Source organism: Moschus berezovskii, chromosome 18 (genome assembly GCF_049115385.1).
Source record: "Moschus berezovskii isolate FMDL1 chromosome 18, NW_MosBer_1.0, whole genome shotgun sequence".
In the NCBI taxonomy this organism is placed as follows: Eukaryota; Metazoa; Chordata; class Mammalia; order Artiodactyla; family Moschidae; genus Moschus; species Moschus berezovskii.
In genome coordinates, this window is record NC_142477.1 from 61,117,548 (window position 1) to 61,189,636 (window position 72,089).

The following is a 72,089-nucleotide window of genomic DNA, read 5'->3' on the forward strand; positions in this document are numbered from 1 at the left end:
TATTAGCCTTTCTCAGCTGTATGATTTGTAGTATTTTCTTCGGTTCAGTAGGTTGCCTTCTCACTGTGTTCGTTGTGTCTTTTGATGCACACAGTCTTTAAGTTTGATGTAGTCTCATTTGTCTATTTTAGCTCTTATTGTCTGCTTTCTGTGTCATAGCCAAGATATCATTGCCAAGTCCAATGTCATGAAGATTTTCCCTTACATTTTCTTTTGATTGCTCATGTCATTTTACTTAGGAGCTAAATCGTCACCCTCAGTGATTTTTTTTTTTTTCTGGAAAGTGTAATTTCAACCACAAATTGTGACACTGAATGAAATGAAAGAAAACATTTATCTAAAGTGGTAGTCTGAAGAATGACAGAGCTCTAAAATATTCACGTTGTTGAAAAGCATTATAGCATGAATGAATTATTTCAGGTTCTTTACAGTGAAAGGCATAATCTTCTTTTAAAATTTACCATTTGTTGAAAATATCTTTTAAAACTAGGAATCAACTTCAAGATAGTATATGTTTTAAGCAAGGAAGACAGACTTTATTTTTTATTGAAATATAAGACATCTCTTTAAAAAAAAGACATCTTTTATTTATAAAATACCTGTCTTTGAGACTTTTTCTGTTTTATTCTGGGGACGTTACAATTGCTAGAATTTCTGTATTTGGAATATAGTGCAATTGAAAATACACAATCAGTGATCTCAGAACTAGCAGTTTCCCAGAAAAAAGATTGGCTATTTGGCAAAAAAGAGATGACATTTCAAAGTTTAACATTTACCTATGAATCCTGGAAAGAGCAACAAACTGTCAACTGAAGAGCTTCAGATTTAACAAATGCGATTTTGTACTCTATCCCTCTCCAAGCAAAAATGTAGGTTCCAATGTCCGAAGAACTGGCTTATAACAAGCTATTTCCAGAATAAAATGAAAGATGAGTCATTTAATTCTGAAGATATGAGGAGATGAGTTGGCAGTGATTTTCTAAAATGGGTTCTCTGGAATTCTGTGAAACACGCCTAAAGTAAATGGCTAAGCACACCCTCCCCCACCCCCAAATACAGAAACCAAAGATGTGACTCTTACTCTTTTGCTCTAAAATGGTGTCTCTTTATACTGTGGAAAAATGATTTAAACCTCATTGACAATGAATAATAGGCAGCTAGAGCAACATTTAGTAATATTTGAATAACAACAACAACAAAAAGTAAAAGATAACTCCCGGTGAATTTTAATACACATTTTGTTGTTTTTCAGTTGCTCAGTTGTGTCCTCTTCGTGACCCCATGGATGGCAGCACACCAGGCTTCCTGTCCTTCACCATCTCCTGGAGTTTACTCAAACTCATCTCCATTGAGTCAGTGATGCCATCCAACCATCTCATCCTCTGTTGTCCCCTTCTCCTCCTGCTTTCAGTCTTTCCCAGCATCAGGGTCTTTTCTAATGACTCGACTATGCATCAGGTGGCCAAAATATTGGAGCTTCAGTTTCAGCTTCAGTCCTTCCAATGAATATTCAGGGTTGATTTCCTTTAGGACTAACTGGTTTGATCTCCTTGCTGTCCAAGGGACTCTCAAGAGTCTTCTCCAATACCACAGTTCAAAGGCATCAAGTTCTTCAGTGCTCAGCCTTTTTTGTTTTCCAGCTCTTACATCCATACATGACTGCCAGAAAAACCATAGCTTTGACTAGGTGGACTTTGTTGGCAAAGTAATGTCTCTTCTTTTTAATACATTGTCTTGGTTTGTCATAGCTTTCCTTCCAAGGGGCAAGTGTCTTTTAATTTCATGGCTGCAGCACCACCCACAGTGATTTTAGAGCCCAAGTGATTTAAAGCCTGTCACTGTTTCCATTGTTTTCCCATCTATTTGCCATGAAGTGATGCGACTGGATGCCATGAACTTAGTTTTTTGAATGTTGAGTTTTAAGCCAGCTTTTTATTTCCTTTTTTTTAGAGTACAAAAAAAAAAAAAAAACCTTTTGTGCTGAAACATTCATTCCTGTTAGATTGCTTAATATTGAATCAGACTCTGCAGTTAAACTCTGAAAATCTACTCAGATAAGCAATTTTAGCCATATATTGACATTAGGAGATTAAGTTCCACCTTAACTCTCTGAAGATATTTTTCTTTCCTACACTCTTTTTTATCTCCTTTCCATTATGGTTTATCTCATGATACTGAGTGTAGTTGCCTGAACTACAGAGTAGGAACTTATTGCTTATCCATTCTATATGTAACGGTTTGCACCTACTAACTCCAAACTCCCAGCCCGTCCCTCCCTACTCCCTCCCCTTTGTTACTCACAAGTCTGTTCTATCTCCTTTTGCTTTGCAGATAAATTCATTTGTGTCATATTTTAGATTCCACATATTATTGCTGTTGTTCAGTCACTAAGTTGTTTCCAACTCTTTGCCACCCCATGGACAGCAGCACGGCAGGCTTCCCTGTTGTTCACTATCTCCCCGAGTTTGCTCAGACTCATGTTCATTGAGTTGATGGTGCCGTCCAACCTTCTCATCCTCTGTTGTCCCCTTTTCCTCTTGTCTTCAATCTTTCCCAGCATCAGGGTCTTTCCCAATGAGTCGGCTCTTTGCAGCAAGTGGCCAAAATATTTGAGCTTCAGCTTCAGTATCAGTCCTTCCAAGGAATATTCAGAGTTGATTTCCTTTAGGATTGACTGGATTGATTTCCTTGCTAACCAAGGGACTCTCAAGAGTCTTTTCCAGCACCACAGTCCCAAAGTAAGTGATCATATATGTTATTTGTCTTTCTCTGACTTCACTTAGTATGATAATCTCCAGGCCCATCCATGTTGCTGCAAATGGCAGTATTTCATTCTTTCTTATGGCTGAGTAGAATTCCATTGTATGTATACAGCACATCTTTATCCATTCATCTGTTGATGGACATTTTGGTTGTTTCCATGTCTTGGCAATTGTGAGTAGAGCTGCTATGAACATTGGGGGTGCATGTATCGTTTTGAATTGTAGTGTTGACTGGGTATATGCCCAGGGTAAGCCAGCCTTTTCACTCTCCTCTTTCATCTTCATTAAGAGGCTCTTTAGTTCCTCTTCACTTTCTGCCATAAGGGTGGTGTCATCTGCGTATTTGACATTATTGATATTTCTCCCAGAAATTTTGATTCCGATTGTGCTTCATCCAGCCCAGCAATTTGCATGATGTCACTGCAGATGCTGATTGCAGCCATGAAATTAAAAGACGCTTACTCCTTGGAAGGAAAGTTATGACCAACCTTGATAATATATTAAAAAGCAGAGACATTACTTTGCCAACCAAGGTCCGTCTAGTCAAGGCTATGGTTTTTCCCATGGTCATGTATGGATGTGAGAGTTGGACTGTGAAGAAAGCTGATCGCCGAAGAATTGATGCTTTTGAACTGTGGTGTTGGAGAAGACTCTTGAGAGTCCCTTGGACTGCAAGGAGATCCAACCAGTCCATTCTAAAGGAGATCAATCCTGGATGTTCATTGGAAGGACTGATGCTAAAGCTGAAACTGCAATACTTTGGCCACCTCATGCGATGAGTTGACTCACTGGAAAAGACTCTGATGCTGGGAAAGGTTGGGGGCGGGAGGAGAAGGGGACGACGGAGAATGAGATGGCTGGATGGCATCACCGACTTGATGGACATGAGTTTGAGTGAACTCCGGGAGTTGGTGATGGACAGGGAGGCCTGGCGTGCTGTGATTCATGGGGCCGCGGAGAGTCGGATACAACTGAGCGACTGAACTGAACTGAACTGAACTCTGCATAGAAGTTAAATAAGCAGGGTGACAAATGACAGCCTTGAGGTACTCCTTTCCCAATTTGGAACCAGTCCGTTGTTCCATGTCTGATTCTAACTGTTGCTTCTTGACCTGCATACAGATTTCTCAGGAGGTAGGTCAGGTGGTTTGGTATTCCCATCTCTTTCAGAATTTTCCACGGTTTGTTCTGATCCACACAGTCAAAGGCTTTAGTGTAGTCAGTGAAGTAGAAGTAGATGTTTTACTAGAACTTTCTTGCTTTTTCTATGATCCAACAGATGTTGGCAGTTTGATCTCTGGTTCCTCTGCCTTTTCTAAATCCAGTTTTTACATCTGGAAGTTCTCAGTTCACATACTATTGAAACCCATCTTGAAGGGTTTTGAGCATTACTTTGTTAGCATATGAAATGAATGCAGTTGTACAGTGTTTGAACATTCTTTGGCATTGCCCTTCTTTGGGACTGGAATGAAAACTAGACCTCCCATCTCAGTTTACTAGGAAGGAAGGAAGTTAAGATTTTTCAGAATTGACTGGTGGCAGGAGTAGGGTGAAGGGCCAGGTAAAGAGCTGATGAGGACAAAGGTGATCATGAAAGTTACCTGTGATTTTCTTTAGTTCAGTCCAGTTGCTTAGTCGTGTCTGCCTCTTTGCGACCCCATGAACCGCAGCACGCCAGACTTCCCTGTCCATCACCAACTCCTGTAGTTTACCCAAATTCATGTCCATTGAGTTGGTGATGCCATCCAACCATCTCACCCTCTGTCATCCCCTTCTCCTCCTGCCCTCAATCTTTCTTAGCATCAGGGTCTTTTCCAATGAGTCAGCTCTTCGCATCAGGTGGCCAAAGCTTTGGAGTTTCAGCCTCAGTCCTTCCAATGAACACCCAGGACTGATCTCCCTTAGGATGGACTGGTTGGATCTCCTTGCAGTCCAAGGGACTCTCAAGAGTCTTCTCCAGCACCACAGTTCAAAAGCTTTGATTCTTTGGCAATCAGCTTTCTTTATAGTCCAACTCTCACATCCATACATAACCACTGGAAAAACCATAGCCTTGACTAGATGGACCTTTGTTGGCAAAGTAATGTCTCTGCTTTTTAATATGCTGTCTAGGTTTGTCATAACTTTCCTTCCAAGGAGTAAGCATCTTTTAATTTCACATGTTAAGTCATTTTACTCTGTACATTGATTCAACAATAATGTGAATGCCTACTATGTACCAAGTACTATTTTAAATTCTGGGAATTAATTCATAAAAAAAAGCCAAGAAGTGCTGTCCTCGCTGAATGGAGAGGGGAGGGAGAAGGTTTGATCAATCAGCTGAGATAAGCAGCTGAATTAGGGTGGTTCCAGAGACCTGCCTAGAAGGATGACATATGAATGGAGACCTGACTGAAGTGAGGCAACAAGCCCTGTGATATCAAAGGGAAGAGTGTTCTAGGCAAAGGAACAGTGAGTGTGAGGACCCTGAGGCAGGAGTGTATTTTGAGGAATAGCAAGGAGGTCGGTGTGATTGGAGCAGAGGGAGCCAGGGTGAGAATGGAAGGACTGAGGGCAGGGTGTGAGGCCTGGATAGGATTGCAAAACCCTTATAGATTTTGCAGTTTATTCTATGATTGTTGGGAAGGCCCTGGATGTTTTGAGCAGATGCATGACTTGGTCAAATTTGCATTTAAAAGGGCTACTTTGATCACTCTGTGGAGAATAGATTATACAGGGATAAAGGTGGATGTTTCTCAAGGTTCATTTCTGCTTCTATACAGGTAAACTAAAAACATTAAAATGTTGTAGACAGTAATACATTGAAATTTGGTAAGGGGTATATAATTCTGTTGCACTGATTTATATATAATTCATTGCACTACATGAGCTGATTCATGTAGCCATTACCAAATCAGGACAGACACCCCCTGCTATCCCAATTATGGTAGCATCTTCCTCCCACTTCCAGTCCCTGGCAATCACTGACCCGTTTTCCATCGTTATTATTTTGTCTTTCCTACAATGTCATATAAGTGAAATAAAAAAAGCTGCAATCTTCCAAAGCTGGCTTTTTTCTGAGGTCCATGCAGGTTGCTGCATGTATCAATTGGTTTTCCTTTTTCTCTGCTGACTAATATTCCATTAAATGGAAATCTCATAATTTGTTTATCCATTTACTGGTTGAAAGACATTTGGGTTGTTTCCAGTTTGGGATGAACTGGATGATCCTATAAATACTTATGTTTAGGTATTTATGATTACCTATGGCAACCCACGCCAGTGTTCTTGCCTGGAGAATCCCAGGGACAGGGGAGCCTGGTGGGCTTCCGTCTATGGGGTCACACAGAGTCGGACACGACTGAAGTGACTTAGCAGCAGCAGCAAGGTTTTATTTCTCCATTGTCAATACCCATGGGTGAGGTTGCTGGGTCCTATGATATGTGTATGTTTCAACTTTTTAGAAACTGTCTTCCAGAGTGCTTATACAATGTGTGTTTGAGATTCACTTTCCTAAATGATTATAGGACTATTCAGCTATAAGTAGAATGGTCTAATATGTAGTCTTTTGTATCTGAGTTCTTTTGACTATTAGAACTATTTTTCAGTGCATACAAGTTGTAGCATATATCAGTAGTTTGCTTCTTTTTATTACTAATAATGATTAATATTCTGTTGTATTATGTTTCATCAGTTCAGTTCAGTTCAGTCTCTCAGTCGTGTCCGACTCTTTGCGACCCCATGAATCACAGCACGCCAGGCCTCCCTGTCCATCACCAACTCCCGGAGTTCACTCAAACTCATTTCTAGGACCTTCCCACTAAGTTTCTGGCAGTCCATCATTTATCCCAACTAAAACTGTCTAGGCTACAGATCTGTGATTTCCTGTTTTCTACCAAGTGTGATACTTTTACTATCAATGTTTGTAGCAGGGCTTTTCTTCACCCATCCCATTCAGAGCCTTTCTTTATGGCAGCAAACTGGCTGATTTTCATGCCCAGACCCACTCTGGTATAACTTTCATTCTAAGTGAATGCGGGGATTGGGAAGGGGAACAGTCCCACTCAGAATTGACACTGTTCTTACCCACATTTCTAACAGTTATGAATAAACATTTCTTCATTTGTTGCTTGTGTTTAGTCAATTTCCAGAGTCCAATTTAGACACATTTGCCATTTTATATTTATTTCTTTGGGGGTGGAATTCACCCAACTCTATAACTCCTGCTTCTGTAACTTTTTAAAGGTTTGTTATACTGCTTCTTTCTACTTTATTAGGTTCAGTTCAGTTCAGTCAGTTCAGTTGCTCAGTCATGTCCGACTCTTTGTGACCCCATGAATCACAGCACGCCAGGCCTCCCTGTCCATCACCAACTCCCGGAGTTCACTCAAACTCATGTCCACAGAGTCGGTGATGCCATCCAGCCATCTCATTCTCTGTCGTCCCTGTCTCCTCCCACCCCCAATCCTTCCCAGCATCAGAGTCATTTCCAGTGAGTCGACTTGTCGCATGAGGTGGACAAAGTATTGCAGTTTCAGCTTTAGCATCAGTCCTTCCAATGAACACCCAGGATTGGTCTCTTTTAGAATGGACTGGTTGGATCTCCTTCAGTCCAAGAGACTCTCAAGAGTCTTCTCCAACACCACAGTTCAAAAGCATCAATTCTTCGGTGATCAGCTTTCTTCACAGTCCAACTCTCACATCCATACATGACCACGGGAAAAAACATAGCCTGACTAGATGGACCTTTGTTGGCATAGTAATGTCTCTGCTTTTTAATATACTATCTAGGTTGGTCATAGCTTTCCTTCCAAGGAGTAAGCATCTTTTAATTTCATGGCTGCAATCAGCATCCACAGTGATTTTGGAGCCCAAAAAAATAAAGTCTGACACTGTTTCCACTGTTTTCCCATCTATTTCCCATGAAGTGATGGGACCAGATGCCATGATCTTTGTTTTCTGAATGTTGAGCTCCAAGCCAACCTTTTCACTCTCCTCTTTCACTTTCATCAAGAGGCTTTTAAGTTCCTCTTCACTTTCTGCCATAAGGGTGGTGTCATCTGCATATCTGAGGTTATTGATATTTCTCCCAGCAATCTTGATTTCAGCTTGTGCTTTGTCCAGCCCTGTGTTCCTTATGATGTACTCTGCATATAAGTTAAATAAGCAGGGTGACAATATACAACCTTGATGTACTGCTTTTCCTATTTGGAACCAGTCTGTTGTTCCATGTACATTTCTGAATGTTGCTTCCTGACCTGCACACAGGTTCCTCAAGAGGCAGGTCAGGTGGTCTATTATTCCCATCTCTTTCAGAATTTTCCACAGTTTATTGGGATCCACACAGTCAAAGGCTTTGGCATAGTCAATGAAGCAGAAATAGATGTTTTTCTGGAACCCTCTTGCTTTCTCCATGATCCAGCGGATGTTGGCAATTTGATCTCTGGTGCCTCTGCCTTTTCTAAAACCTGCTTGAACATCTGGGAGTTCACGGTTCACATATTGCTGAAGCCTGGCTTGGAGAATTTTGAGCATGACTTTACTAGAGTGTGAGATGAGTGCAATTGTGTGGTAGTTTGAGCATTCTTTGGCATTGCCTTTCTTTGGGATTGGAATGAAGACTGACCTTTTCCAGTCCTGTGGCCACTGCTGAGTTTTCCAAATTTGCTGGCATATTGAGTGGTAGCTCTCATTAGTTTAAGACCTTAGTTTTTCTAATGTAAGTATTTACTGATATGCATATTTCCCTTGGTATGCAAGGAGATCAAACAAGTCAATCTTAATATCAAACCAGTCAACCCTAATATCAAACCAGTCAACCCTGAATATTCATTGGAAGGACTGATTCTGAAGCTGGAGCTACAATACTTTGGCCACTGAAGCGAAGAGCCTACTCACTGGAAAAGACCTGATGTTGGGAACGATTGAGGGCAGGAGAAGGGGGAACAGAGGGTGAGGTGGTTGGATGGCATCACCAACTCAATAGAATGAGTTTGAGCAAACCGGGAGATAGTGAAGGACAGGGAAGCCTAGAGTGCTACCGTCCATGGGGTCTCAAAGAGTTAGATACAACTTGGTGACTAAAGAACAACAAATATTCCCCTCATGTTTTAATATGTGACATTTATATTATTTAGTATAAATATTCTGATATCCATTATGATTTTTTTTCTCATTTCCTCTTTGCTTAGAAAGTATTCATATGCTTTCTAACTTATCTTCTTGTTGTTGGTTTATAACTTAATTACATTGGTGAAGTACCCAGTCAAATTTTGGAATGTTCCATGTATACTTGAAAAATATAGGTTTATTTTCCAAGTGTAGTGTGTTATATTCTATATATGTTCATCATCATCAAATTTGTCAATTGTACTGTTTAATCACCTGTGTGCTTCCTGATTATATTTTTCTTGTTTTATTAAAAAAGGAAGTATGTGAAAATCCCCCACTGTGATCTCCCCTAATATTTTTATCAGTTTTTGTTATTATTTATGTCTGACCATATTATTAAGTATGCATGAGTAACTGAGAATTTTATTAGTATATATGTAGTAATCATCTTTAATTCTGGTTTTATATTTTGTCGTAAAGTCTGTTTTATGTTCTACATCATTTTTGGTCAATATTTGCCTAGTATATTATGAGTTTTCTGCTTGATTATTGCGCTTTTTCTTCTTTATTATGTTCTTTTGGGATTTTTTTTTTCTCATTCTAGCTAAGTTCTTTTTACTGTTTGGAATTTGCATACTTCAGGTATATTCTTTCAGTCGTTATCCTAGCTATTGTAAATTACATGTGTATCATGTAAGTCTAAAATTAGTGCTCGGTGTTACTGTTCTTCTGAATAACACCAGTGCTTATGATCATTCTGATGCTCCTATCTCTGATGCTGTTATACCACCTACAGTCACACACATCCCTTAAATCCAGTAAATCCAAGATTTAAATTCTGTGTTCTGCCTCATCCTAAAGAATTTTGAGAAGTATGTTGGATTTGTAGCATTCTCACTTCTTTTCAGCAGTTGCTACAATTGGAATAGGAAGGGTGAGCTTTAAAAGGGAGTAAGAAGAAACCTATTCTGATCTCCTCACTGCCAATATTCAGCAACAAGGGGAAAATATTGCTTTGTTCAGTTCTGATCTGTTTGTTAACTTGCCTTTCCCATTTCCCCCCTCCCATTTCCCCCGTTTGTCTCTCTTTACTCTCTCTCTGGAAACTTTCTTTATCTTTTAATGATGCAGATTTATATAGTGGTTCTTCAGTGGTATTCTGAACATATTTTCTTTCTCAAGATCTGAAACATGTTCAACATGTTACACAGCACAGATACTGCTTCTCTCATGATGATGATGATGGTGATAACAATAATTACTTTCAATTTTTGTTTTACTTTCCTCTGACGTGTTTCACATGCTTAGTATTCAGGGTAGTTGTACGTCCTAGGACTTCTTAACAGAATGACACATAAATGTGATATTGAAATGCACATTTAAAGTAAAGAAAGACTTGATTTCCAACTTCTTACTCTCCTCTTTCACCCTCCATCACATTTACTGATGACAGGTCTCATCTCCATCTGAACATACCATGTTTTTCCATCTCATGGGTACTCCCAGCTCATGAATTCTGTCTCCAAATGCTTCCCTAAAAATCACAATTTGAGGCATTCATGCTAAATGTCAAGACCTTCACCCACTTCAGCTTCCACCAAAAAGCTTTTGTCCAGCTGTCATCCACAATGCTTTTAAATGCCAGTCAAGGCATCAAAGAACAGAGTAGGCGGCATTTTTCTGGGGCTTATCATGATAAAAGTTAAAGCATCTTATTGATATTCATCAAGAATGAAGGTGAGGCAGAGTTTTACATGCAAATGAGAAAGGTGGTTAGAAAAACCAGCTGTGCTTCGAAGCCAGCTTTTGAAATTAAGGGAGTTGGAGGCAAGAAAACATTTTGGAAAATTACTTTAGAATTTGTGAATTGTTTTTCTTTACCAATATGTGAAGAGATGAAAGCTGTACACATTCTGTGATTAAATCAAGGCTCAAGGGATCATAGTTTGAGCTGGTTTGGAAAGTGTGATCTAAATTTGGAGATCTGATCACCATCATCTGTTTCCCCAATTTTCTTCTTTCCTCCTTATTGTGATAAAGGGAGTTTAAGAGTATAACTGTTGATTGAGTCTGGTTACTCACACAGGAAAGTGGCGTTATCTTGTACGCTCAAAACAAGATCCACATTTTTGTGACCAGGGGTATTTCTAGAAATGTGTATGTGACTCTAGAAGTCCCTGGCGTCATTAGCAATTAATAATTACAGCAGCAACCAACATGTATGTGGCAACTGCTCTGTGTCAGGTACAGTATTAAGTTTTTATATATGTTATTTTATCCTTAGCACAGCTCTGGATTACTGACGAGGGGATTGTGTTACAGAGAAGTTATGTTGCTTGCCTGTGTTTGTTGGGTAGCAGACTCAGGGTCTGAAGTGGTTGATCTGACTCTCACTCTCTATTTTACACCGCCTGCAGATTTAAAAACACATTTTTGTGGAATGTCAACTGAAAAAAAAATGCCCAACGTGAGTCATGAGTTATGTTTTATTTGGGCCAAAATGAGGTGCTGAGCTCAGGACAGCATCTCAGGTGGCTCTGAGGGACTGCTCCCACAAAGAGGTTGGGGAGGTCAGTGTTATATATGATTTTAGTGAAGGAGGGGTACATGCCGTCAGGTACACATTTGGCAGAGGCTTTGTCATGAGCAGATGTCACCATTGATGATTTTAGTGCTTTTCTAGATATGAAATAAAAGCATATGATATATGCTTTTCTAGAACTTGGGCTTATAAAACTTTCTCCTGAAAGTATGTAGCTATCTGAAGGCCTTTTCTGCCAGTTTCCCCAGACCACAGTGTGCCTTATTCTTGATCTCCACCCTGAACTTCTTTCAGGGTGTGTTGAAGGTCAGTGGCTGCAGTGGCTAGTGACTTACTCTTTGTAGAGGCAGGTGGTTGGTGGTTTAGTCACTAAGTCATGTCCGACTCTTGTCACCCCGTGGAATGTGTTCCACCAGGCTCTCTTGTCCATGGAATTCTCCAGGCAAGAATACTGGAGTGGGTAGCCATTCCCTTCTCCAGAAGATCTTCCAGACCCAGGGATCCAACCTGGGTCTCCTGCATTGCAGGAGGATTCTTTATTGACTGAGCCAGCAGGGAAGCCCGTAGAGGCAGGTAGCAAGTGTCAATTTTTAGATGGCAGGAAGGTGCCATAGTCTTTCCATCACTGAGAATTCAGCAGTGTCAAAAGCCTGCCATCCCAAATTAGGCTGCCTTGCTTCATCCCTCACTGCTACTAGTCCCCCTTGCCCACACTTATCTTCTCAGTCTCTGAATTCTAGAAGTGCTGTCTGCATTCCTTACATATTGGTGGAGTAGAATCTATTTGGATAATCTGTATTTTGCCTAACTGTATCATGGATCTATTTTATCTTCCTACTTATAGAATAGCATTTGGAGGCTAGAGTATTATATTTTTATATTGTCACCAATCTCTAGCAGAGTCCTTTTGCCTAGGAAATATTTATGTGGTGTACTAGTAGATAAATGAGAGTAGTAATTAAAGAACTAGGATGGAAAGATTGTCTGAATACCTGGAAGAGAAGAATTCAACCTGAAAAGTGGGTGGCAATAGAAAAGAAAAAAAAAAAAATTGTGAAGGAAACCAAGAAAGAAGCTACCTGCTTCCAAGAAATTTTCCAGGCTAGGGAAATGGTTCTTTAGTTGTTAATTAATTTCTGACTCTTTTGCGATGCCTTGGACTGTAACCTGCCAGGCTCCTCTCTTCATGGGATTTCCCAGGCAAGAATACTGGAGTGGTATTACTGTTTCCTTCTCCAGGGGATCTTCCCGACTCAGAGATCGAACTTATGCCTCCTGCATTAGCAGGTGGATTCTTTACCACTGAGCCACCAGAGAAGCCCACAGGGAGATGGTAGGATGACTTAACAGTCAGAATTCTTTCTAACAGAGAGGGAGACCAAGCTGAACTTGGGTTTTCTCTGATTGCACTTCTTATTGTGTATATGTTCTGCCCATGTATCTCCTCATCCCTGCAGTAGTCATTTTTTTCTCTATTCAGGAAAACCAGACTGATGGTATATTGCTATCACAGTCACCATGAAGATGAATATTAAATAGAAGGATCTGGTAAGGAGATGGCTACATTCTAAAGTCAAAATCACAAGGAAAATCCCAAACTCTTAGAAATAGCAGCCACATCAGGCAGTTTGCTGAGCTTGTGTGTTTTTTCCAAGAAAATTCCTCCACAGGACCTGAAATTATCTGACAAGGAGGGTATCCTTGCAACAGTGCTGCTGCTGCTAAGTCACTCCAGTTGTGTCCAACTGTGTGACTTCATCGACTGTAGCCTGACAGGCTTTTATCCATGGGATTCTCCAGGCAAGGATACTGGAGTGGGTTGTCATGCCCTCCTCCAGGGGAACTTCCCTGGCAACATTAGCAGACAGTAAAACTCATTACCTTAATGATATTTTTATCATTTTGTCATATTAGATAAAATGGAAGCTTGTTTCAATAAGAAAGATGAAAAATTTGAAGACATCTAAATTTCCAAGTCAAGTTTGGAGGAATGGTGAAAACTTGGTCAAATATAGAATTATGATGAGATTGTGCAGAGACTATGTAAGATTTTAATTTGATGTACAATTTTGTGCTCTTAATAGTACACTTTGAATAAATTTCACTGAATGAAACATCTTTATTTTAGTTTTTAGTCTAATATTCTTCCATAAGTTAAGGAGACAGTATTAAGGAGCTTGCTTTTTCTCTGATAATGTTGGGTTTCTCTCTCCAGACTTCCCTGTTCAATTTTGCTTCATTAGTCTCTATTTCTGAAGGAAGCCATTTTAAGTAAGCCTTCTTTCTTCTGGGAGACTGTTGTTCAAAGATAACCACAATTAATTCACTAATTTCCTTCATAGTCTAATTAGCAACAGTTATCAGATTAATCTGAAATTACCTGCAAGGAGTTCACAGAATAGTTTTAACAAACAGGAACTTTCAACAAAGTAAAATATTCCTTTGACTATCTTGGACTCACTTATAGTGTAAATATTCTAATTGCAGTTCTGACAATGTTACTTAAAATTGCTCAAAAATTAACTCATTCTTTATGAAACAGTTTATGAAAATGTTTCTTTGAAATCAGTCACATCAGCTGTCACGAGTGAACATGTGTGTCCTGACCTGTTTGGCAGAACTACATTGGTGCGCATGTGGATGCCTGAGGCTGTCTTTGGTTCATGGGCTATAAGATCCTTTGGCTTTTTTTTTTTAATTTGCCTCATCATCCTTTGCATCATTCCCCTTCCACAGCTTTCATGCATGCTTCACAATTTTCTGATTATGTTTGACTTTCCAAATAGATTTTCAGAGCTTCCCAAATAGATGAATGATCATGGGTATTGAGTCTGCTTTTTCCTCATTGGCATTTTGGTGAATGCAATTGTCTTTTTTTAGCATGGTTAGCATAAGAGAATGCTGTCAGTCCCTTAGAAAATGATGAACTCTGGAAACACAAAATAATAATTTTAGATATAAAAACTGGGCTTCCCCAAGGAAATGCCACTCTGGTGAAGTCTCCCTAAGGGACAAGCTCAACTACCAGGTGGCATCTTCCCTGAGGCTGTGTAAATGCTACACGGGTGTGGTTTGCTGCCCTGTGTTGAAGGACCGGCTTCCTCGCAGAACTGGGGAGTCTTCCTTGACTCTCTCTTCCTGGTCAGCCAGATCCTGGAGGGAAGAAGGTCTTGTTTGGTAGCTTCCTTCCTGGGAAATGTGGAGCAGAAGATGGTCTTGATTCTGCTTCATGGAATAATTTCACCATCCTATACAGATTTTCCTTTTGTCTTTTTCCAATCTTAATTTTCAGAGGTGAGCCACATAGTGTCTACATTTTAACCCTTCAGCCCTGCAAATATCACTTTAATAGTTTATGTCATATCACAAAAGAGAGACGTGAATTACCTGTTGTAATTTATTATGTACATAATGACATATATCATGTTTCTACTTTAGCTAACACTGATCCCTCATTGGTCATTTACCAGGCTTAACTATAGATCCTTTCTTCATAAGGTCTCATGAATATATTCCCTTTCCTTCTGTTTCTACCAATACTTCATACTGTAGGTCCTCATTGACTTTTGGATTATTGACTATTGCAATAGTCATATTATTTAAAAAATTCATTTTGTGTTACATGGATATTGTCATATGAGCTTTGGCCTGGGAACCAGGAGATACTGGTCATGAATAAATGAGATTATGAATAGGTCAGTAACTTACCTGGATCTCAGTTTTTTGAGCATAAAAGAATAGGGATAGACTAGACTTTTTCCAGAGGCTCTTGCTGCACCGAAAGGGAGTTGCTGTGTCAATACTCTAGCCCCTGTGTGCTTGCTAAGTCACGTTAGTGACGCTTTGGACTGTATGTAGCTTGCAGGCTCCCCTGTCCATGGAGTGGGTTGCCATGCCCTCCTCCAGGGGATCTTCGCCACCCAGGGACGGAGCCACATCTTTTATGTCTCCTGCATTGGCAGGCAGGTTCTTTGCCACTAGTGCCTCATGAGAAGCCCGCTCTGGCCCCTACCTCCGCCTTAAATTCTCCAGTGGCTCTTGACTCTTTACAGAAAAAAACCTTTAAGATCTTGGGCCTTTATATTCTGGGCAAATGTAGTGCAAATTGTTTCCCTTTTTGATCTAATTTTGCTGCTGGTTTTGCACACATGGTTTGCATTGATGGCTTCTCCCTCTTCTCCTACTGCTCCTCCCACCTCCTGCCTCCTCTGTTCTGAACTGAGTTCTACTCTTCCTGTAACATCTGAATCGGGCTCTGCAGCTGCAGGTTGTTCCCTATGCATTTTCCAGCACCCAAGGTGATGTGCCTTCTTTGAGCTCCCATGTGGCCTATTTGTGTGTTCCTGAAAAGTCATGCACTAAAAGTACCAGAACTCAGGGGGAAAATGAGTTGGGAGCAGATCACTCAAAACCTATGCAACTTTGTGACCAAAGGATTAATGAAAACTAGAATAATCCTTTTTTACATTTTGGTATAGTTTCAAAAGACTTTAAAATTCTTAAAAAATGAGAAATAATATGTTGAATTTAGGACTTTACCTTAAAAATAGATACTTTGATGGGAGGGAACATAGAAGGCAAGATCAAGGCTGCTGAGTTAGGGAGATGAGCAAAACGTACAAAGATCTGGGAGAACCTGCAGTAGCTCTTCCAAGACAGAGAACATGACTGAAGTGGACCTTGAGGAGGGATGGGGCCAGGTGAACGGTGGCTTGGTGTCCTTGGCTATGCTAGTATTGTGTGATTAGCTGTGAATACAGGATGGCACAAATTAGTCATGGGCTAAAAATAATCATGTGTAAATCAGGGCAACCTCTGTTTTATTCTGAGATCATTCCTTCATTTACTAATTGCTTATAAGCTAACGTGCTTATAGTAACAGACATTGTAACAACACACAATGTTCTTTTTCTCAGTTTTAGGTATTTTATCTGTTACTAGCAGAGATTTTATTTTAATGATGATGAAAAAAGGTTCAGGCATAGAAATTCAGGATTTTGCTGGGTGCTTAGTTTGCTAATTTGTCTTCCTTGCAAACCATTTCTGAAAACAGTTACTTTTAGGATGGAAATCTCCTTTACTTTCTTGTAGGTCCCTTGAAGAAAACAATGACTGAGAGCTGTAAGATTCCCAGACTCACTGCATTTTGACCTGGATGGTGCTCAGTGTGTTCGTCATTAATGATTGATTGCCACCCCTCCGACACACACTATGTATGAATAGAAATAAATATTTAAACCTTGTTTCTTTAGCATATGATTCAGTGGTTAGGATTCCTGGTTTTCACCCAGGCAGCCCAGGTTTGACTCCTGGTACAGGAACGAGAAGTAACCTTTGGGTTTCCCTGGTGGCTCCAATGGTAAAGAATCCTCCTGCCAATGCAGGAGACCCAGGTTTGATCCCTGGGTAGGGAAGACCCCCTGGAGAAGGGAATGACTACTCACTCCAGTATCCATGCCTGGAGAATTCCAGGGACAGAGGAGCCTGGCAGGCCACAGTCCATGGGTTTGCAAAGAGTCAGACATGACTGAGCATCAGAGCACATGCCTTATTGAATTTTTTATTGTTCTAATTGGAAATGAAGTGCAGGTCCTGAGGGAAACTGTTCATAGTACACAAGCACCTCTTCTGCTGTTGTGGACCTGTAAGAAAAAAATCTAAGCATTTCCACAATTCCAAGAAAGGACTGATGCTAAAGCTGAAACTGCAATACTTTGGCCACCTCATGCGACAAGCTGACTCACTGGAAAAGACTCTGATGTTGGGAAAGGTTGGGGGTGGGAGGAGAAGGGGACGACAGAGAATAAGATGGCTGGATGGCATCACCGACTCTGTGGACATGAGTTTGAGTGAACTCCGGGAGTTGGTGATGGACAGGGAGGCCTGGCGTGCTGTGATTCATGGGGTTGCAGAGAGTCAGACACGACTGAGTGACTGAACTGAACTGAACTGAAGAAAATTAAAAGTGTTGATCACAAAGTAATGTAGCAACTACTTGGAACAGTGTATCTCCACTCCACATATTTGTGCATGATCTGGCATATTTCCTGTGATTAATAGACACACGGCCTTTGTGTGGGTAACTCTTCAATGAGTGTGTGATGGTGCCATCATGTACTTCTCACATGGAGTAAATTCCTCTGCTGAAAGATTCTGTATGTTTCTTGTGAACATGTTGCTAAAACTGTACTACTGTAAAATAATCACAATAAGAAAGTATGTTTCCTTTCTCCAATTCCTACTGAATGCTGACAGAATGGTCCCTCACACACTATGTGTAATGTAGCATCTTCTAAATTGGGAGAAAAAAAGTGTTAGAATCTGGGAATTTTGTTGGTGTTCCTCTGGAGTCTCTTTGTGATGGCAGGTGAAATTATTAGCTTGTCAACAGATGAAAGTTATTGTGTGAGGGACAGGCTGCCAAGAAGACACCTCTGACGAGCCAGGGTACTGTTACAAAGTGACGCATTCCTCTAAACTCGGACTCATGGTGAAGGGTAGCAACTGATGACAGGTATATTTCCAGGAATATTTTGGGTTATGGACCATGGAAGCTTAGGGTTCCAAACAATTTCTTGGTTTCACTGTGGCAATTATCTCCGAGCAGCCAGCATCTTTTATCTGCTACCACCATCAGTGAAGTTGCTCAGTCGTGTCTGACTCTGCGATCCCGTGGACTGTAGCCCACCAGGCTTCTCCATCCATGGAATTTTCCAGACAAGAGTACTGGAGTGGGTTGCCATTTCCTTTTGTCTGCTAGGTGTGACTAAAAATTTGACACTAATGATAATGAATGACAGATATCCTGAAAGTTGGAGTCTAAGGCTGAGTGCTTGAGGACCTGGTAGTTATTGGTGTTATTAGCTGGTTCTCAGAAGAATTAATTTCAAGCCTATTCTGTGGTCATTTCTCTTTAAAAGCACTAGGAGAGTGATTCCTTTTATTGGGCTCCTTTTCTCTTGCGCTTTATACATTTCAGGAAGTATTATCTCTTTAGATTGAAAAGCATATGCCATGAGTCAGTATACCTTCTGTTCCAAGTACTTGTTGCTGTTTGGTGGCAACACAGAAAAACAGTAACTCTCAGTATTCAGTGTGCATCAAAATCACTTGGGAAGATTTAAAAAATATGGATATTAAGGGCTTACCTGCAAAGATTCTGAAACAACTAGTCTGTAATGGGCCTGGACAGCTTTTTTTTTTGACAGCTGTATTTTTAAAAGCTCTTGACATTCTAAGGTGCAGCTAGGACTGAGGACAAATTGATTTATATGGCGCACGTGGAGGTTATCTGTTAAAAGGACAGTACCAGCTACAGGTAGCTGTTCAGTTAATAGTGGTGATGATGGTGATGGAGGAACTAGAGGAGGAGGAGGGAGATAATGAGGAATAAGTATTATTCTGCCTGATGGTGTGAGGCACAGCGTCCTCCTAGGTAAGGATGGCATTACCTCTGTTTTCTGTTGGCTTATTCTTCATAAACATTGACTTGCCTGTCCACCCAGTCACAAATAGGTTCATCCATGGGCTTCCCAGCTGGTGCCAGTGGTGAAGAACCTGACTGCCAGTGCAGGAGACCTAAGAGATGCGGGTTTGATCCCTGTGTTGGGAAAATCCTCTGGAGAAGGGAATGGCAACCCACTCCAGTATTCTCGCCTGGAGAATCTCATGGACAGAGGAGCCTGGTGGGCTACAGTCTTTGGAGTCACACATGACTGAAGTGACTTAGCAGCAGCAGCATGTTTCCTGGGTTTTAAGTCAGTGTACATTATAAGGTGCATCATCAAATTGGTAATTGCTCTTTTTGAAGGGAAAGACTGAAGGCCAAAGCAGAAGGTGGAAGCAGAGGAGATGGTTAGATAGCATCACCGACTCAATGGACATGAATTTGAGCAAAGTCTGGGAGATAGTGGAGGACAGAAGAGACAGGTGACTGCAGTCCATGGGGTCACAGAGAGTCAGACCCCACTTGGTGACTGAACAACGGCTATTTGAAGGAGAAGGGGAATCATGAATGAAACATTCAATTAAAATTTCCCCTCACTACAAATCACATTCTGATTTCATTAATAGTAACGTGTGGGAAAAGAATTTATAAAAATGAGAAAATAGCCATTTGACATTTCTTTCCCACTCAAGTCTGAAGGATCATCACCCAGAAAAATTAGTCTAATTAATGTTGAGAGTCTCCAGGAAAGTATTTCTGTTTACAAGCAGCTTAATGAAATCACCTTATCTAGGGAAAAAAATTGATTTCCTCTCTCTTTGCATTTTAATATAGTCCAAATCAGTCATCAGTCATCCCGAAGAACTACTCTTTTCCAGCTTGAAATAGAATGTATTAAGTTTTCAAAATCTTTTGGTCAGTAACCTTCAACCACCTGTAATGAGGAAAGCTATTACATATGTGAATCCAAGCTACTAAAGACACATAAAGATAAAACAAGTAGACTAAACTGTTCAACTGGAAGTGTTCTTAAAGTGCAACTAATCTATTGAGAAAAAGCTGTTATATGTCACCTACGTATGTTATATGTCACCTACAGATTGAATATATATATATATATTTATATATACCAGCTCACCAGAATTGGTATATATATAAAAATATATACTAGCTTACCAGATTAAAAGAAATTGTTTACATGATGTGAAAACAAGTTACATTTCAAATCCTGAAAGGTCTCATAATTTAGTGGTACTTTTGGATATAAAATTTCTCTTTCTCTCTCTCTCTCCTGTCATGGAAGTACTTGTGATTTCAATAGGATGTTAAATAACTCAGAAGCTAGCACTGTATCTACGAAAGGTATTATCTTATGAAATGAATTTTCATTAACCATTTTATCTTTCTCTCTCCCTGGAGTAATCCCCTTTGCAGTAGTTCTTGTATTTCACATATTATAATATTAGAAAAATGACAGCTATTGGGCTATCTCTTTTTGAACTGTGTAGACAGACTAAATAAAGCCATCTGTCTCTTCAGCAGCAGATAACTAGGTAATGGTATTTATTCTATCTGATAGCACAAAGAAGACAGAATTTTAATACTTTTTTTTGAAACATTGATTTTCTAGACATGCTCTTGTGTATTTGCTCTTAAGCAATTTTACCCCTATTGTAAATACAAAATCAGAATATCTAATAAACACCAAAGTATGTACTTATTAAGGTTATAATGTACCCTATGTTATTGTTCTTGAAATAATATTATTATTATTTCAAAGCATTATTATTATTCTTGAAAGGCTTTGAAATATGAGACTTAAACTTTTATTATGTGTATAACAATTGAGTAAAGCAAAAAGAGAAAAGATTGTATATGTTTTATACAAGCTACATATTCTGAGAGCATCAATTCTACCCTAGTTTTATTAACATATAATGTCACATAAGTTTAGGATGTACATGTTGATATCATACACTCATATATTGCAAAATGACTGCTACCATAGTGTTAGCTCAGTTCAGTTCAGTTGCTCAGTCGTGTCTGACTCTTTGCAACCCCATGAATCACAGCACGCCAGGCCTCGCTGTCCATCACTAACTCCTGGAATTCACTCAAACTCATATCCTTCGAGTCGGTGATGTTACCTCTAATATGTCACATAATTATAATTTCTTCTGTGTAATGAGAACATTTAAGATATACTCTTATTTTGTAGATTTTTTGATGATGGCCATTCTGACCAGTATAAGGTGATATTTCATTACAGTTTTAATTTGCATTTCTCAAATATTTAATGATGTTGAGCACCTTTTCATGTGTTTATTTGCCATCTGTATATCTGGAAAAATGTCTGGGTAGGTCTTCTGCCCATTTTTTTATTGGGTTGTTTCTTTTCCTAATATTGAGCTGTATGAGCTTCTAATATATTCTGGAGAAAATGCTGAAGAAGATGTGGAGAAGAGGGAACACTCCTATACTGTTGGTGGGAATGTAAACCAATATAGCTGTTATGGAGAAAAATAAGGAGATTGCTTAAAAAACTAGAAATAGATCTACCATATGACTCAGCATCCCCACCACTGGGCGTATACCCTGAGAAAACCACAATTCTAAGAGACACATGTGCCCCAATGTTCATTGCAGCACTATTTGCAATAGCTAGGACATGGAAGCAACCTAGATTTCCATCAACAGATAAATGGATAAAGAAGATGTGGTACATATATACAATGAAATACTACTCAGCCATAAAAAAGAATGAGTCAGTTCTAGTGTGATGGATGAGCCTAGAACCTGTTATACAGAGTGAAGTAAGTCAGAAAGAGAAAAATAAATATATTCATGTATATATGAAATCTAGAAAAATGGTATTGATGAACTTATTTGCAGGGAAGGAATGGAGATGCAGATGTAGAGAATGGACTTGTGGACACAGTGGGGAGGGAGTGAGTGGGCTGAATGGAGAAAGTAGCAACCCACTCCACTATTCTTGACTGGAGAATTCCATGGACAGAGGAGCCTGGCAGGCTACAGTCCATGGGGTTGCAAAGAGTTGGGCATGACTGAGTGACTAACATGCTTTCATAAACAAGGTATGCTTAAATATTAACCTCTTATCAGATGTATAATTTGAAAATATTATAGGTAACCTGCCATTTAGTAGGTTGCTTTTCATTTTGTTGATGGTTTTCTTTGTTGTGTAAAGACATTATAGGTTTACATAGTCCTTTTTGTTTCAGTTCAGTTCAGTTCAGTTCAGTCGCTCAGTCGTGTCCGACTCTCCGCGACCCCATGAATCACAGCACGCCAGGCCTCCCTGTCCATCACCAACTCCCGGAGTTCGTCTTTGCTTTTGGTGTCAGATTAAAAAAAAATTGTTAACACCAATGTCAAGGATTTTACTGTATGTGTTTTAAGAGGTGTATGGTTTCAGGTCTTATGTTCATTTTTAACCAACTATGAGCTGATTTTTGTATATAGTGTAAGTTTATTGTTTGAGATATATTTATTTGCATGTGTCTGTTCAGGTTTTCCAATACCATTTGTTGAAGAGACTAAATTTTATCCATTGCATATTCTTGGATCCTTTTACATAAATTAATTAACCATATATGCATGGGTTTATTTCTGGGGTTTCTATCCTATTCCATGGACCAATGTATCTGTTTCTAATGCCAATTTCATACTGTTTTGATTATTATAGATTTGTAATATAGCTTGAAATCAGGAAGCATTATGCCTTCAGCACTTAAAACTTTCTCAAGATTCCTTTAGCTATCCTGGGTCTTCTGTGATTTCATTCAAATTTTAGGATCATTTGTTCTACTCTTGTTGAAAATGCTATTGGAATTTTGATAGGGTTTTCATTGAATTAGTAGATGGCTTTAGGTAGTAGGGGTATTTCAATAATATCAACTTTTCCACTTCATGAGCATGGAATATATTTTTATTTATCAGTGTCTTTAATTTCTTTTATCATTTTCCTAGAGTTTTAAGGTTACAAGTCTTTCACCTCCTTGGTTAGATTTATTCCTAAGTATTTTATCTTTCTTGATGCAATTGTCAATAGGAATTCTTTTGTGATTACTCTTTCTGATAGTTTATTTTTAGTGTATAGGAACACAAGTGATTTTTGCATGTTTGATTTCGTATTCTGAAATTTTATTGAATTTGTTGATTAGTTTTAAGAGTTTTTTGTGGAGTCTTCAGAATTTTCTATATATAGTATCAAATCATGTGTGAATAGTGGTTTTAGCTTTTTTTTTGCCTTGCCTGTTTGCTCTGGCTAGGACTTCCAATACTACGATGAATAAAATACTATGGTGATAAAAGTGGCAAGAGTAGGCATCCTTCTCTTGTTCCTGATCTTAGAGAAACAACTTTTAGCTTTTCACCATTGAGTAGATGTTAGCTGTACACTTGTTACAGCTGAACACTTGTTACATATGACCTTTATTTTGTTGAGGGTTGATCTACTTTTTGTTTTTCTCTTATCTTTGTATACCACTCTTTACTTACATTTTGTGGTTTGAAATGAACTTTTTATATAATTTTATTTTTATCTTTTCTTAGCACACTTTCTTCTTTGGGTGGTTGCCCTAGAGTTTGCAATGTTTATTTACAGTAAACTTAGCCCACTTTGAAATAATAGTAGACTGCTTCACGGGTAATGCTAGTACCTTATTATAACAAACTAATCCTGATTACTAGGTTCTTGTTCTTTGTATCTTTGCCAGCATTTGCTATTTATAGGCTTTTGGTGATGACCGTTCTGATAGGTGTGAGCTGGTACTTCACTGTGTTTTTTGATTTGCGTTGTTCTGATGGTTAGCAGTGTTTGACATCTTTCCATGTGCCTGTTGGTCATTTGTATATCTTCTTTGGAAAGATGTGTATCTTTTGGAAAAGTGTGTATTCAAGTCTTCTGCATATTTTTTGATTGGATTGTTTGAGCTTTTGATACTGAATTATATGAATTGTTTATATATTTTGAATATTAACCTCATCACTCATGATTTGCTATGATTTTCTTCCATTAAGTAGGTTGTCTTTTAGTTTTTGCCGATGATTTTCTTTGCTACGCAAAGACTTTTAAGTTTAGGTAAACCTGATTTACTTATTTTTGCTTTTGTTTCTTTTACCTGAGGAGACAGATTAAAAAAATATTTCCACAACTTAAGATTGTTCTGCCTATGTTTTATTCCAGAAATTTTATGATTTTTGCTCTTATCTCTAGGTCTTTAATCAGGTCAATTTTATTTCTGTATATGGCATGAGGGAATGTTCTGATTTCTTTCTTTTACATGTTGCTGTCCAGAAGTTCCAGCACCATTTATTAAAGAGACTGTCTTTTCTCTGTTGTATATTCTTGCCTCCTTTGTCATAGTTTAATTGGCCATAAATGTGTGGGTTTTTTCCTGGGCTTTCCATTCTGTTCCATTGATCTATGTGTCTATTTTTGGGCCAGTACCATGCTATTCTGAGTACTGTTGCTTTGCAGTATGGTTGGACGTCATGGAGTGTGATATCTCAGCTTTGTTCTTTTTTCAAGATTGCTTTGACAATTTGGGGTCTTTGTGGTTTGCTATGAATTTTAGGATTATTTGTTCTAGTTCTGTGAAAAGTTATCATAGGTATTTTGATAGACATTTCATTAAAACTGTAGATTACTTTGGATACTATGGACATTCCCACAATTATCTTCCAATCCATGAATACAGAATATCTTTCCCTTTATCTCCTTCATCTTCATTTTCCGTTGTCACTGTTCATAGTTTTCAGAGTATAGTTCTTTCACCACCTTGGTGACGTTTATTCCTAGGTGTTTTATTCTTTTTGATGCAGTTCTAAGCAGGATCATTTTCTTCTTTATTTTTCTGATAGTTCATTATCAGTGTATAGAAAAGCAACAGTTTTCTGTATATTAATCTTGTACCCTGATATTGTTTTCAATTCATTTATTGGTTCTAATAGTTGTTTTCTTTCTTTTTTGTTTTCTGAGTCCTTAGGATTTTCTGTGTAGTGTCGATTGTCAGCAAATAGTGACAGTTTTACTTCTTTTCTTCCAATATGAACGTGTTTTATTTCTTTTTCTTGTCTGATTCCTTTGGCAAGGACTTCTGATACTATGTTAAAGAGAAATTATGAGTGTGGGCCTCCTTGTCTCATTCCTGACTTGAGGAAAAACTTTCAAGTTTTCACCATTGTGTATGATGTTAACTTGGGCTTGTTATAGTGGCTTTTATTATGTTCATGTATCTTTCAACTATACCAACTTTGAAAGTCTTTTTAAAAATCATAAACGATGTTGAATTTTGTCAAATGCTTTTTCTGCCTCTGTGGAGATGATCATGTGATGTTTGTTCTTCATTTTGCTAATGTGGTGTACCACATTGACTGATCCGCAGAGATTGAACCATCTTTGTGTCCCTGGAATAAATCCCACTTGATCATGGTGCATAATCCACTTTGTGTATTGTTGAATTTAGTTTGCTAATATTTTGTTGAGAATTTCTGCATCCTTTCTGTCTCGTCTCCATTTTGTATTCCCATTATATCTATATTATATTATACTTCTTGTGGTTGTCACAGAGTTACTGAATATTCTCTGCTGCTTTTTTCCATATTTTTCCTCTTTGCTTTTCAAGTTTGCAAGTTTCTATTGACATTCTTGTCAGAGAGTTTTTTCCTCTGCCATGTCTCGTCTGCTAATGTGCCCATCAAAAGTGTTCCTCGTTTCTATTACAGTATTTTTATCTCTAGCATTTCTATTTGATTCTCTCTTAGAATTTCCATCTCTCTCCCTACATTACCCATCTATTCTTCCATATTGTCTATTTATTTCCTTAGGTCCTTAGCATATTAATCATAGCTGTTTTATCTTCTGAATCTGATAATTCCAACATTCCTGCCATACCTTAGTCTATGCTCTCACTATGTTTTCAAACTGTGTTTTTTATTTTTCAGTTTGCTCTTTAATTTTTGTTGATAGAAATAATTTACTGGGTAGAAGGAATTGCTTCAAATATGCCTTTAGTGGTGTTGTAGTAAGGTATGGGGTTGGAGAAGCATTCTATAGTCTTATGAATAGGTGTCAGTCTTTTAGTGAGCTAATAACCCTGGATTGTGAACTTCACTGGTGCTTCTCACATTCCTGTCCCCTGCTCCCCTTACATTTTAGGTGAACAGGATGGCTAGAGTAGACTAGAGTTGGGTATTTTTCTTCTCCCAGGTAAGTTAGACTTTGATGAAACTAGTAAAAAAGTTTTTCTTGAAGCCAGATTTTTCTATGAAGAACAGAATACTTTTGTATATTTCAAAATGGTTTTTTCTGCCCTTATCTGGCTAGAAGTTCTGAGGGCCTCTTTTCTCTGATTTTCACTATGCTAACCTGTTAGGGATTTTGGAGGTAAAACCCACAAAAGTATGAGGTCTTGCAAATGACTGTATCACCTTGAGTTGTTTAAATCTCAGCCTTTATTCCACACTGAGTCTTCAGTAATTTTGTAGCTATAGTTTAGTTATTCCTACCCTAATACTCATTCTGAGGGAGGTTTTTGCTAAGTTGTGAGTGTCTGTAACCTATTTGTCTCCCCAATTTTTGGAAGAGTGGTTTGTTCTATGACATCAGTTCTACGACAGATCTGAGAAAAGTTGTCATTTTTTTTTAGTTCTACTTTTGATTTGTTATGGCAGAGTGACAGTTTCTAAGCTTCTTACATGCTGGAGCAGAAACCAGAAGTCTCATCAGTTCAGTTCAGTCACTCAGTCATGTCCGACTCTTTTGCAACCCCATGGACTATAGCACGCCAGGCTTCCCTGTCCATCACCATCTCCTGGAGCTTGCTCAAACTCATGTCCATTGAGTCAGTGGTGGCATCCAACCATCTCATCCTCTATTGTCCCCTTCTCTTCCTACCTTCAATCTTTCCCAGCATTAGGGTCTTTTCAAATGAGTCAGTTCTTCGCATCAGGTGGCCAAAGTATTGGAGCTTCAGCTTCAGCATCAGTCCTTCCAATGAATATTCAGGACTTATTTCCTTTAGGATGGACTGGTTGGATCTCCTTGCAGTCCAAGGGACTCTCAAGAGTCTTCTCCAATACCACAGTTCAAAAGCATCAATTCTTTGGTGCTCAGCTTTCTTTATAGTCCAACTCTCACATCCATACATGACTACTGGAAAAACCATAGCTTTGACTAGATGGACCTTTGTCGGCAAAGAAATGTCTCTGTTTTTCAATATGCTATCTAGGTTGGTCACAGCTTTTCTTTCAAGGAACAGGCGTCTTTTAATTTCATGGCTACAGTTACCATCTGCAGTGATTTTGGAGCCCCAAAAAATAAAGTCTGACACTGTTTCCCCATCTATTTCCCATGAAGTGATAGGACCAGATGCCATGATCTTAGTTTTATGAATGTTGAGTTTTAAGTCAACTTTTTCACCCTCCTCTTTCACATTCATCAAGAGGCTCTTTAGTTCTTCTTCTCTTTCTGCCATAAGCGTGGTGTCATCTGCATACCTGAGGTTATTGACATTTCCCCCAGAAATCTTGATTCCAGTTTATGCTTCATCCAGCCTGGCATTTCACATGATGTACTCTACATATAAGTTAAATAAGCAGAGTGACAATGTACAGCCTTGAAGTACTCCTTTCCTGATTTGGAACCAGTGTGTTGTTCCATGTCCAATTCTAACTGTTGCTTCTTGACCTGCATTGTGATCTACACAGTCAAAGGCTTTGGCATAGTCAATAAAGCAGAAGTAAATGTTTTTCTAAAACTGTCTTGCTGTTTTGATGATTTAGCAGATATTTGCAATTTGATCTCTGGTTCCTCTGCCTTTTCTAAATCCAGTCTGAACATCTGGAAGTTTGTGGTTCACATACTGCTGAAGCCTGACTTGGAGAATTTTGAGCATTACTTTGCTAGTGTGTGAGATGAGTGCAATTGTTCAATTTCACAGTTGTGCAGTTGTGAAGTCTCATATTGTCCTTTTAATGTTGAGTTTTTCTTAGGTATTTTAGTATTTTTAAATTGCTGTTTTAAATTTGGTCTTCCCAAATCACTTTACCAAATTCTCTTATTGTATATAATAGTTTATCAGTAAAATCTATTGATTTTTCAGTTATCTAACCATGACAGTTCACAGTCCAGCACGACTGGAATATAATGGAAAAGGTCATCCCTGAGGTTTTGAGACATGATGACCCTGCTAATTCATGTCAGCTGAATAAGAGATCATTTTATCTCCTCCTTACAATGTTTATACTTCTCATTTCTTTGTCTTGCCTAATTATATTATTTCCTCCAAAATAATGTAAAAATTTAACAGTGGCATTATTTACTGTCTTTACCATGTTTTTTTTTTTTTTTTTTACTTTAATGGGGAAATACCACTATTGTTTCCTGTTGAGTGTAATGCTAGTATTGTGTTAAAGATATGTTGAGTAATAGCTACTTATTTAAATTTTTTTTTTTAAATCAAGCATAGGAGAGAATTTTGAGTACAGTTGTTATCTGAGGGCAATGGATATCGTCGTGGTTATAAGAAAAGCCTTTTTGTACATACAAAAAGGAAGGGATCATAGATTAAACCTGAGGCAATATCTGTATTTAGATGGTGGAAGGAGAAAGAAAATACAGAAGCAGTCAGAAGAGAGTACAGATCAACATAAAACTTGCTAATATTTGCTAATGTTTTGAAAAGTTGCTGGTATTATTTATAGAAATGTAAACTATTTTTTTTTTTTTTGACTGAACAAAAGTCCCAGCAACCAGTAGAATAACAAAATTAGGATATTGTTTATTTGGTTTAGAAGAGTACTGTGCATTCCGTTCCGTTCCATCGCTCAGTCGTGTCCGACTCTATGCGACCCCGTGGACTGTAGCCTACCAGGCTTCTCCGTCCATGGGATTCTCCAGGCAAGAATACTGGAGTGGGTTACCGTTTCCTTCTCCAGGGGATATTCCCGACCCAGGGATTGAACCCGGGTCGCCCGCATTGGAGGCAGACGCTTTAACCTCTGAGTCACCAGGGAAGCCATTAGTTTTGTAGAATTTCTGTAGAAGTTATAAATGATGTATATTTCTACGGGCTGCAATGTTGCATTCAGAGACAGTCAGACAGGTCTATTGAGCTCAGAGCCCAGGATGTAGTAAAATGAAGCCCTTTGCTTCACATTCTGAAACACTGAGCTATTTCTTATTTTCCTAATGTTTCACAAAATTGCATCTTGCTCTGGAGATACCTTATATCAGCTCTATTAACAGAAAAAAGGTGAGTCTAAATTGTGCAGCGTTTCCTTAGAATTGTTTCTTCATGAGGCACATTTCAGATATTTTCTTTGAAGAAATGGTCAGTTCTGTAAATTGGAAAGTGTAGATGGAGGTGCCAGAATAATTTCATCATAAGCGAGATCTTGCATATATTGGATGTACGTCAACATTTAAAATATAATATTAAGGAAAGAATCCAGAGAATAGCTTAGCTTACTTTGAAAAAGTTCCTATTACTTGTCTTTCACTTTCCTTTTTAGCTAATATTTGTCTATTTGGAGAGTTTATTGATTATCTTAGAGATATTTTTTGATAGGTAGTATAAAGCTAGGGATTTGAAATAGCTCAACTAGAATTCCATCACCTCCACTAGCTTTGTTCATAGTGATGCTTTCTATGGCCCACTTGACTTCACGTGCCAGGATATCTGGCTATAGGTGAGTGATCACACCATCGTGATTATCTGGGCCATGAAGATCTTTTTTGTACAGTTCTTCTGTGTATTCTTGCCACCTCTTCTTAATATCTTCTGCTTCTGTTAGATCCATACCATTTCTTTATTGAGCCCATCTTTGCATGAAATGTTCCCTTGGTATCTCTAATTTTCTTGAAGAGATCTCTAGTCTTTCCCATTCTGTTGTTTTCCTCTATTTCTTTGCATTGATCGCTGAGGAAGGCTTTCTTATCTCTCCTTGCTATTTTTTGGAACTCTGCATTCAGATGCTTATATCTTTCCTTTTCTCCTTTGCTTTTCACTTCTCTTCTTTTCACAGCTATTTGTAAAGCCTCCTCAGACAGCCATTTTCCTTTTTTTCATTTCTTTTCCGAGGGGATGGTCTTGATCCCTATCTCCTGTACAATGTAACGAACCTCCTTCCTTAGTTCATCAGGCACTTTGTCTATCAGATCTAGTCCCTTAAATCTATTTCTCACTTCCACTGTATAATCATAATGGATTTGATTTAGGTCATATCTGAATGGTCTAGTGGTTTTCCCTACTTTCTTCAATTTAAGTCTGAATTTGGCAATAAGGAGTTCATGATCTGAGCCACAGTCAACCCCTGGTCTTGTTTTTGCTGACTGTATAGAGTTTCTCCATCTTTGGCTGCAAAGAATATAATCAATCTGATTTCGGTGTTGACCATCTGGTGATGTCCATATATAGAGTCTTCTCTTGTATTGTTGGTAGAGGGTGTTTGCTATGACCAGTGCGTTCTCTTGGCAAAACTCTATATGCAGCACTCAATATGCCAGCAAATTTGGAAAACCCAGCAGTGGCCACAGGACTGGAAAAGGTCAGTTTTCATTCCAATCCCAAAGAAAAGTAATGCCAAAGAATGCTTAAACTACCGCACAATTGCACTCATCTCACACGCTAGCAAAGTAATGCTCAAAATTCTCCAAGTCAGGCTTCAGCAATACGTGAACCGTGAACTTCCAGATGTTCAAGCTGGATTTACAAAAGGCAGAGGAACCAGAGATCAAATTGCCAACATCTGCTGGATCATGGAAAAATCAAGAGTCTCAGAAAAACACCTATTTCTGCTTTATTGACTATGCCAAAGCCTTTGACTGTGTGGATCACAAGAAACTGTGGAAAAATCTGAAGGAGATGGGAATACCAGACCACCTGACCTGCCTCTTGAGAAACCTGTATGCAGGTCAGTTAGAACTGGACATAAAACAACAGACTGTTTCCAGATAGGAAAAGGAGTACGTCAAGGTTGTATATTGTCACCCTGCTTATTTAACTTATAAGCATAGTACATCATGAGAAACGCTGGGTTGGAAGACGCACAAGCTGGAATCAAGATTGCTGGGAGAAATATCAATAACCTCAGATATGCAGATAATACCACCCTTATAGCAGAAAGTGAAGAAGAACTCAAAAGCCTCTTGATGAAAGTGAAAGAGGAGAGTGAAAAAGTTGGCTTGAAGCTCAATATTCAGAAAACTAAGATCATGGCATCTGGTCCCATCACTTCCTGGCAAATAGATAGGGAAACAGTGGAAACAGTGTCAGACATTATTTTGGGGGCCCCCAAATCATTTCTGATGGTGATTGCAGCGATGAAATTAAAAGACGCTTACTCCTTTGAAGTAAAGTTATGACCAGCCTAGATAGCATATTAAAAAGCAGAGACATTACTTTGTCAACCAAGGTCCATCTAGTCAAGGCTATGGTTTTTCCCGTGGTCATGTATGGATGTGAGAGTTGGACTCTGAAGAAAACTGAGCACCAAAGAATTGATGTTTTTGAACTGTGGTGCTGGAGAAGACTCTTGAGAGTCCCTTGGACTTCAAGGAGATCCAACTAGTCCATTCTAAAGGAGATCAGTCCTGAGTGTTCTTTGGAAGGACTGATGTTGAATATGAAACTCTGATACTTTGGCCACCTGATGCAAAGAGCTGACTCATTTGAAAAGACCCTGATGCTGGGAAAGATTGGGGGCGGGAGAAGAAAGGGATGACAGAGGTTGAGATGGCTGGATGGCATCACCGACTCGATGCACATGAGTTTGAGTGAACTCCGGGAGTTGGTGATGGACAGGGAAGCCTGGCGTGCTGTGATTCATGATGATTCAAGAGTTGGACACGTCTGAGCGACTGAACTGATAAAGCTTGGGCATCGTTATTTGAACTCATTCTTTTATATAGCTGTGAAACTGTCTCTGGGCCCACTAGATGTTGATTTTTAAGTCTTTTTTCATGAGAATTTTCTCTTGGTGGAAGGAGAGATGATAGAAGCAGAAGGGCACAGAGGCTATGGAGGAGGAGAAGCAGATATTGAAGGGATTTGTCCCTGTCTATCAACTTGGCCCCAGGATTTGTACCACAACTATACCAAGAAAAGGGCTGCCACAGTAAGGTATTTTTATGAAACATTCTTTGTGATTCTGGGACACAGACCTCATGGACTTGGTGCCCAGAAGGTATTTTGGTAGAGTGTCTTAGCCTGTTGTTCAATTGCTAAATCACGTCTGACTCTGTGACCCCACAGACTGCAGCATGCCAAGCTTCCCTGTCCTTCACTGTCCTGCAGTTTGCTTAAATTAACATCGATTGAGTCTGTGATGCCATCCAGCCATCTCATTCTCTGTCGTCCCCATCTCCTCCCACCCCCAATCCCTCCCAGCATCAGACTCTTTTCCAGTGAGTCAACTCATCGCATGAGGTGGTCAAAGTACTGGAATTTCAGCTTTAGCATCAGTCCTTCCAATGAACACCCAGGATTGACCTCCTTTAGAATGGACTGGTTGGATCTCCTTGCAGTCCAAGGGACTCTCAAGAATCTTCTCCAGCACCACAGTTGAAACGCATCAATTCTTCGGCAATCAGCTTTCTTCACAGTCCAACTCTCACATCCATACATGACCACGGGAAAAACCATAGCCTTGACTAGACAGACCTTGGTTGCCAAAGTAATGTCTCTGCTTTTTAATATGCTATCTAGGTTGGTCATAACTTTCCTTCCAAGGAGTAAGCGTCTTTTAATTTCATGGCTGCAATCAGCATCTGCAGTGATTTTGGAACCCAAAAAAATAAAGTCTGACACTGTTTCCACTGTTTCCCCATCCATTTGCCATGAAGTGATGGGACCAGATGCCATGATCTTCGTGTTCTGAATGTTGAGCTTCAAGCCAATCTTTTCACTCTCTTCTTTCACTTTCATCAAGAGGCCTTTGAGTTCCTCTTTACTTTCTGCCATAAGGGTGGTGTCATCTGCATATCTGAGGTTATTGATATTTCTCCCGGCAATCTTGATTCCAGCTTGTGCTTCTTCCAGCCCAGCGTTCCTCATGATGTACTCTGCATATAAGTTAAATAAGCAGGGTGAAAATATACAACCTTGACATACTCCTTTTCCTATTTGGAACCAGTCTGTTGTTCCATGTACAGTTCTGACTGTTGCTTCCTGACCTGCATACAGGTTTCTCAAGAGGCAGATCAGGTGGTCTGGAATTCCCATTTCTTTCAGAATTTTCCACAGTTTATTGTGATCCACACAGTCAAAGGCTTTGGCATAGTCAATGAAGCAGAAATAGATGTTTTTCTGGAACACTCTTGCTTTCTCCATGATCCAGCGGATGTTGGCAATTTGATCTCTGGTTCCTCTGCCTTTTCTAAAACCTGCTTGAACTCTCCAAATTTCTAGCTTTGTGACCTTAGACAAACTACTTCCCTAAGTCTGTTTTCCATCTCTATTAGTTTTCTGTAGTTGCCATGGCAAGTTTTCACAAACTCAATAAACAACAAAAATTTATTATCTCAGTTTTGGAGGCCAGGATTCTCAAATCCCAAATCAAGATATCAGTAGGGTTTTGCTCTCTTTAGGAGGTTCTGGGGGAGTATTTGTTCTTTGCCTTTGTCCCATATGGGACACCTTATGGGATCCCCAGAATACCTGCGTGAGTGAGCTTTTGCTGGGATCTGGGAGTCATGTGTTAATAGAAAGGAAAGAGATACTGATTTAGGACTAACAGATGAAATAAGTATATTTGAGTCTTGTTAGAGTCATACCTGGAGAAGTTAATGGCACTCCACTCTAGTACTCTTGCCTGGAAAAACCATGGACGGAGGAGCCTGGTAGGCTGCAGTCCATGGGGTCGCTAAGAGTCAGACACGACTGAGCGACTTCACTTTCACTTTTCACTTTCATGAATTGGAGAAGGAAATGGCAACCCACTCCAGTGTTCTTGCCTGGAGAATCCCAGGGACGGTGGAGCCTGGTGGGCTTCTGTCTATGGGGTCGCACAGAATCGGACATGACTGAAATGACTTAGCAGCAGCAGCAGCAGCAGAGTCATACATACCTGGGTTATAACCTGCTTCCTAGTTCTTATGTTTCTTTTTCATTTAATCATTTTTTCCCTAGTAATTCTTCATTCTGACTGCAATAATTTCTATTGCTTTTGTCTTCATTCAGTAGCATATATCTTCTTATATAGTTTTGAAACTATAACGATAAATCCTTAGTCTGTGGTCACACAGCACATCTGGATTGATTAATCTACTATTCAAATATAGTTGAAAATTGATATTCTATTTTAAAATATAGCAATAAAAATGAAATGTAGTTTTAGAAGTCCATATTGGCAAAAATGTAAGGATGACCTTATAATTTGTTGTCCAAACCAGGTCACTTCCAAGAGTGAAAGGGAGCACTATTAATTATTACCCTGGGACAGTCTCAAACATATCAGGATGAATGGCCACTCTATGTAAGTGTTCTAAGTTTCTGCTGTCTGAAGGTCCCCCTTAACTCAGGGCACATCTGACCATAGAATCAAAGCTAACCATTAGTTCAGAGAGTAACCAAGCTGAAGATGCAAATAGAAGATCAATTTAGTAAGCGAGTCTAACATCCAGATGGTGTGGCAACATTTCCCAGGTGAGAAATTCATCCTATGTTAAGAGACAAAGATAAAGGGTTATTAAATTCCAACAGATTGGGAATTTGGGATTGGCGTATATACACTGCTGTATTTAAAATGGGGCTTCCCAGGTGACTCTAGTGGTAAAGAACCTGCCTGCCAATGAAGGAGATGTAAGAGTTGCAGGTTCCATCACTGGGTCATGAAGATCCCCTGGAGGAAAGCATGGCAACCCACTCCAGTATTCTTGCCTGGAGAATCCCATGGACAGAGGAGCCTGGTGGGCTACAGTCCATGGGTTCACAAAGAGATAGATATGCCTGAAGCAACTTTATAGCACTGTATAACTCTGCTTAATATTCTACGCCAACCTAGATGGGAAAATAACTTGAAAAGAATAGATACATGTATACATATAAGTGAATCACTTTTCTGTACACTGGAAACTAACACAACATTGTTAATCAACTATACTCCAACATATTAAAAAAGAAATAAAAGGACATGCTCCTGGAATAGTTGGGTGAGGCAATTCCAGGAACCACAGCGAGAAACATGGGGAGTCCTAACTCCTATTGAGTGGAGCCCTCCTTGGGTTCCATACCTACATTTTTGAGAAATGTACTTTTTTTGAGAAATGTACATTTTTGAGATGGATGCTTCTAAATTTTGAATGTACATTGGAGTAAGAGAAAATTGTGATATTTACTGCAGAGATAAATGGGTGAACAGAAAGTAGAAATGGGGAATTCAGATGAATGATAGTTGGAAGTAGAAGCAAATTATCATAATATGGGCTCAAGAAGAGTCAAATGCAGAACCATATTGTTAAAAGACACACTGGGCCATTGGGAAGGGCAGAATCTCAGAGGATTAAAGTGAAGAAAAATAAGGATGGAGGAAGCATAACCAGTGACTGGTATTGAAATACAGCCAATAAAACTGCTTCATCTCCCCTTCTTCAAGCCAGAGAGAACTGGGAGCTGGGCTGAACTGGCATGTAAGGAATGGAGAGATTATTATGTAAGGTATGTGGAGGCACAGAAAAGTCTGAACATTTACTGTGATTCTGATTTTCTCTGCTAATGACTAAGGGCTCCCCTGCATGCTTTCTCAGTGCTTATTGTGGATGATCCTTCTCAGTTGTCTTTCCTCCAGGGCCAGTGTCTCAATACTCTTATACGTATGTCCCTTTGTCCCTGTTGCTCTATTTATACCTTCTTTCTTATTCTATTTCATCATCTCCCTCTCTGTCTTACCTAAAGATAACAAAAATGACTTTTTAATTTGTTTTATTTATCAGACCATTTTATGTTTTATATTAATTTTAAAAATGTCAGTAAAATATTTCTTTCACTCTGTTTAACAAAGAGGACAACAAAAAAGCTAAATTGAGTTAATTTTGACTTTTGTGGTCTTCAGTTGAAGTTTTTCTTACTTCTGAGAATTAGCAGTTCTTGTAAGAGGGGAAGAAGTTTCCCCCCTTGATTTAAGTGCTTTAATTCTGCATAGAACTTGATGTCCTTTACAGTTGTTGCTTTCAGCCAATTACCGCCTGCACAAAATAAAGAATGACAAATAATAACATCTTCATTTTACTGACAAAAGAATTGGAGAATAGAGCAGATAAACAAAGTGTTCCAGATCAAACAGAAATGTTAAAAGTCATATTAGAATCCAGTACCCTGAATTATCATTCTAGTGAGTTTTTCAAAATGTTAAAAATACCAAAGATTAACATAAAAAATACTCATGAAATTCATAAAAGATCACCCATTATCTTTTATCCTAACATCTTTCAAGTTAAATTTTTTCTGTTTTTGAAAGAATAAATATTTCAGATATGGTTGACGTTCCCCATGTAGTCCTTCACACTCTCTTCTTCCCTTCCCAGAGGCAACCATTTCTCAATTGAGTTTTAATCATTCCCATATATTCTTTTATATTTTAATTGATATTTATAGCTCTTGCACAATACACAACACAGTTCTGAAATTGAAAATCTCTGTATGAATTGAATAGTAAGTATGATTTTGCAACTGACTTTCAATCACTCTGATCATGTTTTTTATTCTTATCTGTGTTGGTGCATGTACTTTAAGTTTATTTATTGTAACTGTGAGGGCTTCCCTCATAACTCGGTTGGTGAAGAATCCACCTGCAATGCAAGAGACCCCGGTTTGATTCCTGGGTCAGGAAGATCCACTGGAGAAGAGATAGGCTACCCACTCCAGTATTCTTGGGCTTCCTTTGTGGTTCAGCTGGTAAAGGATCCACCTGCATTATGGGAGACCTGGGTTCAATCCCTGGGTTGAGAAGATCCCCTGGAGAAGGGAAAGGATACCCACTCCTGTATTCTGGCCTGGAGAATTCCATGGACTATAGCCCATGGGGTTGCAAAGAGTTGGACATGACTGAGAGACTTTCACTTGTCACTTGTAATTATAACTGTACTATAACATTTTATATATGAATTTGCCATGATTTATAATTTTTTTTCAACCAAGAAGCCTTTTAAAACTAGTTTTAATAGCATAGTATTTGCCAGATTTTGTTACAAATTATAAGGGGTTGCATATGCTACCCATATTATCTGCTTTAGTAAAACATTTTATTTTTAATATATAGTAACAAGTAACTTTGGAGAAGGCAATGGCAAGCCACTCCAGTACTCTTGCCTGGAAAATCCCACGGATGGAGCAGCCTGGTAGGCTGCAGTCCATGGGGTCGCTAAGGGTCGGACACGACTGAGCGACTTCACTTTCACTTTTCACTTTCACACATTGGAGAAGGAAATGGCAACCCACTCCAGTGTTCTTGCCTGGAGAATCCCAGGGACGGGGGAGCCTGGTGGGTTTCCTCTATGGGGTCACACACAGTCGGACACAACTGGAGTGACTTAGCAGCAGCAGCAGCCGCAACAAGTAACTCATCTATATTATTTCCTCATGTGTTCAGTCATATCAGAACACTTGAAACAAGGATGGTTTCATTCAGAGAAGTAAAATTAAAGATGTTGTTGTTCAATTGCCCTTTCATGTCCGACCCTTTGTGACCTCATAGACTGCAACATGCCATCCCTGTCCTTCACCATCTCCTGGACTTAGTTCAAACTCATGTCCGTTGAGTCAATGATGCCATCCAGTCACCTTATCCTCTGTTGCTCCCTTCTCCTGCCCTCAGTCTTTCCCTCTATCAGGGTCTTTCCCAATGAGTCAGCTCTTTGATTATGTGGTCAAAGTACTGGAGATTCAGCCTTAGCATTCAGTCCTTCCAATGAATATTCAGGGTTGGTTTCCTTTAACATTGACTGGTCTGATCTCCCTGTTGTCCAAGGGACTCTTAAGAGCCTATTATACAGAGTGAAGTAAGCCAGAAATAAAAACACCAATACAGGATACTAACGCATATATATGGAATTTAGAAAGATGCAAATAATAACCCTGTATACGAGACAGCAAAAGAGACACAGATATATTGAACATTCTTTGGGACTCTGTGGGAGAGGGTGAGGGTGGGATGATTTGGGAGAATGGCATTGAAACATGTATGTTGTCATATGTGAAATGAATCGCCAGTTCAGGGTCAATGCATGATACAGGATGCTCGGGGCTGGTGTGTGGGGATGACCCAGAGGGAGGATAAAGGGAGGAGGGGGGAGGGAGGGGGGTTCAGGAAGGGGAACTCATGTACACCCGGGGCAGATTCATGTCAATGTATGCCAAAACCAACCAATATAATATTGTAAAATAATTAGCCTCCAATAAAAAAAAAAAGAGGAAAAAAAAAAAGAGTCTTTTCTAGCACCACAATGTGAAAGCATTAATTTTTCAGTGCTCAGCCTTTATGGTCCAACTTTCACATCCATACATGACTCCTGGAAAAATCATAGCTTTGACTATATAGGCCTCTGTCAGCAAAGGTCTCTGCTTTTTAATACACTGAATACACTGTCTAGATTTGTCATAGCTTTTCTTCCAAGGAACAAGCGTCTTTTAATTTCAAGACTGCAGTCACTGTCCACAGTGATTTTGGAGCTGAAGAAAATAAAGTCTGTCATTGTTTACATTTTTTCCCTCATCTATTGGCCATGAAGTAATGGGACCAGATGCCATGATCTTAGCTTTTTGAAGGCTGAGGTTTAAGTCAGCTTTTTTACTCTCCTTTTTTACCTTCATCAGGATATAGACTGCAGTTTCATTTATTATGACATTAACTTATTATGACATTCTTTTATGGTGACATGGTCACATGGTAAAGTCTGAATATGACAGCTTTCTATTCTAGAACATTCCAGTGAAAAATAATGAAATATTTAGATTCTGAGATATGTACTTTTGTTTTCTTTATTACCCCAAGTAGAAATAACATTGTATATGCTTCTAACAGAAAATGGGGAAAGTATAGAAATCAGTTAAGTAAATTATGTTGCTTTATCCATAAGATGAAGCATGATGTAGGAAATAAACTGATACTTAAAATTTTTAATTAACACTAGGAGCGAATGTTAAGGGTAAATTAATAAGTAAATAATTTTCATAAGTGAAAATTAGATATAATGCTATATATTTATTTTTAAAATGAATATGGAAAAGCCAAGAAATAAAGCACAGTTACTAAACCTAGTTGCTACATTCTTTATTTTCCAAGTGTTCTCAGTCTTAGTTCTGAAATCAACATTACTTACAAGAAAAGAAATATGGTCACAACTCACTCCGTATTCAGAGTTAGAATCTATAAGGATGGGAGCTGGGCATCTATATTTTAAAAGAACTACACAGATAATTCTGATGTTCAGGTTTGAGAACTGATTGCTTAAGAAACAACAAGAATAAAAATATAAAATAACATATAACTAAATAAAAATGGGCATGATTCCTGGAGAAAGGTAAAATAAAATATGTACCATATTAATGGGTTGGAAAAGTCAATATAGGAAAGGAGCTCATCTTTCCCAAATTAATCTATGTATTGATTTCAATAATTCAATAATACTACCTGAATTTTTTATAATAATTTGACAGAATTATTAGAACCTCTGACTTCCCCGGAAGGATCCCTGAGCCTGTGATGTCTCGCTACTGGTCTAGGTCACCTGCTGGTATGTGGGTCCCAACTAAATCACTTCTCCCCTCTTTCTTTATGGTGGTGGCAGGGGTTTAGTTGCTAAGTTGTCTGAATCTTGTGACCCCATAAACTGTAGCCCACCAGGTTCCTCTGTCCATGGGATTTCCAGGCAAGAATACTAGAGTGGGTTGCCATTTCCTTCTCCAGGGGATCTTCCCGACCCAGGAATTGAACCTGGGTCTCTTGCAGTGTGGGTGGATTCTTTACTACTGAGCTACCAGGGAAGCCCACTTCTTTCTTTATAGCCTTGCTGTAAAAAAGCAATTTTGCTAGTCTTCAGGTTCTTTTCAGAAAGAGTTGCTCTACATATAGTTGCAGTTTGGTGTGTGGGGGTGGGTGAACTCAGAGTCTTCCTACTCTGTCATCTTGATCCTGTTTCCTCTTATTTTTCTATCGTTGACATTTGTATGGGTTATTTCCAGTTTTTAACTACTAAAAATAAAGTTGCTATAATGGAACCAGAACATTTGTCTAGCCAAAAATTAAACCTTTTGTTCCTTTCTTCTGGCTCCATCAGCTCTTTTGATACATATTTTAGTTTTTGCATTCCTAAAAGAAACACTACAATTTCAAAGATGTGGTGTGTTTATTATTGTGTTTTCTGGAACTTTTACAGAAGAATTTTTTTTTTTTTCTGTTCAACTGTTCACTTCCCTTTCTTTTCTTTTCAGCTTCTTTCTTCTTGCCTTGTTTGGTGGCATTTTCAACAAGAGTAGAACATCAATGTTGGAAAAATATCCTATAGATTAAAACATACTGTTGGTCAGGATGTGACTCTGAAACTGCAACTACATATGAAAGAAAAACTCTCTCATATTGTGGATTGATTCTGGCTGTTCCTCATATCAGTGTTATAATGGGTTCTTTGCATTCTTCAGAAATGAGACTAAATTAAATTCTCCTAAATCTGTTATATATGATATTGTTGCTTAATGACACCTATTTTTAACATTTTGTCCATGTTCACTTTTATCTTAGGATTTTGCTTTTCTTGTAGATTGGACAAGAAAATTTTTTAAAATATTCATATCTTACCCCCTTCTCCATTCTGTAGGAAGTTTAAAGCAAAGTGAATTATTTTTTTTAAACCCTTTTGAGAAGGGTGATAACCTTCAGTGGGTCTGAGTTATGTCTCTTGTCTAGGGATTTATTAAAAGCGTTTGTGTTTTGCTGTCAACATCAGAAGTTTCCAGGCATCTGGGGACAATCCCACACCCAAAGTTTTGAGGAATGTGAAGGGCCTTTGAGAAGGAATGTGGTGGAAGTTGTGGAGGAGGAGAACAACTCTGCACAGCAGAGGGGCAGTTAGCTTTTCTGAGACTGGGAATGAGACAGAGGATTTCCATGAGTGGTAGAGGTCTATGTCCTGTGTGCTCAGGGCTTTCCTGAGTCAATGGCCAAAGGATGGTTCTAGACATCAAGGTGGACTACTGAAGACAGAAGCAGGATCTGGGGCTGAGACTGCTTTCCATAGAGAGAGCCATGGTGAATGGCTTCTGTGGGCATCCACAACAGCAGTGTCTGGTAGGCAGAAGAGTATAAGTGTTGACAGTGGCATCTTTGTAGAGGTGAGAATGGTGGCTGTGTAGGCAGAAAAAGATTTCTCAAAGATATCCACATCCTAATTCCAGAAATATGTGACCATTACCTTACGTAGCAAAAGGAACTTCACAGATGTGATTGAAAAACAATTACTAGATGCCTTGCTTTCAACCAACCTTCTCGTTTTTATCTTACTCTGTCAGTAACTAGGTCATGAGATGGAAGATTATTCTGAATTCATCTGGGTGGGTCCCCTGTGATCACAAGACCTAATGGGAGACAAGGAAGGCAGGAAAGGCAGAGAAGATTTGAGGACAAAAGCAAAGGTCCAGTAGATGTCATTGGGAACCTTGAAGGTAGAAGCAGGCCATGAATGAAGGAATGTGGGCAGCCTCTAGGAGCTGCAAAAGGCAAGGAAATAGGTACTTTGCTATAGCCTCCTAAAAATATGCAGCCCTGCTAACACCTTGATTTTGGCTCTGTAAGACCCATTCTGGACTTCCGATCTCTAGAACTGTAATGTAACACATTTGTGTTAAGACACTAGCTTTTGGTACCTGGTTATAATGGCAGTAGGAAATTAGTACAGTGGCCACAATGGCCTAAGGGTCAGACTCTTCCCTCATTTTTTAGGTTTCCCATAGGTTCTTCTAAGTTTGTGTTTGTGTGGGGAAAGGTCACTCCTATCATCCTCAAAACAAAAACAAAAACAAAAAACCAGTAACAACTGAGATCAAGGATCTTATCATTCTAATGACTGGGGCTTAGAGTCGGATATAATTTTATTAAAGAAAACTAAAGTGACGTTTTGTGTAATGGTGTTGTGACTTATGTATATTAATACATCTCAGTGTACATGATTGCTTCAATTCATTGTGACTCAAACCAAGTATCACATGAAGGTCCCAAAGGTTGAATCCTTACTTACTTAAAATTTGTCCATGTTACATATTTAACCTGTATATATTGGTAAGAAGTATTTGACTAATTACAATGTTGAAAGCTCTAACAGGTATAACCAAAACCTTAGGAGTAGGGAGTTCTCTTGATTTGCTGTACAATTACTATAAGGTATTTGAAACAGGAAACAGGAAGGGCGATTTAGAGCACCAGTTTGAATTTCCACAAAGGGAGGGGAAGTCTTTTCAAAGACACAAATGAAAGCTAATGAAAAAACACATGGCTTTCACACTAAAAGAGTAAAAGTAGCTCTTCCCCATACCAGGGAGAGAAAATGATTATTTTCCTCTTCCAGAAGCAGTCATGGGTTGTACAGACTGGAAAGTTATAGAGACAGGAAAAGGCAGAGAAAAAAAGACATACGACTCCTCTAACAAGAGTGGCAACAGCACATTTTGCCTTTTTTTTTTTTGCAAACCCTTTGAATTTGATAACTTTGGTTCAGAGGAGGCCTAAGCCATGAAACAAGTGTAAATCAAAGGTGCATACCATGTCTGATGAAAATGTCCAGGAGAGAAAGTTTTAGAAGACAGTGAGCCAGGAAAAATTAAGATCATACATAGGAAGACAAAGAAGTGATAGTAAGACCTGGACATATGTCCCTGATGATCTTGACAAGTGGAAAAGCAGATTTATAGGGAAAAATACTGAAGATTGTAACTCAGTAAGATTTTCATTATGGATGACTCTTTCTTCTTTTTGTCAAATGTTTGAGTGGTCATATTTTTAAGATTAAAAAGTTGATAGGGAAAACTATCTTTCAGAAGGCATTCCCTGGTTCTTCTATTCCTCTGCCTCCTCCTTTCCTCCATCATTGATGTCTTTACAGCCAATTATCAGTCTCTCTTGCTGAATATCCTTTTTCCTTATTGTCATGTGAACTCTTCTAGAGAGAGGCCCATTTCAGCAGACTCAGACTGCACTGTATGAGACCCACAGAATCCTCTCTGTAGACATTATCAGATGCTTGTTGGAGTGCGTAGCCAGATCTGCCAAGGCATTTTCAAACATCTAAGCTGTTCTTCCCACTCTCAAATATTTGCTGAAATTAAAAGATGTAGAAGTTGAATGGCAATAAATAGAAACCTCTGCGGGCTGTTGTCACCTCCTAGGGTGCAGAGCAAGAGCAGTTGGGAAATTTTAATTCATTTAAAAATAGGAGTACTTCCCAAATGGATGGTATTGGTTCACAGCTGACCTTAAGAGGGGAAGGTGTCACAGGTAACAAAAATTCAGGCGATTATGAATAGAGGAAGCTCCTGATGACTTTGTCCCTTTTCTTCCTGAACCCTTTCCTGCTTGCTTATACTCTAAGTCCTTTGGTAGAGGGAATCTCATGCCTTAAAGGCTTTATATAGATACTCTTAGGGGCTGTGCTATATACAGCTGTAACACAGAACTTGGCATTTTGTCCAGAGGTAATGAGTACCTGTGGGATCATAGGGTCTTTGTTCCTTTCATCCCATCTTACTCTTCACATCCCACCCATGATTGGCAGAGGGATCAATCAGTGCAAGGCAAACTGTACTGTGCGAAAAAGAAGCTTGCATTTTCTGTAAATGCCATTTCAAAAAAATCCAAGGGTAGATCCGGGTCAGGGAGGAGGGGATAGAAATAATCTTCTTGACCTTATTACAGAGGTTGTGTCAGGATAAAGCCTTTGGGACCAACTACATGATGAGAAGGATTTCAGGCTAGCTTGACGTTGGTTTTGTATGAACTAGGAGGCAACTTCAGGGCAGTATACTTGCTGGAAAATCCCATGGGCAGAGAAGCCTGGTGGGCTGCAGTCCATGGGGTCGCTAAGAGTTGGACACGACTGAGTGACTTCACTTTCGCTTTTCACTTTCATGCATTGGAGAAGGAAATGGCAACCCACTCCAGTGTTCTTGCCTGGAGAATCCCAGGGATGGGGGAGCCTGGTGGGCTGCCATCTATGGGGTTGCACACAGTCGGACAAAACTGAAGTGACTTAGCAGCAGCAGTAGGAGGCAACTTGATGGGAAAAGTAGAGGCCTATTTTTAATCTTTACCTTATTCCTTGCATCTTGGCTCTGCAAGATTCTGACTATTTTGGTGTGGATGCGATCCCCCTTCTGAATGGATGTTTGGTGCTTTGGTTGAAGTGCTGCAACCAACCTGCATATGGACCCAAGAGACAAGTTATGGGAAGGTACTGGGAAATTCTGGGCCTTCCCTGGTGGCTCAGTGGTAAAGAATGTGCCCGCAATGCAGAAGATATAGATTTAATCCCTGAATTGGGAAGGTCCCCTGGAGAAGGGAAATGGCAACCCACTCCAGTATTCTTGCTTGGGAAAGACCATGAGCAGACAAGCCTGGGGGGCTATAGTCTATGGCATTGTAAAAGAGTCGGCCACAACTCAAAAGAGTGACTCAACAACATCAACTGGGAGATACTTTCTGTCAAACTGCCTGTGAGGTAGCTCACAAGTCTGTGCCCAACTTTGTCACCTTTCCCAAAGCAGCCCTCAGAGTAGTCATGGGGGTCTGGGCTGAGAATGTTACGGGAACAAAATGTATAAGAATGATAGTGGTAGTTTGCTAAATTCCTGAGATGTTTGGGAGAAACTTACACTCATTTTTCTTGTTCTTGTTGCTGTCACTGTCTCAGAGTATGAGCATTCAGCTTTGATTAAAATGTGCCCTTTTCCAACCACCGGTTTATTTGTACTTTAGTCAAGACAGACGAATCCCTTAGAAGATATTATCAGGTTGACACATAAGAACGATCATGAATCTGTGACAGTTTCAAGACAGAGAAGTCTGAAGTAGCTGGCATGTCATTGCTCATAATTCAGGAACATTGGCAGAAGTCTTGGGAAATGAACATATTTCCTTAATCTTATTACTTGCATCAGCATTGATAAGCCCTCTTTTTTACTTTTTAAAGAAGGAACGTTCATTCCACACTTATATGCAAAATATTTTTCCAGGGCTCTGACTTATGATTATCACTACTCACTTTTGTGATAAACTTAAAGATATTTCTGAGCATAGTTTTTACTCACAAACTAAACCATTCTAGTTTGCCTGTGACAGGAAGCCTGAATAGGAAGAGCAAAGGACTGGAACAAATGACTGGACTCCATGCCCCTTAGTCTCCATATGTGTGTTCCACCTCAAGTTGCTCTCAATGACCTGTGCATTTTGCTCTTTCAGTTACAGATATTTGTAAATAAAGCAAGTGATGCCTGCCCTATACAGCTTATGGACTGGTTACTGACAGAGTGAGATAAAAATGAGATTTGTTGAAAGCAAGGCGTCTAAGTAATTGTTTTTCGTAGAAAAGGCAGCAGCAACAACTCATTGGATTCCCAAGGTTCATTAAGTTTGTCCTTGAAAGATATGAGACTGGAGTCCTAGAATTTTCCTGTTTAAATAGGCAGTGTTCAAAAATCACTGATATACCTACCCTTTTCAGTGAAGTAGTTAGGGGTCAATGCAAAGTTCTTACAGAACTACAAGTAAAAAGAGCCGATGTTGATTTTCAGTTATATGATGGAATAATTATCTGGAGAATATATCATGTCAAAGAATACCAAGAATGCTTATTAAAATGTATTTTAAAATGACAAAGCTGGCAGGAAACCAAGGGAAATTAGAGTAGGTTAGAAACAATAAGAAAGCATCATCAAGTGGGCAAAGTATTGGAGCTCCAGCTTCAGCATCAGTTCTTCCAATGTATATTCAGGGTAGATTTCCTTTAGGATGGACTGGTTGGATCTCCTTGCAGTCTAAGGGACTCTCAAGAGTCTTCTTCAGTGTTACGATTTGAAAACATCAATTCTTTGGCACTCAACCTTCTTTATGGTCCAACTCTCATATCTGTACATGACTACTAGAAATATCATAGCTTTGACTATACAGACCTTTGTTGGCAAAGTGATATCTCTGTTTTTTAATATGCTGTCTAGGTTTGTCATAGCTTTCCTTCCAAGGAAAAAGTGTCTTTTAATTTCATGGCTGCAGTCACAATCCACAGTGATTTTGGAGCCCAAGAAAAGAAAATCTGTCACTGTTTCTGCTCCTCCCTCCCTTCTATTTGCCATGCAGAAAGTGAAGAGGAACTAAAAAGCCTCTTGATGAAAGTGAAAGAGGAGAGTGAAAAAGTTGGCTTAAAGCTCAACATTCAGAAAACTAAGATCATGGCATCCAATCCCATCACTTCATGGGAAATAGATGGGGAAACAGTGGAAACAGTGTCAGATTTTATTTTTTTGGGCTCCAAAATCACCACAGATGCTGATTGCAGCCATGAAATTAAAAGATGCTTTCTCCTTGAAAGGCAAGTTATGACCAACCTAGACTGCATATTAAAAAGCAGAGACATTACTTTGCCAAAAAACATCCGTCTAGTCAAGGCTATTGTTTTTCCCATGGTCATGTATGGATGTGAGAGTTGGAATGTGAAGAAAGTTGAGTGCTGAAGAATTGATGTTTTTGAACTGTGGTGCTGGAGAAGACTCTTGAGAGTCCCTTGGACAGCAAGGAGATCCAACCAGTCCATCCTAAAGGAGATCATTCCTGGGTGTTCATTGGAAGGACTGATGCTGAGGCTGAAACTCTAATACTTTGGCCACCTCATGCGAAGAGTTAGCTCATTTGAAAAGGCCCTGATGCTGGGAGGGATTGGGGGCGGGAGGATTCGGGGACAACAGAGAATGAGATGTCTGGATGGCATCACCAACTTGATGGACATGAGTTTGAGTGAACTCCGGGAGTTGGTGATGAACAGGGAGGCCTGGCGTTCTGTGATTCATGGGGTCGCAAAGAGTCTGACATGACTGAGTGACTGAACTGACTGGCTGACTGATTGATATGACTGGATAACAACATGATCTTAGGTTTTTGAATTTTGAGTGCTAAGCCAGCTTTTACACTCTCCTTTCCACCCTCAACAAGCGGCTCTTCACTTTCTGCCATTAGAGTAGTAGCATCTGCATATGTGAAGTTGTTGATATTTTTCCCAGCAGTCTTGATTCCAGCTTGTGATTCCTCCAACCTGTCATTTTGCATGATGTACTTTGCATATAAGTTAAATAAGCAGGGTGACAATGTTGGCAATGCCAACATCATTTGGTATTGCACTTCTTTGGGGTTAGATTGAAAACTGACCTATGCATGCTTCCCCATTATCAACATTCCCTACTAGAATGGCACACAATTGATGAACCTACACTGACATATTATTTTCACCCAAAGCTTATAGTGTATCATGATTCATTCTTGATATTGTATATTCTGTGTGTTTGGATAACTGTATAATGACATGCATTCATGCATCCCATGCATCCATGTCATTATATAGTTATCCTTTGAACACAGACTGCTTCTAACAAATGTAGAAAACAAATATATTTGGAATATACTTATAAATATTTAAAAGTATGTATTCTTCCTTGCTCAAGGAATATTTACAAAAAATTGAACATGTTCTGAGTCATAAATAATATTTCAACAAATTTTAAAGACAGTTTCTTGAAGGCTACGTTCTCTGACCTCAACTTAAGAAGAGCTTGGAAAAGAAACTCATGTAACAATACTGCTAAGGAGTCAAGCTTTTTATAAAGTGATCCCCATTTCATAATACTTGGTTGTATTAAACAGAGAAGACAGTTCAATTTCTCTTTGAAGACAGTATGAACTATTAGATCATAGAGAAGAACTTATTTATGGGAGGGTGAGGAAAAAACAGTTCTAGAATCTTCCCTGTAATCCAGGCATGTTACAAGAGTTTCTTGTGCTGTAGATTTATTTCAAAATTTTGTTGATTGACTGCTGTGTAAAACTGAAAATGCTAATATTTTCAGGTTGTTTTAAAAAAATTGATGTCATCTGTTGTAAAGAACTAAAAGGGTGAAGGCACTCAAATAAGAAAAAGCAAATAATATCTGAAACCTCCCAAAATATAGCTCCAAAGAATGGTTTTTGATTTTTCTCTTATAAGACATCAATTACTATTTCAATGAGGCTGACCTACTTTTCTTATTTTAACCTTTTCCCATGGCCAACTTGAAAAGAATTGCTTTATTTAAATAGATTCGAGTGCAATTCTTCAAATGGGGGGTCGTTCAAGAGTTTTTGTTGTTTTTGTTAACCTTCTATAAATAGCATTTTGCCTTTGAATTACTCTGCTGATGCGATGCAAAGTCTCTCTAATTTCGAAGCCTTTGAAATTGCAGTTGTTTTAAGCTTTACATATTATGAATTCAGTAGATATACTTGTTAAATTTTAACATTACATAGGGATTTCTAATTGTTGAAAAAAAAATTGGAAATGTTAAATATAAATGCCAAACCCCAAATTAGATTATCTTTAAATTAATTACTCTAAGCCCCAGTTCTTCAGCTTCAAACAAAAATTGTCTTGCTTTTTGTCATAAACTGTTTATATTAAAGACTGTATATATCAATATGTGCTGTGCTGTGCTTAGTCACTCAGTTGTGTCTGACTCTTTGCAACTCCATGGACTGTAGCATGCCAGGCTCCTCTGTCCATGGAATTCTACAGGCAAGAATACTGGACTGAGTTGCCATGCCTCCCTCCAGGTGATCTTCCCAACCTAGGGATCAAACACAGGTCTCCTGCATTGCAGGTGTATTCTTTACCAGGGAGAGGTAAAGGATGAGCCACCAGGGAAGCCCATATAAATAAAGCATAGTTTAAAAATATTTTTGATGTAAAAGTTTGAAACAATAATGAATTATTATTATAGCAGAAATCAGGTAACAAAAAGTAATAAGATTATCTCAGAATCTTAGGTCTAAAGTAATTTGAAGAGAACCATAAATAGAGAATAAGAGAAAATATTTCAAATATGGAATCAGGAAAATATAAAATAAAGTTCAATGAACTTCTCCATAGTTCTGCATCTAGTATCATTCTAGTTCCTATGAGGCTTATTAAGAAAGTAAGTAGCATGGTCTTTAAGTTATATTAGAAATAGCCAAGTGTTAAATCAGAGCTCCTGAGAACAGCAAGATTCAGGAGAGGTTGACAGATGTTGGAGATATTAGGAAATTGCATAGATTAAATAGGTTTCTTTGAAGGTTAATAAAGCATGTGTGAAAAAAAAAAAGCCAAGAAAAGAACAGTGAGGAGAGGCGAACAGAATGAATATGATGTGTTCTATACAGGATGGTATAATCAATGAAGCAGAAATAGATGTTTTTCTGGAACTCTCTTGCTTTCTCCATGATCCAGCAGATGTTGGCAATTTGATCTCTGGTGCCTCTGCCTTTTCTAAAACCTGCTTGAACATCTGGAAGTTCACGGTTCATGTATTGCTGAAGCCTGGCTTGGAGAATTTTGAGCATGACTTTACTAGCGTGTGAGATGAGTGCAATTGTGCGGTAGTTTGAGCATTCTTTGGTATTGCCTTTCTTTGGGATTGCCTTTCTTTGGGATTGGAATGAAGATTGAAATTTTCCAGTCCTGTGGCCACTGCTGAGTTTTCCAAATTTGCTGGCATATGAGTGCAGCCCTTTCACAGCATCATCTTTCAAGATTTGAAATAGCTCAACTGGAATTCCATCACCTCCACTAGCTTTGTTCGTAGTGATGCTTTCCAAGGCCCACTTGACTTCACATTCCAAGATGTCTGACTCTAGGTCAGTGACCACGTTATTGTGATTATCTTGGTTGTGAAGATCTTTTTTGTACAGTTCTTCTGTGTATTCTTGCTACCTCTTCTTATTATCCTCTGCTTCTGTTAGGTCCATACCATTTCTGCCCTTTATCGAGCCCATCTTTGCATGAAATGTTCCCTTGGAATCTCTAATTTTCTTGAAGAGATCTCTTGTTTTTCCTATTCTGTTGTTTTCCTCTATTTCTTTGCACTGATTGCTGAGGAAGCCTTCCTTATCTCTCCTTGCTATTCTTTGGAACTCTGCATACAGATGCTTATATCTTTCCTTTTCTCCTTTGATTTTCACTTCTCTTCTTTTCAGAGCTATTTGTAAGGCCTCCTCAGACAGCCATTTTGCTTTTTTTCATTTCTTTTCCATGGGGATGGTCTTGGTCCCTGTCTCCTGTACAATGTCATGAACCTCCGTCCAGAGTTCTGGAAGGAAAGTTATGACCAACCTAGATAGCATATTAAAAAGCAGAGACATCACTTTGCCAACAAAGGTCCATCTAGTCAAGGCTATGTTTTTTCCAGTGGTCATGTATGGATGTGAGAGTTGGAGTGTGAAGAAAGCTGATCGCCGAAGAATTGATGCTTTTGAACTGTGGTGCTGGAGAAGACTCTTGAGAGTCCCTTGGACTGCAAGGAGATCCAACCAGTCCATTCTAAAGGAGATAGATCCTGGGTGTTCATTGGAAGGACTGATGCTAAAGCTGAAACTGCAATACTTTGGCCACCTCATGCGACAAGTTGACTCACTGGAACAGAGTCTGATGCTAGGAGGGATTGGGGGTGGGAGGAGATGGGGACGACAGAGAATGAGATGGCTGGATGGCATCACCGACTTGATGGACATGAGTTTGAGTGAACTCCGGGAGTTGGTGATGGACAGGGAGGCCTGGTGTGCTGTGATTCATAGGGTCGCAAAGAGTCGGACACGACTGAGCAACTGAACTGAACTGATACAGGATGGTACTTTTCTTCAAATTCACTCATCCGAGAGAGCAACTGATAAAATTAATTTCCTTTAAATGCAAGTTACCTCCAAATATATTTGAATTTATATGCACAGTCTGTTAATTTCATGAGAGGTTTGCCATCACAGTTGCAAAGTTATCATAAGGATTTTTATATTGCTCATTCTTTTTTATCATTTTTAATATGGGACACGCCAGTTAAAAATTTGTCATAAATCTGGTAGTACATGCAAAATCATTTTTTTTAGAGCCATTTCTTTTTTTTCTATTTTGAAACCATTTTTCTTTTTTTTGAATTATTAGAAGGGTGAGACATTGGAAATATCAAGGATCATATATAAGGCAATTCAAAAAACATTCCTTCAAAGACTTTGGGGAAAACATGAAAAATCTGTCAGTGAGCCAGCAGGTGGGTGAGGTGACGTTTGCCAGAATGCTGCAGGAACTGTGATGCACATTCCTCTTCCAAATACACTTGTTATTATTAAATTCATTTTCTGTCTCAATAGAATCTCTCTATTATAATGGTTATACATTTTACAGATGTAGAAAGACTTTTTTTTCTTTTGAAGATTTTTATTGGAGTATAGTTGATTTACTAATAGTTGATCTATAATATTGCAATAGTTTCAAGTGTACAGAAGAGTGAATCAGTTATGCATATATCCACTTTTATTTAGATTCTGTTTGCATATAGGCCATTCAGTTCAGTTCAGTTTAGTTTAGTCGCTCAGTCTTGTCTGACTCTCTGTGACCCCATTACAGAGTATTGCTCCCTGTTTTGCTATGCAGCAGGGTCTTATCAGTCTTATATATATATTAACGTGTATACGTCCATCCCAATCTTCCAATTTATCCCCTCCCCCAAACTTACCCCTGGTAACCATAAGTTTGTTTTCTGCATCTTTAACTCTATTTCTGTTTTGTAATTAAGTTCGTTTGTACCTTTTTTAAAGATTCCATGTATAAGTGATATCATGTGATATTTGTCTTTCTCTATCTGACTTCAATTGGCATGACAATCTCCAGGTCATGTTGTTGCAAATGGCATTATTTCATTCTTTTTTTATGGCTGAGTAGTATTCCATTGTGTATTTGGACCACATCTTTATTCATTCCTCTGTCAGTGGACACTTAGGTTGCTTCTGTGTCCTGGCTATTTAAGCAGTGCGGCAATGAACATTGGGGTGGATATATCTTTTCAGATTATGGATTTCTTTGGATATACGCCCAGGAGTTGGATTGTTGTATCATATGGCAGCTTTATTTTTAATTTTTAAAGGACCCTCCATATTGTTCTCCATAGTGTCTGTACAAGTTTATATTCCTCCCAATAGCATAGGAGGGTTCCCTTTTATCCAAACCTTCTATAGCATTTATCGTTGGTAGATTTTTTGATGATGGCCATTCTGACCGGGGTGAGGAAATACCTCATTGTAGTTTTCATTTGCATTTCTGCCCTGGTGGCTCAGAGGTTAAAGCGTCTGACTCCAGTGCGGGAGACCCAGGTTCGATCCCTGGGTCGGGAAGATTCCCTGGAGAAGGAAATGATAACCCACTCCAGTATTCTTGTCTGGAGAATCCCATGGACAGAGAAGCCTGGTAGGCTACAGTCCATGGGGTCGCAAAGAGTTGGACACGACTGAACAACGGAACGGAGCATCTTTTCATGCGCTTTTTAGCCACCTATATGTCTTCTGTGGAGAAATGTCTATTTAGATCTTCTGTCCATTTTTAGATTGGATATATATATTTTTTTATATTGAGCCACATAAGCTATTTATATATTTTGGAGATTAATGGCAACCCACTCCAGTGTTCTTGCCTGGAGAATCTCAGGGATGGGGGAGCCTGGTGGGCTTCCACCATGGGGTCGCACAGAGTTGAACACGACTGAAGTGACTTAGCAGCAGCGACTGCTTGGTAGACAAAATAATGGTGGTTACTGATTTTTTTCCCAACATGCTTTAGGAGATGCAGTAACTGGAGGAGGGGAGCAGTTCAAAGGTGAAAGAGAAGACTTCAAGCATAAGGTCACTCTATTGATTGGCAAACACTGCTCTTTCTCTTGAGGGTCAAATTTTCATCTGAGCAAGAGCTGGTTCATCATAGTAGTTAGGCTTCTGAGAACCAACACAGAACAAAAAGCTCCTGGTTTTTTTTTTTGTTGTTGTTGTTGTTTGTTTGTTTTTATCCAAAGCATTTATAAAGGTAACCTATGTGCTTCTATATTGTACTGAGTCTTGGGCCATAGGGTTTTCAGCTCCCTACTTAATTGCCCTTTGCCTTGTGAAATCAAGCCTTCCCTAATAGCTCAGTTGGTAAAGAATCTGCCTACAATGCTGGAGACCCAGTTAATTCCTGGGTTGGGAAGATCCCCTGGAGAAGGGATAGGCTACCCACTCCAGTATTCTGGCCTGGAGAATTCCTTGCAGAGTCAGACACAACTGAATGACTTTCACTTACTGTGAAATCTACACATTTTGGGGGCAATTATTATTTAAAAAAAATTTTTTTTTATTGGAGGCTAATTACTTTACAATATTATATTGGTTGGTTTTGCCATACATTGACATGAATCTGCCCCGGGTGTACATGCGTTCCCCATCTTGAACCCCCGATCCACCTCCCTCCCAATCCCGTCCCTTTGGTTCATCCCAGTGCACCAGCCCCGTGCATCCTGTATCATGCATCGAGCCTGGACTGGTGATTCGTTTCACATATGATAATATACATGTTTCAATGCCATTCTCCAAAATCATCCCACCCTCACCTTCTCCCACAGAGTCCCAAAAACTGTTCTATACATCTGTGTCTCTTTTGCTGTCTTGTATACAGGGTTAACGTTATCATTTTTCTAAATTCCATATATATGCATTAGTATACTGTATTGGTGTTTTTCTTTCTGGCTTACTTCACTCTGTATAATAGGCTCCAATTTCATCCACCTCATTAGAACTGATTCAAATGTATTGTTTTTAATGGCTGACTAATACTCCACTGTGTATATGTACCAAAGCTTTCTTATCCATTCATCTGCAGATGGACATCTAGGTTGCTTCCATGCACTGGCTATTATAAACAGTGCTGCAATGAACATTGGAGTACATGTGTTTCTTTCAATTCTGGTTTCCTCGGTGTGTATGCCCAGGAGTGCAATTGCTGGGTCATGTGGCAGTTCTATTTCCTGTTTTTTAAGGAATCTTCACACTGTTCTCCATAGTGGCTGTACTAGTTTGCATTCCCACCAACAGCGTAAGAGGGTTCCCTTTTCTCCACACCCTCTCCAGCATTTATTGCATGTAGACTTTTGGATAGCAGCCATTCTGACTGGAGTGTAATGGTATCTCATTGTGGTTTTGATTTGTATTTCTCTGATTATGAGGGATGTTGAGCATTTTTTCATGTGTTTGTTAGCCAGCTGTATGTCTTCTTTGGAGAAATGTCTGTTTAGTTCTTTGGCCCATTTTCTGATTGGGTCGTTTATTTTTCTGGAATTGAGCTGCAGGAGCTGTTTATATATTTTGGAGATTAATTCTTTGTCAGTTGTTTCATTTGCTATTATTTTCTCCCATTCTGAAGGTTGTCTTTTCACCTTGCTTATAGTTTCCTTTGCTCTGCAGAAGCTTTTAATTTTCATTAGGTCCCATTTGTTTATTTTTGCTTTTATTTCCAATATTCTGGGAGGTGGGTCATGGAGGATCCTGCTGTGATTTATGTCGGAGAGGGTTTTGCCTATGTTCTTCTCTAGGAGTTTTATAGTTTCTGGTGTTACATTTAGCTCTCTAATCCATTTTGAGTTTATTTTTGTGTATGGTGTTAGGAAGTGTTCTAGTTTCATTTTTTCACAAGTGGCTGACCAGTTTTCCCAGCACCACTTGTTAAAGAGACTGTCTTTTCTCCATTTTATATTCTTGCCTCCTTTGTCAAAGATAAGGTGTCCATAGGTGCGTGGATTTATCTCTGGGCTTTCTATTTTGTTCCATTGATCTATATTTCTGTCTTTATGCCAGTACCATACTGTCTTGATGACTGTGGCTTTGTAGTAGAGCCTGAAGTCGGCAGGTTGATTCTCCCAGTTCCAGTCTTCTTCCTCAAAATTGCTTTGGCTATTGGAGGTTTTTTGTATTTCCATACAAATTGTGAGATTGTTTGTTCTAGCTCTGTGAAAAATATTGGTAGCTTGATAGGGATTGCATTGAATGTATAAATTACTTTGGGTAGTATACTCATTTTTACAATATTTATTCTTCCAATCCATGAACATGGTATATTTTTCCATCTATCAGTGTCCTCTTTGATTACTTTCAGCAGTGTTTTATAGTTTTCTATGTACAGGTCTTTTATTTCCTTAGGTAGATATATTCCTAAGTATTTAATTCTTTTAGTTGCAACAGTGAATGTTATAGTTTCCTTAATTTCTCTTTATATTTTCTCATTATTAATGTATAGGAATGCAAGGGATTTCTGTGTGTTGATTTTATATCCTGCAGCTTTACTGTATTCATTGATTAGCTCTAGTAGTTTTCTAGTAGAGTCTTTAGGGTTTTCTGTGTAGAGGATCATGTCATCAGCGAACAGTGAAAATTTTACTTCTTCTTTTCCAATTTGTATTGCTTTTATGTCTTTTTCTGCTCTGATTGCTGTAGCCAAAACTTCCAGAACTATGTTGAATAGTAGTGGTGAGAGTGGGCACCCTTGTCTTGTTCCTGACTTTAGGGGAAATGCTTTCAGTTTTTCACCATTGAGGATAATGTTTGCTGTGGGTTTGTCATATATAGTTTTTATTATGTTGAGGTATGTCCCTTCTATTCCCACTTTCTGGAGGGTTTTGATCGTAAATGGATGTTGAATTTTGTCGAAGGCTTTCTCTGCATCTATTGAGATAATCATATGATTTTTATTTTTCAGTTTGTTAATGTGGTGTATTACATTGATTGATTTGCGGATATTGAAGAATCCTTGCATTCCTGGGATAAAGCCCACTTGGTCATGATGTATGATCTTCTTAATGTGTTGTTGGATTCTGATTGCTAGAACTTTGTTAAGGATTTTTGCATCTGTGTTCATCAGTGATATTGGCCTGTAGTTTTCTTCTTTTGTGGGATCTTTACCAGGTTTTGGGATTAGTGTGATGGTGGCCTCATAGAATGAGTTAGGAAGTTTCCCTTCCTCAGCTATTTTCTGGAAGAGTTTGAGTAGAATAGGTGTTAGCTCTTCTCTAAATTTTTGGCAGAATTCAGCTGTGAAGCCGTCTGGACCTGGGCTTTTGTTTGCTGGAAGATTTCTGATTACAGTTTCAATTTCCGTGCTTGTGATGGGTCTGTTAAGATTTTCTATTTCTTCCTGGTTCAGTTTTGGAAAGGTGTACTTTTCTAAGAATTTGTCCATTTCTTCTGAGTTATCCATTTTATTGCCATATAATTGCTGATAATATTCTCTAATAATCCTTTGTATTTCTGTGTTGTCAGTTGTGATCTCTCCATTTTCATTTCTAATTTTATTGATTTGGTTCTTCTCCCTTTCTTTCTTGATGAGTCTGGCTAGTGGTTTGTCAATTTTATTTACCTTCTCAAAGAACCAGCTTTTGGCTTTGTTGATTTTTGCTATGGTCTCTTTTGTTTCTTTTGCATTTATTTCTGCCCTAATTTTTAATATTTCTTTCCTTCTACTTACCCTGGGGTTCTTAATTTCTTCCTTTTCTAGTTGCTTTAGATGTAGAGTTAGGTTATTTAGTTGACTTTTTTCTTGTTTCTTGAGGTGTGCCTGTATTGCTATGAACCTTCCCCTTAGCACTGCTTTTACAGTGTCCCAGAGGTTTTGGGTTGTTGTGTTTTCATTTTCATTCATTTCTATGCATACTTTGATTTCTCTTTTGATTTCTTCTATGTTTTGTTCATTATTTAGCAGTGTGTTGTTCAGCCTCCATACGTTGGCATTTTTAATAGTTTTTCTCTTGTAATTGAGATCTAATCTTACTGCATTGTAGTCAGAAAAGATGCTTGGAATTATTTCAATTTTTTTAAATTTACCTAGGCTAGATTTATGGCCCAGGATGTGATCTATCCTGGAAAAGGTTCCCTGTGCGCTTTAGAAAGGGTGAAATTCATTGTTTTGGGGTGAAATGTCCTATAGAGATCTGTTAGGTCTTGCTGGTCTATTGTATCATTTAAAGTTTGCGTTTCCTTGTTAATTTTCTGTTTAGTTGATCTATCCATAGGTGTGAATGGGGTATTAAAGTCTCCCATTATTATTGTGCTGTTAATTTCCCCTTACATGCTTGTTAGTAATTGTCTTACATATTGTGGTGCTTCTATGTTGGGTGCATAAATATTTATAATTGTTATATCTTCTTCTTGGATTGATCCTTTGATCATTATGTAGTTTCCTTCTTTGTCTCTTTTCACAGCCTTTGTTTTAAAATCTATCTTATCTGCAATAAGTATTGCTACTCCTGCTTTCTTTTGGTCTCTATTTGCATGGAATATCTTTTTCCAGCCCTTCACTTTCAGTCTGTATGTGTCCCTCATTTTGAGGTGGGTCTCTTGTAGACAACATGTATGGGGGTCTTGTTTTTGTATCCATTCAGCCAGCCTTTGTCTTTTGGTTGGGGCATTCAACCCATTTACGTTTAAGGTAATTATTGATAAGTATGATCCCGTTACCATTTTATTTATTGCTTTGGGTTCAAGTTTATACACCCTTTCTGTGTTTCCTGTCTAGAGAAGATCCTTTAGTATTTGTTGGAGAGCTGGTTTGGTGATGCTGAATTCTCTCAGCTTTTGCTTGTCTGTAAAGCTTTTGATTTCTGTTTCATATTTGAATGAGATCTATTCTGTGTACAGTAATCTGGGCTGTAGGTTACTTTCTTTCATCACTTTAAGTATGTCTTGCCATTCCCTCCTGGCCTGAAGAGTTTCTGTTGAAAGATCAGCTGTTATCCTTATGGGAATCCCTTTGTGTGTTATTTGTTGCTTTTCCCTTGCTGCTTTTAATATTTGTTCTTTGTGTTTGATCTTTGTTAATTTGACTAATACGTGTCTTGGAGAATTTCGCCTTGGGTTTATCCTGTTGGGGACTCTCTGGGTTTCTTGGACTTGGGTGATTATTTCTTTCCCCATTTTAGGGAAGTTTTCAACTATTATCTCCTCAAGTATTCTCTCATGGTCTTTCTGTCTTCTTCTTTTGGGACTCCTATGATTCGAATGTTGGGGCATTTAACATTGTCCCAGAGGTCTCTAATATTGTCCTCATATCTTTTAATTAGTTTTTCTTTTTCCGTCTCTGTTTCATTTATTTCTACAATTCTATCTTCTAGCTCACTTTTCCGGTCTTCTGTCTCCATTATTCTACTGTTTGTTCCCTCGAGAGTGTTTCTGATCTCATCTATTGCATTATTCATTGTATATTGACTCTTTTTTATTTCCTCTAAATCCTTATTAAACCTTTTTTTCATCTTCTCAATCATTTTATTCAAGTTATTTATCTGTAACTGCATTTTACTTTCCAGATTTTGAAACATTTTCACTATTAAAATTCGAAATTCTTTATCAGGTAGGTTCCCTATTCAGTTCAGTTCAGTTTAGTTCAGTCACTCATTCATGTCCGACTCTCCGCGACACCATGAATCACAGCACGCCAGGCCTCCCTGTCCATCACCAACTCCCAGAGTTCACTCAAACTCATGTCCACAGAGTCGGTGATGCCATCCAGCCATCTTATTCTCGGTTGTCCCTTTCTCCTCCCACCCCCAACCTTTCCCAGCATCAAAGTCTTTTCCAGTGAGTCAACTCGTCGCATGAGGTGGCCAAAGTTTGGAGTTTCAGCTTTAGCATCAGTCCTTCCAATGAACACCCAGGATTGATCTCCTTTAGAATGGTGGGCATTTATCCTGTTCCTTTACTTACCGGGTATTTCTCTGCCTCTTCATCTTATTTATACTGTTGTGCTTGGGGTGGCCTTTCCGTCTTCTGGCAGTTTGTGTAGTTTTTTTAATTATGTAGTTTCCTCACTGTGTGTGGGGTTGGACGGGTGGCTTGTCAAGGTTCCCTGGTTAGGGAAGCTTGTGCCGGTGTTCTGGTGATTGGAGCTGGATTTCTTCTCTCTGTTCAGTCGTGCTGTGTGGAAGGAGGGACACTGCTAGCAAATATCCCTGGCGTCTGTGGGGAGTTCACGCAGTGTCTCGGCTATACTGGGATTGCCCCTGCTTGAGGCGTGTGTGCTTTCCCTGTTTATGCTGCTTAGACTCTAGGTTGCTCTGTCAGGAACTGTCCGTGGCCGGCGCTGGGTTGTATGCACTTCCCAGGTCTGAGCGGCTCAGGTTCAGGTTCTCGGGTACTCCACAAAGGTGCAGATTTGGCTGCGCCTGCGTTTTGTGCCTTCCCCGGTCTGAGCAGTTCAGTTGACCAGGCGTTTGGCGAGCGCGGTTGCTATGACTTATCGCCTCCCTGGTCCCTGCCGCTCGGTTTTCTGGGTGTACAACCGGCGCACCTTCTCAGGTGGATATCGACTGGCCCAAACTCAAGAAGTCTCGGTTAGCAATGAAGCTTGCCTGCCGCTTGGTATCGGAGGCCTCTCTGGGGCCGCGGTTGCCCCTTCAGGCTCTGGCTGCCTCCCCTGCCTGGGGGGTGGGCCGACCGCAGCTGGCTCGCTCTGCTCAATCCTTTGTTCTGTGATTGGGACTGGCAGAGTCTTAGGTTGGGGCTTTTCGCATTTTCGCGGGCTTTTCGCCTTTTTGCAGGCTTTTTGCCTTTCCGCGGGGTTGCTATCCCACACTGGTTCGCTCCCATTAACGCCCTCAGATTGCCCTGGGGGTGTTCAGGCCAGGTCCTCTCTCTAAGCGCTGCCGCCACGGCTCCCTGCCCAGCCCCTGCTTGCTAGGGGGGGTGCGGGTGGTTGCACTGCTTCTCTGCTGAAAGTTTTCTTTGGGCACTTAGTCTGCGGGTTTTAATTATTTATTTCTTTTTTCTCCAGGTTATGTGGCCGTCTGAGTTTCCAAGGCTCGCCACAGACTTGCATGTGAGTGTTTCCAGGTGTTTGGAAACTTCTTTTTCTTTTTTTTAGGCCTCCCTTCCCTGGACGGAGCTTCGTCCCTCCCTCTTTATCTTTTATACTCTTTCCTACCTCCTTTTGAAGACAATGGGCTGCTTTTCTGGGTGCTAATGTCCTCTGCCAGCATTCAGAAGTTGTATTGTGGGATTTACTCAGTGTTAAATGTTCTTTTGCTGAATTTGTGGGGGAGAAAGTGGTTGCCCCATCCTATTCCTCTGCCATCTTCTCTCGGACTCCCGGGGGCAATTACTGAGAACTTATTTGTAACCTAGAATTTGATCCACTTTATAAACATTCTCTGAATATTCAAAAGTAATGGTTATGCTATGCAAATACAAAATTTGGTATATCAGTTCAGTTCAGTTGCTCAGTCATGTCCGACTCTTTGCGACCCCATGAATCACAGCATGCCAGGCCTCCCTGTCCATCACCAATGCCCAGACTTCACTCAAACTCATGTCCATCGAGTTGGTGATGCCATCCAGCCATCTCATTCTCTGTCGTCCCCGTCTCCTCCCACCCCCAATCCCTCCTAGCATCAGACTCTTTTCCAGTGAGTCAACTCGTCATATGAGGTAGCCAAAGTATTGGAGTTTCAGCTTTAGCATCAGTCCTTCCAATGAACACCCAGGTTGATCTCCTCTAGAATGGACTGGTTAGATCTCCTTGCAGCCCAAGGGACTCTCAAGAGTCTTCTCCAGCACCACAATTCAAAAGCATCAATTCTTCGGCGATCAGCTCTCTTCACAGTACAACTCTTAAATCCATACATGACCACTGGAAAAACCAGAGCCTTGACTAGATGGACCTTGGTTGGCAAGGTAATGTCTCTGCTTTTTAATATGCTATCTAGGTTGGTCATAACTTCCCTTCCAAGGAGTAAGCGTCTTTTAATTTCATGGCTACAATCAGCATCTGCAGCGATTTTGGAGACCAAAAAAATGAAGTCTGACACTGTTTCCACTGTTTCCACATCCATTTCCCATGAAGTGATGGGACCAGATGCCATGATCTTTGTTTTCTGAATGTTGAGCTTCAAGCCAACCTTTTCACTCTCTTCTTTCACTTTCATCAAGAGGCCTTTGAGTTCCTCTTCACTTTCTGCCATAAGGGTAGTGTCATCTGCATATCTGAGGTTATTGATATTTCTCCCAGCAATCTTGATTCCAGCTTGTGCTTCTTCCAGCCCGGCGTTCCTCATGATGTACTCTGCATAGAAGTTAAACAAGCAGGGTGACAATATATAACCTTGACGTACTCCTTTTCCTATTTGGAACCAGTCTGTTGTTCCATGTCCAGTTCTGACTGTTGCTTCCTGACCTGCATACAGGTTTCTCAAGAGGCAGGTCATATGGTTTGTTATTCCCATGTCTTTCAGAATGTCCCACAGTTTATTTTTATCCACACAGTCAAAGGCTTTGGCATAGTCAATGAAGCAGAAATAGATGTTTTTCTGGAACTCTCTTGCTTTCTCCATGATCCATTGGATGTTGGCAATTTGACCTCTGGTTCCTCTCCCTTTTCTAAAACCTGCTTGAACATCTGGAAGTTCACGATTCACATATTGCTGAAGCCTGCCTTGGAGAATTTTGAGCATTACTTTACTAGCATGTGAGATGAGTGCAATTGTGAAGTAGTTTGCGTGTTCTTTGGCATTGCCTTTCTTTGGGATTGGAATGAAGACTGACCTTTCCCAGTCCTGTGGCCACTGCTGAGTTTTCCAAATCTGCTGGCATATTGAGTGCAGCCCTTTCACAGCATCATCTTTCAGGATTTGAAATAGCTCAGTTGGAATTCCATCACCTCCACTAGCTTTGTTCGTAGTGTTGCTCTCTAAGGCCCACTTGACTTCACAATCCAAGATGTCTGCTTCCAGGTGAGTGATCACGCCATCGTGATTTTCTTCATTGTGAAGATCTTTTTTGTACAGTTCTTCTGTGTATTCTTGCCACCTCTTCTTAATATCTTCTGCTTCTGTTAGGTCCATACATTTTCTGTCCTTTATCGAGCTCGTCTTTGAATGAAATGTTCCCTTGATATCTTTAATTTTCTTGAAAAGATCTCTTGTTTTTCCTGTTCTGTTGTTTTCCTCTATTTCTTTGCATTGATTGCTGAGGAAGGCTTTCTTATCTTTCCTTGCTATTCTTTGGAACTCTGCATTCAGATGATTATATCTTTCCTTTTGTCCTTTGCTTTTCACTTCTCTTCTTTTCACAGCTATTTGTAAGGCCTCCCCAGACAGCCATTTTGCTTTTTTGCATTTCTTTTCCATGGGGATGGTCTTGGTCCCTGTCTCCTGTACAATGTCACGAACCTCCGTCCAGCGTTCATCAGGCACTCTATCTATCAGATCTAGACCCTTAAATCTATTTCTTACTTCCACTGTATAATCATAAGGGATTTGATTTAGGTCATACCTGAATGGTCTAGTGGTTTTCCCTACTTTCTTCAATTTCAGTCTGAATTTGTCAATAAGGAGTTCATGATCTGAGCCACAGTCAGCTCCTGGTCTTGTTTTTGCTGACTGTATACAGCTTCTCTATCTTTGGCTGCAAAGAATATAATCAATCTGATTTCGGTGTTGACCATCTGGTGATGTCCATGTGTAGTTTTCTCTTGTGTTGTTGGAAGAGGGTGTTTGCTATGACCAGTGCATTCTCTTGGCAAAACTCTAATAGCCTTTTCCCTGCTTCATTCCGTGCTCCAAGTCCAAATTTGCCTGTTACTCCAGGTGTTTCTTGACTTCCTACTTTTGTATTCCATTCCCCTCGAATCAAAAGGACATCTTTTTTGGGTGATAGTTCTGAAAGGTCTTGTAGGTCTTCATAGAACCGTTCAACTTCGGCTTCTTCAGCATTAATGGTTGTGGCATAGACTTGGATTACTGTAATATTGAATGCTTTGCCTTGGAAACAAACAGAGATCATTCTGTCGTTTTTGAGATTGCATCCAAGTACTGCATTTTGGACTCTTTTGTTGACCATGATGGCTACTGCATTTCTTCTAATGGATTCCTGCTCACAGTAGTAGATATAATGGTCATCTGAGTTAAATCAACCCATTCTAGTCTGTTTTAGTTCACTGATTCCTAAACTCTACACATGGACATCACCAGATTGTCAATACAGAAATCAGATTGATTATATTCTTTGCAGCCAAAGATGGAGAAACTCTATACAGTCAGCAAAAACAAGACCAGGGGTTGACTTGGGTCAGGTCATTAACTACTTATTGCCAAATTCAGACTTAAATTGAAGAAAGTAGGGAAGACCACTAGACCATTCAGATATGACCTAAATCATATCCCTTATGATTATACAGTGGAAGTGAGAAATAGATTTAAGGGACTAGATCTGATTGATAGAGTGCCTGATGAACTCTGCACAGAAGTTCGTGACATTGTATAGCGGACAGGGACCAAGACCATCCCCATGGAAAAGAAATGCAAAAAAGCAAAATGGCTGTCTGGGGAGGCCTTACAAATAGCTGTGAAAAGAAGAGAGGCAAAAAGCACAGGAGAAAAGGAAAGATATAAGCATCTGTATGCAGAGTTCCAAAGAATAGCAAGGAGAGATAAGGAAGGCTTCCTCAGCAATCAGTGCAAAGAAATAGAGGAAAACAACAGAATAGGAAAAACAAGAGATCTCTTCAAGAAAATTAGAGATTCCAAGGGAACATTTCATGCAAAGATGGGCTCGATAAAGGGCAGAAATGGTATGGACCTAACAGAAGCAGAGGATAATAAGAAGAGGTAGCAAGAATACACAGAAGAACTGTACAAAAAAGATCTTCACGACAAAGACTATCTCGATGGCATGATCACTCACCTGGAACCAGACATCTTGGAATGTGAAGTCAAGTGGGCCTTAGAGAGCAACACTACGAACAAAGCTAGTGGAGGTGATGGAATTCCAATTGAGCTATTTCAAATCCTGAAAGATGACGCTGTGAAAGTGCTGCACTCAATATGCCAGCAAATTTGGAAAACTCAGCAGTGGCTACAGGACTGGAAAAGGTCAGTCTTCATTCCAATCGCAAAGAAAGGGAATGCCAAAGAATGCGCAAACTACTTCACAATTGCACTCATCTCACACATTAGTAAAGTCATGCTCAAAATTCTCCAAGCCAGGCTTTATCAATATGTGAACCGTGAACTTCCAGATGTTCAAGCAGGTTTTAGAAAAGGCAGAGGCACCAGAGATCAAATTGCCAACATCCGCTGGATCATGGAAAAAGCAAGAGAGTTCCAGAAAAACCTCTATTTCTGCTTCATTGACTATGCCAAAGCCTTTGACTGTGTGGATCACAATAAACTGTGGAACATTCTGAAAGAGTTGGGAATACCAGACTACCTGACCTGCCTGTTGAGAAACCTGTATGCAGGTCAGGAAGCAACAGTTAGAACTGGACATGGGACAACAGACTGGTTCCAAATAGGAAAAGGAGTACGTCAAGGTTGTATATTGTCACCCTGCTTATTTAACTTCCATGCAGAGTACATCATGAGGAACACTGGGCTGGACGAAGCACAAGCTGGAATCAAGATTGCTGGGAGAAATATTAACAACCTCAGATATGCAGATGACACCACCCTTATGGCAGAAAGTAAAGAACTCTAAGGCTTCTTGATGAAAGTGAAAGAGGAGAGTGAAAAGGTTGGCTTGAAGCTCAACATTCAGAAAACAAAGATCATGGCATCTGGTTCCATCACTTCATGGGAAATGGATGGGGAAACAGTGGAAACAGTGTTAGACTTTATTTTTTGGGGCTCCAAAATCGCTGCAGATGCTGATTGTAGCCATGAAATTAAAAGACGCTTACTCCTTGGAAGGAAAGTTATGACCAACCTAGATAGCATATTAAAAAGCAGAGACATTACATTGCCAACCAAGGTCCATCTAGTCAAGGCTATGTTTTTTCCCGTCGTCATGTACAGACGTGAGAGTTGGACTGTGAAAAAAGCTGATCGCCGAAGAATTGATGCTTTTGAACTGTGGTGTTGGAGAAGACTCTTGAGAGTCCCTTGGACTGCAAGGAGATCCAACAAGTCCATCTAAAGGAGATCAATCCTGGGTGTTCATTGGAAGGACTGATGCTAAAGCTGAAACTCCAATACTCTGGTCGCCTCATGCAACGAGTTGACTCACTGGAAGAGAGTCTGATGCTGGGAGGGATTGGGGGTGGGAGGAGATGGGGACGACAGAGAATGAGATGGCTGGATGGCATCAGTGACTCGATGGACATGAGCTTGAGTGAAGTCCGGGAGTTGGTGATGGACAGGGAGGCCTGGCGTGCTGTGGTTCATGGGGTCGCAAAGAGTCGGACATGACTGAGCGACTGAACTGAACTGAACTGATTCCTATGATGTCGATGTTCACTCTTGTCATCTCCTGTTTGACCACTTCCAATTTGGCTTGATTCATGGACCAAACATTCCAGGTTCCTATGCAATATTGCTCTTTACAGTATCGGACCTTACTTCTATCACCAGTCACATCCACAACTGGGTATTTGTTTCGCTTTGCCTCTATCCCTTCATTCTTTCTGGTGTTATTTCTCCACTGATCTCTAGTAGCATACTGGGCACCTACCGACCTGGGGAATTCCTCATTCAGTATCCTATCATTTTGCCTTTTGATACTGTTCATGCGGTTCTCAAGGCAAGTATACTGAAGTGGTTTGCCATTCCCTTCTCCAGTGGACCACATTCTGTCAGACCTCTCCACCATGACCCGTCCGTCTTGGGTGGCCCCACACGGCATGGCTTAGTTTCATTGAGTTAGACAGGGCTGTGGTCCATATGATCAGATCAACTAGTTTTCTGTGATTATGATTTTAGTCTGTCTGCCCTCTGATGCCCCCTTGCAAAACCTACCATCTTATTTGGGTTTCTCTTACCTTGGTCGTGGAAAGTCTCTTCACAGCTGCTCCAGCAAAGTTCAGCCCCTGTACCTTACCTTGGATGAGGGGTATCTCCCCAAGGCCGCCCCTCCTGACCTTGAACGTGGAGTAGCTCCTCTCGGCCCTCCTGTGCCCGCGTAGCCACTGCCTCTTGGATGTGGGACAGCTCCTCTTGGCCAGTGCCCTGACCTTGGGCGTGGGGTAGCTCCTCTTGGCCACGCTTCTGCGCATGGTCGGTTGCGCTGCGCAGGCGTCTCTCGTGTCGGCGCTGCTGGAGCCTGCGTCTCTTGTGTTGGCGCCACTGGAGCCATTTGGTATATACCTTTTATTAATTCTGGTATTATTATATGTCCAGAACTGAGAGAATTATAGAAATATCTACTGAAATTGTGCTTTTTGTGTTTATAATTTATCATTTTTTTTCTGATAGTTCAGTTTAATTCTATTCTAGTTTACTCAGCCTTTTGATTTTTAACATATCTCCTTGTTTCCCTTTTATTTTCCTGTTGTTTAGGTTTTGTTTGCAATTTTCTAAGTTTTACTTGATATTTCTATTTTTCCAGAGGTTATTTGAAGTCATATTTTTCTCTTTAGATTAAAAAATTAGCATTTTATTAATATAGAACGCTATATTAAGTACCTGCTCTGTTCCAGTTAGCAAGTTGAGTGCTTTATACATATTATTTAATTTTTGCCACAGCCCTGTAGGTATTAGTATCCCAATTTATTGATGAGAAAATAGTTCCATGAAGTTAAGTCACTTGCTTGATAGCACAGTGCTAATAATTAGCAGGCGCAGAATTTGAATCCAGACCTTGTGCCTTCTCTTATCCTCTAAATTCCATCATCTCGCTAGTTTAAAATATTTTCCACTTTGTCTTTTGTCCCATCACAACTTGTTGTAATTAACATGAGCTATTAGGTCTAGAGTTTTATTATTAGTTTCTTTTTTTAGGTATGAGATTTTCTTTTAAGGTTTATTTATATTAAATTTCACAATACTATTGATAAAACTAAACAGAATCTGACATTTTACTAATTACATTGCTTTCTTTCTTGGCAGTTAATATATTTTTGTTGCCTTTGAGAGATAACTTTTCTATTTAAAATTTAAAAACTTGGGTCTCTACAGCTTTGGACGCAGTGGAAAGAGAGGAGACCCATTCCGTTCGTTTCCATTAAGAAGTGTCCCAGAGACGCGAGAGGAGACGCCCGGCTCCGGCGGTGCAGACGCGAGAGGAGACGCCCGGCTCCGGCGCAACCGACCACGTGCAGAATCGTGGCTGAGAGGAGCTGCCCCGCGCCCAGGGTTAGGGAGGTGACCGAGAGGAGCTGTACCATGTCCAGGAGGCGGTGGCTGCTTGGGCATCAGAGAGCCGAGAGGAGCTGCTCCACATTCAAAGCAGGAGGGGCGGCCTTGAGGAGATACCCCTCGTCCAAGGTAAGGTACAGCGGCTGCACCTTGCTGGAGCAGCTGGGAAGAGATACTCCATGACCAAGTGGAATATAAGAATCCAGTGTTTTGGGGAGGAAGGAACAAGATGGCAGAGGGATAAGATGGCGAGACCACTTTCTCCCCCACAATTCATCAAAAGAACATTTGAACGCGGAGTAAAGTCCACAAAACAACTTCTGAATACTGGCAGAGAACATCAGGCACCCAGAAAAGCAGCCCATTGTCTTTGAAAGGAGAGAGAAGAAATCCAGCTCCACCCACCAGAACACCGACACATGCTTCCCTAACCAGGGAACCCGGACAAGTCACCCGTCCAACCCCACACACAGCGAAGAAACTACATAATAAAGAGAACTCCACAAACTGCCAGAAGAGGGAAAGGCCACCCCAAGCAAAGCAATATAAGCAAGATGAAGAGACAGAGAAATACCCAGCAAGTAAAGGAACAAGATAATTGCCCACCAACACAAACAAAAGAGGAAGATATAGGGAATCTACCTGATAAAGAATTTCAAATTTTGATGGTGAAAATCATTCAAAATCTTGAAAGCAAAATGGAGTTACAGATAAATAACCTGGAGAAAAGGATTGAGAAGATGGAAGAAAGGTTTAATAAGGACTTAGAAGAAATAAAAAAGAGTCAATATACAATGAATAATGCAATAGATGAGATCAGAAACACTCTGGAGGGAACAAACAGTAGAATAACAGAGGCAGAAGACAGGATAAGCGAACTAGAAGATAGCATTGTAGAAATAAATGAAACAGAGAGGAAAAAAGAAAAACGAAAAAAAGAAATGAGGACAATATTAGAGACCTATGGGACAATGTTAAACGCTCCAACATTCGAATCATAGGAGTCCCAGAAGAAGAAGACGAAAAGAAAGACCATGAGAGAATACTTGAGGAGATAATAGTTGAAAACTTCCCTAAAATAGGGAAAGAAATAATCACCCAAGTCCAAGAAACCCAGAGAGTCCCCAACAGGATAAACCCAAGGCGAAATTCTCCAAGACACATATTAATCAAATTAACAAAGATCAAACACAAAGAACAAATATTAAAAGCAGCAAGGGAAAAGCAGCAAATAACACATAAGGGGATTCCCATAAGGATAACAGCTGATCTTTCAACAGAAACTCTTCAGGCCAGGAGAGAATGGCAAGACATACTTAAAGTGATGAAAGAAAATAACCTACAGCCCAGATTACTATACCCAGCAAGGATCTCATTCAAATATGAAGGAGAAATCAAAAGCTTTACAGACAAGCAAAAGCTTAGAGAATTCAGCATCACCAAACCAGCTCTCTAACAAATACTAAAGGATCTTCTCTAGACAGGAAACACAGAAAGGGTGTATAAACTTGAACCCAAAGCAATAAAGAAAACGGCTACGGGATCGTACTTATCAATAATTCCCTTAAACGTAAATGGGTTGAATGCCCCAACCAAAAGACAAAGGCTGGCTGAATGGATACAAAAACAAGACCCCCATATATGTTGTCTACAAGAGACCCACCTCAAAACGAGGGACGCATACAGACTGAAGGTGAAGGGCTGGGAAAAGATATTCCATGCAAATAGAGACCAAAAGAAAGCAGGAGTAGCAATACTCATATCAGATAAAATAGACTTTAAAACAAAGGCTGTGAAAAGAGACAAAGAAGGAAACTACATAATGATCAAAGGATCAATCCAAGAAGAAGATATAACAGTTATAAATATTTATGCACCCAACATAGGAGCACCTCAATATGTAAGACAATTACTAACAAGTATGAAAGGGGAAATTAACAATAACACAATAATAGTGGGAGATCATGGAACAACAGACTGGTTCCAAATAGGAAAAGGAGTGCGTCAAGGTTGTATATTGTCACCTTGCTTATTTAACTTATATGCAGAGTGCATCATGAGGAACGCTGGGCTGGAAGAAGCACAAGCTGGAATCAAGATTGCCGGGAGAAATATCAATAACCTCAGATATGCAGATGACACTACCCTTATGGCAGAAAGTGAAGAGGAACTCAAAAGCCTCTTGATGAAAGTGAAAGAGGAGAGTGAAAAGGTTGGCTTGAAGCTCAACATTCAGAAAACAAAGATCATGGCATCTGGTCCCATCACTTCATGGGAAATAGATGGAAAAACAGTGGAAACAGTGTCAGACTTTGTTTTTTTGGGCTCCAAAATCACTGCAGATGCTGATTGCAGCCATGAAATTAAAAGACGCTTGCTCCTTGGAAGGAAAGTTATGACCAACCTTGATAGTATATTAAAAAGCAGAGACATTACTTTGCCGACCAAGGTCCGTCTAGTCAAGGCAATGGTTTTTCCCGTGGTCATGTATGGATGTGAGAGTTGGACTGTGAAGAAGGCTGATCGCCGAAGAATCGATGCTTTTGAACTGTGGTGTTGGAGAAGACTCTTGAGAGTACCTTATACTGCAAGGAGATCCAACCAGTCCATTCTAAAGGAGATCAATCCTGGATGTTCATTGGAGGGACTGATGCTAAAGCTGAAACTCCAATACTTTGGCCACCTCATGAGACGAGTTGACTCACTGGAAAAGACTCTGATGCTGGGAAAGGTTGGGGGCGGGAGGAGAAGGGGACGACGGAGAATGAGATGGCTGGATGGCATCACCGACTCTGTGGACATGAGTTTGAGTGTACTCCGGGAGTTGGTGATGGACAGGGAGGCCTGGCGTGCTGTGATTCATGGGGTCGCGGAGAGTCGGACACGACTGAGCGACTGAACTGACTGACTGACTGAGTGGGAGATTTTAACACCCCACTTACATCTATGGATAGATCAACTAAACAGAAAATTAACAAGGAAACACAATCTTTAAATGATACAATAGACCAGTTAGACCTAATAGATATCTATAGGACATTTCACCCCAAAACAATGAATTTCACCTTTTTCTCAAGTGCACACAGAACCTTTTCCAGGATAGATCACATCCTGGGCCATAAATCTAGCCTAGGTAAATTCAAAAAAATTGAAATCATTCCAAGCATCTTTTCTGACCACAATGCATTAAGATTAGATCTCAATTACAGGAGAATAACTATTAAAAATGCCAACATATGGAGACTGAACAACACGCTGCTGAATAATGAACAAATTTTAGAAGAAATCAAAAGAGACATCAAAATATGCATAGAAATGAATGAAAATGAAAACACAACAACCCAAAACCTCTGGGACACTGTAAAAGCAGTGCTAAGGGGGAAGTTCATAGCAATACAGGCACACCTCAAGAAACAAGAAAAAAGTCAACTAAATAACCTAACTCTACATCTAAAGCAACTAGAAAAGGAAGAAATGAAGAACCCCAGGGTAAGTAGAAGGAAAGAAATCATAAAAATTAGGGCAGAGATAAATGCAAAAGAAACAAAAGAGACCATAGCAAAAATCAACAAAGCCAAAAGCTGGTTCTTTGAGAAGGTAAATAAAATTGACAAACCACTAGCCAGACTCATCAAGAAACAAAGGGAGAAGAACCAAATCAATAAAATTAGAAATGAAAATGGAGAGATCACAACTGACAACACAGAAATACAAAGGATTATTAGAGAATACTATCAGCAATTATATGGCAATAAAATGAATAACCTGGAAGAAATGGACAAATTCCTAGAAAAATACAACTTTCCAAAACTGAACCAGGAAGAAATAGAAAATCTGAACAGACCCATCACAAGCACGGAAATTGAAACTGTAATCAAAAATCTCCCAGCAAACAAAAGCCCAGGTCCAGATGGCTTCACAGCTGAATTCTGCCAAAAATTTAGAGAAGAGCTAACACCTATTCTACTCAAACTCTTCCAGAAAATGGCTGAGGAAGGGAAACTTCCGAACTCATTCTATGTGGCCACCATCACCCTAATCCCAAAACCTGGTAAAGACCCCACAAAAAAAGAAAACTACAGGCCAATATCACTGATGAACATAGATGCAAAAATCCCTAACAAAATTCTAGCAATCAGAATCCAACAACACATTAAGAAGATCATACATCATGACCAAGTGGGCTTTATCCCAGGAATGCAAGGATTCTTCAATATCCGCAAATCAATCAACGTAATACACCACATTAACAAACTGAAAAATAAAAATCATATGATTATCTCAATAGATGCAGAGAAAGCCTTCGACAAAATTCAACATCCATTTACGATCAAAACCCTCCAGAAAGTGGGAATAGAAGGGACATACCTCAACATAATAAAAGCTATATATGACAAACCCACAGCAAACATTATCCTCAATGGTGAAAAACTGAAAGCATTTCCCCTAAAATCAGGAACAAGACAAGGGTGCAAACTCTCACCACTACTCTTCAACATAGTTCTGGAAGTTTTGGCCATAGCAATCAGAGCAGAAAAAGACATAAAAGCAATACAAATTGGAAAAGAAGAAGTAAAGCTTTCACTGTTCGCTGATGACATGATCCTCTACACAGAAAACCCTAAAGACTCTACCAGAAAACTACTAGAGCTAATCAACGATTACAGTAACGTTGCAGGATATAAAATCAACACACAGAAATCCCTTGCATTCCTATACATTAATAATGAGAAAATAGAAAGAGAAATTAAGGAAACTATTCCATTCACTGTTGCAACGAAAAGAATTAAATACTTAGGAATATATCTACCTAAGGAAAGAAAAGACTTGTACATAGAAAACTATAAAACACTAGTGAAAGTAATCAAAGAGGACACTAATAGATGGAGAAATATACCGTGTTCGTGGATTGGAAGAATAAATATTGTAAAAATGAGTATACTACCCAAAGTAATTTATACATTCAATGCAATCCCTATCAAGCTACCAACAATATTTTTCACAGAACTAGAACAAATAATCTCACAATTTGTATGGAAATACAAAAAACCTCGAATAGCCAACGTAATCTTGAG